General features: G+C 44.3%; 1 protein-coding gene across 4 annotated transcripts; it reads right to left on the reverse strand.

Moving 5' to 3' along the window:
* Window positions 1–3122: 3122 nt before the first annotated feature.
* Window positions 3123–52512, reverse strand: CNNM1 (cyclin and CBS domain divalent metal cation transport mediator 1). Of its 4 annotated transcripts, XM_037050774.1 has the most exons (12): window positions 50890–52510; window positions 31634–31777; window positions 27684–27824; window positions 25860–26029; window positions 24092–24191; window positions 23422–23469; window positions 20022–20084; window positions 11908–12071; window positions 8209–8392; window positions 7911–8060; window positions 6184–6285; window positions 3123–5188 (listed from the first exon to the last, which is right to left on the reverse strand). In XM_037050774.1, exons 1-12 carry the CDS (start codon window positions 52451–52453, stop codon window positions 5109–5111), a joined length of 2910 nt encoding a protein of 969 aa, XP_036906669.1. In that variant the 5' UTR covers window positions 52454–52510; the 3' UTR covers window positions 3123–5108. The 4 variants fall into 4 exon arrangements, with proteins under 4 accessions (XP_036906669.1, XP_036906671.1, XP_036906670.1 ...); XM_037050776.1 differs by lacking the exon at window positions 7911–8060 and having other exon boundaries at window positions 50890–52512; XM_037050775.1 differs by lacking the exon at window positions 20022–20084 and having other exon boundaries at window positions 50890–52509.
* Window positions 52513–72089: the final 19577 nt, after the last annotated feature.

Below are 72089 nucleotides of genomic sequence, written 5' to 3' on the forward strand. Positions count from 1 at the left end.
CCCGTACCTCCTGGTCTGTTAGAACCCCTTCAGCACAGGTCACATTTTCCAGAGTCCAAGGGACTCACCCCTGATGGTTCTGTAGAATTGGAGTCTTGAGTGTGAAAATAGTGAACGATAATCCTTGTTATTTTAACAGGATCTGCCCCTTTCTAGGATGCTTTGGGTGGTTAGAAAATCATACAGTTTTTAGGGATAATTGGGGTCTTCAAAGTCAACTACAGCTTCTCTCCCCAAGTGCTATAGTCTCTTCCAGGCTGTCCCTGACATTTTCAAGCTGGGACGGGGCTGGTGATGGTGGAGAATTCTTTTAACACTTGGTGAAGCATCCCGTTTCTATGGATGGAGCACCTTAATTAAAGAAGTTTACCTTGGTCCAGAATTTGATCTGTTTGTTCTACTTCCCTGGTCTCCTTCCTCCATTCCTTTGAACCACAGACATTAAGTCCACTGGCACTTCTAGTCAATGACCTTTTAAATATTTGAAGTAGCAGTTGGTATTCCTAGTTTCTGCCTATGTGAAGCTCCTCCCTCCCCCCATTTTTCAGTGTTCCTACACAGGATATGGTTTCCAAATCCCCCACCATCCCGCTGGGTACTTCCGAGAACACTGCAAGTGTGTGACTGGGCTGGTGATGAGAACGGATTTAAAGTGATGAAATGTAAATGGTGATGGAAGGAGACTTTGGTGAACATACAATACAACATACAGATAATATAGAATTGTACATCTGAAACCTATATAGTTTTATTAACCAATGTCATCCCAATAAAAAATTTTAAAAGTTTTTAAAAAAGCGATGACTTGACCTCACACTTNCTCCTCCCTCCCCCCATTTTTCAGTGTTCCTACACAGGATATGGTTTCCAAATCCCCCACCATCCCGCTGGGTACTTCCGAGAACACTGCAAGTGTGTGACTGGGCTGGTGATGAGAACGGATTTAAAGTGATGAAATGTAAATGGTGATGGAAGGAGACTTTGGTGAACATACAATACAACATACAGATAATATAGAATTGTACATCTGAAACCTATATAGTTTTATTAACCAATGTCATCCCAATAACAATTTTTAAAAGTTAAAAAAGTGATGACTTGAAAGTGCATCACTTAAAAAAAAAAAGTGCAAAAAAAGTGCAAAAAAGTGACTTAAAAAAGTGCATCACTTAAAAAAGTGATGACTTGACCTCACACTTAACTCCTTGTTATCTTCCATTTCCTTTCTGTCGGTTTTTGTTCTCCTTCCTATGAATGATGCTTGTCATTAATAAGGGAGGACAGGCAGAATGGGAGTAAAATGATTTCACCTGTCAATCTTCATCTCCCAAAGCAGTTTTAAACCAGGGTTTAAAGCTGTCAGCAAGGATGATACTACCTGGCAGGGGGTAAAAAAGTCTAAGCTATCAAAATGCTATCAAAATGCTTTGTGGCCCTCCGTCCTATTGGACAAAATCTTATTTATTGGTATTTAGTTTCTCTTTGTGGAGGGGGAGTAGCTAAATAAAAAAATGGTTAAGAAATATATCTTTAAACCAAAGTGCCTCTACCAACATGCCAAAATGTTTTTAGTGCTTAAGAAAAAGCCTTAATCTCAGTGGGAGTTCGGCCTTCATTCTATTCTTACACACATTTTGGTCAGTGTGTTCCCATGAAAAAAGTGCTCTTGGTAAGTTTGGGAACCACTGGGCATGTTAAGTTATGGTAGGTCTCTCTGCTGCAGGATTTTTCAGGGCCTTCCACGTGCAGCTGTGTACTGTGCACTTCAGAGAGAGGATGGTTTCACAAATGTTGCCTGCACTTGAGGAGGGCACACCTCCAGGCCCTCCCGCTTCCTGGCTGTGTGACCTTGAGCAAGTCACCTAAATGCTCAGAGCCCACTTTGCAACGAAAACAAAACAGACTAAGGCCTTCACAGGGTAGTTTTTGAGAGAGATGAGTGAATGCATACTCAGCACAAGACTTGGCACCTAAAGCCCTCAGCAAAATAGTTGTTACTGATGCTTGTTTTTTACTGTTAATGAAGTTAAGAGCTTCTATGGAAGCTCCTGGGAAGAATCTTAAATTGACCTGGCACAGGCTGCTAATTGTCCTGGGTGCTGGTTTGAGACTGGCTGCAGGTGTCGAATTCCAGCCTTTCTTCCACAACAAAGGTGTTAAATGTTACCTAACGCACCTTCCCACACCTTCTCACGGGCCTGGCTGTTCCCTACCTGCCGCATTGGTTTAAAACTGACCAATTGGCCTGGCTCACTCCCCTGTTCCTTTCTCCAGCCTTTGGTGGAAAACTGCTGGAGTCACACCACTGTGGCTTTTCTCCAAATAGTCTGCAGAAGCAAGCCATTGTGACTAGCATGTGGTCTCAAGGGTTTGGCTGGGTCTGGCCCCCAAGACCTTGAACTTGAAAGGTGCCTACCAGTGTGTCATGCATCACATGGGTTCAACAAATAATTGTCTCAGTGCTTCTTTCTTGCCCTCCTTCACACTCTGCTTTCTTCTCATTTGGGTTTTACTTTCCATTTCTGGCATTTGCTCCTGCAAAATCTTACCCGTCTGGCTTCCCAAAGCAGAGCACCAGCGCTTTGCTGTAACCTTAACCACAGTCTCACACCTGGTCTTCAAAACAAGCCTCTTCAGGCAGGTGGACCCCAGGTGAGATCCTCACCTGTGAGCTCCATCCAGCCTGCATCTCAAATGAAACCACTCCAGAACTCTGAGATTGTGGGGCAAGGCACACAGTCACATTTCAGGAAAAGCATTTTCATTTTATTTAAAAATTATTTACAATTCATGAAGCCTTCATAGATGCTTTATTTTAAAATTACAATCCTCTCTTTTTTCAAACATTTTTAACCTGAAGAAGATGTGGGGTGGTGCAGTTGGGGAACAGGGAAGGGAGTGGTGGCAGCTCCTTAGGGGTTTGCAAAGGGCTGGAGGTAATGCAACAGCAGTGGCCTGAGTGGTAATGTAGGGAAGACTAGCCAGACAGGCCCCCTGGGGCCAGTGACCATCTGGGCAACAAGAATGCATGATGACATTTCTTGCTTGAAATTTACAGTTTGCTGGTTTGGGCCTGAGGCGGTCAGCACGGGGGTGGGGGGAGGGGCGGTCACCACGGGGGTGGGGCTTGACACAGTCTGTTCCTACCAGGCGAGATTAGGTGTTGGAGGTGGCTGGTAGCTGTGGAACTGTCTACGAGAAGTCATGCACTGCTGAGCCTCAGGTAGGGCCAGGCAAGGGATGTGAAGTCAATAATGCACCGCTGGAGAAGGTATCCCCAGCTGGACAGTCTACTTCCACAGGCTCCTGGCTGCAAGAGCTGCTCGGGTTCGGCGGGGAAGGGGGGGGCGAGGCTGTGTGGGGTGTAGGTTGTGCACAGCCTAGGGTGTGCCAAGGATTTCCGAGGACCACTTCTTGGTGGGTGCCAGCTTTCCCCGCTGATTTCAAGGACACTTGCGAAGACCACTTATGACTAAAAATCTGTTTCAAACTGCCAGTGTTCACGTCACTCTGCATTGCAGAAACCCTGGGCTGAAAGTTCCACTTTCAGTTAAAATAGTGGTTTTTAACCTTTTGTGGGCTTTGAGAAACTTATGAAAGCTTTAGCCCTCCTGAAAACACGCATAAGAACACATACATCAAACTCCTAGTGTTAAAAATTCCATGGACCCTCTGAAGTCCAACGATGGACCCCTTGGGGTGATGGACCCCAAGTTAAGAACCCCTGAGTTAAAGGTTCCTGTGGGTAAGCATTTTCTTTTGAGCTGCAAATAACCCAGAGGAATTATTATATGATTACTCAACCCATGTGATTATTGATGGAATGGGTGAGGACATGGGAATGTCCTGATCATGGAGGAAGGGGAGGTGAGCCTGGTGGTCTACCCCAAGGAAAAGTTAGGGAATGTTCTGGAGATTCAACAGGCAGCCCTGGATCAGGGAGTTAGATCAGAAAGGGACACAGATGTCTCAAAGACAAGCTTCATGTCCACATTTTCCCTAAGGTTGGCTTTGAGTCCTGAGTAGGACTTTTTCACTCAAGTAGGTACGTGTGGTCATCCTGCCATCTGATGGTTATGCTTTGAACTGCATCTGCCCCACATCCAGGAGGAAAACCAGAGAACGAATCTGTTCTTGGATTAAAGCACACATGGCTGACCCGCTGGGGGGTATTAAGGGGTAGGGGTGGGGGGAATGGATGGAAAGAGGAGAGACCCTTCACTGTTCCTGTGTAATGCACACTCAAGCCCCATGAGAGCTTGCATCCTTCTTGGCTGACCTGGGCACTCTTTGGTTTGTCATGGCTGAACTTGCTTCAATAGCTTAGAATTTTTCCATATATATTCTACTTCTATTTTTAAAACCTGAAGTTCCATCTCTGGCTCCCAACTGGGTGTCTCTGCTCCCTGTTCCTCCTCTCCCAAAGCAGATTTATTGATGGATTGATAACTAGTGAGGGGAAGCCAAAGCAGATGTGTCCCTGGGAAGATTAGTGACTTGAGGTTCCACCTTACATTCTTTCCATTCCAGCCGAGACATACTCCCCAGGGCTGCTGGAACCCTTATCTAACAGGAAACCGGCCACCAACAGTTTTCTGTACTGTTACCTTACACGCCAACATGGCTGATCCCACTGCCTTCAAGTTCTGGAGGAATTCTTGGTGCATTAGTTTTCCTGAACTAACTCGCATACCTGCTACTCCAGTCTCCTCTGTGCCTGTCTGTCAGTGGCACCTGTGAGCTAAGCTAGGAATGAAATATGACATCAGGGGATCTCAAAGAACAAAAAGGGCATCAAAGGTCCCCGAGGGGCAATGTCAGCTTGGGGTCATGTCTTCTCCAGTCCCAAAGTGTGCTGTGAACAAGACCATTTCTAACATGTTCCACGGGAGCCACCTCCTTCCATTCTGGCCACAGCAGGCCTCTGAGTCAAACTGGAGGCAACGAGGGAAAGTCTGCCAAACTGACGTGTAGGGGTGAAGAGGTGGTAAGGGAAGCAGTGTGCTCTGTCACCTGTGGGAGGCCTTGGGAGAAGCAGATGATGGGAGGGGGGGTTCTCCCCCAAAGCTCCGGAATCTCACGCACTCAGCAAACGAGGTCTGCCCCTGTCATGTGATCAGAGGTGTTAAATTGGAGTTCTCCTCAGAGGCTCTCTCTCCATCAGGTGACCTCTTCCCTTTTCGACCACCTGAAAAACACAGTTTGTGAGGATCGATCTGTAAGACTGGGAAGACATTTGTACTCTCTTCAAAACAGGAGCAGGAATGGAGACAGTCTGGCAGGAAGGAATCTGCACTGTGTGCTGCCTGGTGCCCATATCAGCATATTTACATCCTGAAGGATGAGGATGCACCTTCCACCAGAGATGACGGCTCTAAAAGGCCACAACCCCAGGCTAGTGCCAATGGCATGGAGCTTTCCTGGAGAGAACTGAGGAAGGCCCATGTAATGCCTGGGAGCATGCCTTTCCCATCCTCAGCCCGACTGACTGCCTAGCATCCGACAAAGGATTGGCCTCCCCCCTTTGCTGTCTCATGCATGAGCCGTGGTGGGGGGGGGGAGCTGGGCACCACCCCGGGGACCTACCTTCTCTAGCTCTGAAGCTCTGCCTGCATTGTGCGGGTAGGGTGAAAGGGCATTCTGTTCCCAGCTCTGTTGTTTTTAGAAAGAGCATTTTTTTTTACCTTTCTTCTGCCATCGACTTCCTTCCTGGGTAGATACTGCTGTCCTTTCTAATTAGTCTCCTGGACACACATGTCTTTAAAGGACCAGATAGTAAATACTGGTTTTTTACTATCTGCAAAAACCAGACAGGTTTCAAAGGCCTTATGTTCCATTTTGCAATAACTGAACTCTGCCACTGTGGCCATAAATGACGAATGGGTCTGTCTATGACCCAATTAAGTCTTTATTTACAAGAACAGGTGGGGGTGGTGGTGATCGGGGTGGGCCTGGGGACACGGTTTGCAGATCTGTCTTAGATAACCATCATTTGAATAGGACAGATCCCCAAATTATCAAGGGTGAGGTACCAGTGGAAGCCCTACGATGGATTTCCGTGACTGAACCTTGTTAGGGTTCCCAAAAGGAGCCGATGGTTCCCCCTCCATGAGTAAGATCCTAACATGCTTCCTCTACTAACCAGCTGGTGGGTGGCTTTCGTCTTGGTGAAGAACTACTCACTCAAGGTTCTCAGCAGCTTCTTGCCCACGGTTTCCTCAAAGTCGCTACTGCAGGGGCTGGTCTCTGTATCCAGGATGATATTGCAACATTCACTATCTGATGCTGAGAGGTTAGAAGAAAGGACACAGGTTTTTCCAACCTACACATCCAGGGATCTAAGTGGAATGATTCTGGTTGATGTTTCTTAGCAGGTGAAAGGAAAGTTCAAAACCAGAGTTAAGTCAGCAGGGGCCCTAACAAGGAAGGGATGCCCAGGACGAAGGGGCACTTTAGTGCCACAAAAGGAACGGAGAGACAGAACAGGAATCAGAATTAAGTATTCAAACACTGGCAGAGCAAAGAAGAGAACAAGATGTTCTCTACTCAGCATCTTTGCCAGACAAAAAGCACATATGAGGACAAGTGGGGATGTTTCCTTCCTGTTTGAACAGACCCTGGAAAATCACAGGGCTCAACAATAATAAAGTGCATGTCAGGATTTCTCCCACTGAACCCACTGAGAAGCAGAAATCTCAGCCAGGAAGGGGCCCAGGCTCCTACTGCCAATGTGGGAAGAGCCTAAACCGGGAGACAAGGTGGTGTGGTGGACACTGCACTGCAACCTGAGCCAGGGGGCTGAGCCTCCTCTAATGCAGTATACGGTCGGACCATTTCCCTTCTCCAGGTCTCAGTGTCCTTCTGTGTCACAGAGGAGGATGGATTAGATAATCTCCGAAGACTATCCCATCTCTTCCATTCTCATTCCTTTGATACAATTTCTTGCTACATATTTTAGCTACTAAACTCAGTGTGTGTGGGAGAAAAAGAACATCAGTTGTTCTAAATTTGGGTCCTAGGCCAGTGATTACATATGTCCCAGATTTGCTGCATTAGCTACAATCTGACACACGTTGTCTCCCTGACTTTGAAAATCTATGAGCACTCCTCAGGTCATCGCTCTGAACTTGAGGGGTCTCAGACTATGGCCCAAGGCAGATCTCAAACAAAGGTCAGATGGGGTAACTGCAAACCTGGGGAGTGAGTACCAAAGGCTGCTGAAAGCTTGGGGGAGCATATTTTGGGCAAGAACAGAGGGATCTCAGGACTGTTGGGAGACTGGGAGCCTGGAGCAACACCATGTCAAGTCAGAGGCATCCAGTGTCTTGGATGGAGGTGACATGATTTCAGACTTCAGGACAAGTCCAAAGGTTACTTCTGGTCTCTGGGCCTCAGAGGAAGGGAAGGGCCCTGGCAATGAGTGGTGGCTGACTCCCATGTCTTGATCTGTAAAGCAGTTCTGACAATAGCTGTGTAATGTTTAGAGAGCATGGTGCCAAGCGCTGGGATGTGCCCTCTCTATGTTATCTCGACTATGCTCAAAGCTACTTTATGAGCTAGTTACCATGGTTTGTATTTTTTTTAAGTAAAGAAACTTACGTATTTAGACAAAGAAACTGAACTTTCAGTTATAGTAACTTGCTTAAAATTGCATAGCTCCGAAGTGAAGGAGCCAGGCTCTGAACCCAGGTGGAAGCCTCACTCTTAACTGTCCTACACACTGACTTTCCAGGAGAATGAATTAGGATGGGCCTGATGCATAGTAGTTGCTTAGCAGACAACAGTGTCTTTCCCTGGTGGTGTAAAGAGCCAGGACCTAAGACACAGGGGCCAGGGTCCCAGGCTCCCCTCACCCAGTGCCCGATGGCAATGACCTCCATGCTCCTCCGAGTCCTGTTTCCCTCCCTGACCTGCTCTTGCGGGAACCACCGTGGGAGACAGAGAGAGCTGCTGTGTGCTGTGCTCCTCGAAGTCTGTCACATCCTCCTGGGTGAAGGTCATCTCCTCCATCCTCAGGTACACGACCTCGCCGGGGCTTCTCAGCCCATCTGAGTGGCTGCCTGAGGAGCACAGCGAGCGTCAGCCCTCTGCTTTGGAGAAGGCCTGGGGCTCCGTGAGAACAAGATGGTAGCTCTGGACAGCTTCGAGGAGGAAGGCAGGGTTGCCTTCACCCCAAGGCAGCCCAGCCCATCTGCTCGACTGACTTACACGGCAGGCTGTTCCTGTTGTTCAGGAGGGTGACAGCACGATCATCCTTGGGGCTTTGGGGCGTGCCCCGGATCGTGGGCGCCTTGGTGGAGTCTCCATCAGCGAAGGCCTCCATGTCCGGGGACTGGGGTGAGCTGTCCATGTGGCAGGCGGTGAGTGCATTCTGGTACTGCTGCCGTGTGATCTGGACGGAAGAGGCAGAGCGGGCAGAAGCTCAGGAGGAGCTAGGCCGAGCCCTCCCCAGGAGTGGCCTGCCCGCCCAAGCTCAGACGCAGCCCCACCAGGGTGCTTTGGAACCCAGGACTCTGGCCTGGGCCCATGAACTGGGGGTCTCACCCAAGCTCTACCAGGCCAGGGAGCGAAGGCAATGAAGGGACCCTTTGCTTGTTTGCTACCAGTGTCATTTTTATCGGCTCTGGACTCTTAAACTGCACCTGGAGGAGCTAAGAGACCCTGAGACCCTGAGACCCTGGTCTCTTCCCCTGAGACCCTGCAGAGGATAGAGGGCAGCTTCAGTTAGCAGAGCGGTTGCCCGGGGAGACATTTAAAAGGCTTAGTTGCCAAGGGCCCTCTTCCCAAGGATCAGTCAGTGGGGACTCAGCAAGAATGGGACTCTCAGTTTGCGTAAAAGGCTGAAATAGGAAACTGCCATAAACTCTGGCAAAACCACAGATGAAGTCAGTATGTATTTTTTGATGCCTTCCATAGTTAATATAGGGGTGCGTTTGATACATTCTTAAAGAAATTACTGTCAGAAAGAAACTCCTTTCTCTAGGTGATTATTCACTCCCTTATATTGGATGAGAACCCAAAGATCCACTGTTTCCCCCTCCCCCCGTCTTTTGGTTCGTAGGCCTGTGCTCAACCCACTGAGCTACACCAGCCAGGGCTCCCGTTTTTTGACCAGGAAGCTCAAAGATAAATTTACTATTTCCTTTTAGTAGCAAACTCATTCCTGATAGCTTTTTCACCAACTTGGTTTACAACCTCTTTTCAATTTTTAACTTAAAACACAATTGGACTGTTTATTTATTTTTGGAATTCATGTACTATCTTACTGGAAGTACTATAAATACCCTAAAGAGATGGAACTAGAAATTAGGTTTTCAGACGCCGGTGAAAGCTCTCATGCTCGTGTGACCCAGAAGGGCTTGTTTTTGCAGGTAGAGGTTGGTAGATGAGGATGGGACCTTCCATTCACACAGTGCATTATGGCTTACAGAGCACACAGGCGCATGTAATCGCCTCTGCTGGTCATGACTGTATGGGGTGGGCAGTCAAGGTCTTGTATTCCCCATATTACGAGTAAGGAAATGGGGTCCAGGAGTTTGAGGAACTTGCCTAAGGTTTGGGAGAGGCAGGCCTTCAGCTCGTAGCCAGCGCACCAGCTCCTGTGGTATGGATTTTGCCCGGGGGACGCTATTCACTCTTTGGAGCCAGGGTGAACAGAGAATGTGCAACTCCAAGCTCTCAAAGGGGAAACTCCAGAGTCTAATGATGGCCCCCTGTAATCTGGATACTTTAGTTTAAAGGGTCTTCATTCTTTCTTGCTCTGTATGCTGCAAATGCACCTGCGTACATTAGCCTGTCTTTCTCCCGTCCACTTAGGTGGCCTTTCACAGTCCTCCAGGAGAAAATGCCCCAATAGCTACTTTGTCGTTTTGGGCTACATAAGAATCTGGAGGACTGACAAAAAGCCGAACCAAGGTCATTATCAAAACCTAGTGTTTTAAATGTGCTCACAGGTTTTCTGAAGGTGAAGCTTTCTTCGGAGTCTTGCGGGTTCTCCTGGCTTAAAGGACAGGAAAATCTCCTAAGTGACGCTTGATAAGCCCAGCAAAGCACCTGGTATTACTTAGGCATATGCTGACTTAGTAGCCAACATACCCAGAAATTCACCTTTAACATCGTGATGTCTGCTATCATTTCATGACGTGCGTCCCTGAAAACACGATCCTGCAATTTAGGGATTCTGCCACCAGATGGTGATGAGGCATCTCGGTCACAGTGACACAGCCAGATTATGCCAAATATTCTTAGTATAATAATGATATTTACAGAACATATTTTTTAAAAAGGCATAAGGACTCTTTGGTGCCTTTGCAACTTATTAACTGGTGCTAATCACAGCTGACATATCTTTCCCACATAATCACAAGGTACACCTTTCTACCTCATTTTGTAACTTATTGTGAAGTCAGTTTACTCCTGGACTTAATAAACAGTTCTGGAACTTCACTCAGCCAGTCACAGGGGCTTCAGCCAGTGAAAACACCCTTTTTGTATAGACTTCCCTAAAGCTTCCTCAAAAACTCTCTTCTTGTTATAAAAAAAGAAGGGGGGTGGGTGGGAGAGGTCAGTAAGAGAGCAGCCTACATAATGGTCCTCAGATGTCCATTCAGTCAGGAGGAGGGCATTTTTAACTTTAGTTTAAGGCAGGGGTGCCCAGCCTGCGGCCCCTGGGCCACACAATTCCCAGGATGGCTGTGAATGTGGCCCAACACAAAATTAAGCGAATTTATTTAAAATATTTTGAGATTTTTGTGTGATTATGTGTCTCAATGTATCTAATGTGTGGCCCAAGATAACTCTTCTTCTTCCAGTGTGGCCCAGAGACACCAAAAGGTTGGACACCCCTGGTGGCACCACCTTAACTTACATTAAAAAAACAAAACAAGAGAAAAATAACACCAACATAAAGCCCTGTGTTAAAACAAGGGCTTGAACAGTCAAATTCCCTTCTATCGAACCACTCATTCCAGAGTTCTCCATTTGCAAAACAGGAAGAGGCTCTCACCAGACACCAGCTCTGCTGGTACCTAGAACTTGGACTTCAAGCCCGTCAGAACTGTGAGAAGTGTTTGCTGTTCAAGCCACCCAGTCTACGGTAATTTGTAGCGGCCCAAATAGACTAAGACAAATAGAAAGACCTGAGAAACAAACCTAACAAAAACTTCCACTTCAAACAGAATCCAAATGCCTTACTCTGGCCAAAAAGATGCCAGGGGACTTTGCTGCTGACGCTCCGGTCTCGTCTCACACCAGCCACTGCCTTTGCGCCCAGACCCCAGGGCCACCAAGCTCTTCCTGTCTGTCGTTTCTGTCTTGAACATTCTCCCAACCTCCCACTTCAGGTCTCAGCAAAAATGTCCCTTTCTCACCAGCTCTGATGACCATTTCTAAAGCAGCCTCACTGTTCATCCCACCACCCTGTTTACTTCCTTCATAGCTGTTATCACTACCTGCAATTACCTAGGCTTTATCTGTGATGACTTATTGGCATGGAAGGTGCAGAAAGGCGGGAGCCTGCTGCCTTGTTCGCCCCAGTAACTCACCAGTGCCTGGGCAGGGTGGCGCACACAGCAGGTATTCAGTAAATATTCGAACCACTAACTCCTCCTGTGACTTTGCATTTCTCTCCCTACAAATCATGTGGCCAGTACTACAAACCAGTAAGAGTTAGCACAGCAGAATTTCCATCTCCCATTTCATCCTGCCTCGGCTTCTGGGGAAGGTCTGCAACGAGAGGGCTGCAGGGGTGGAAGTGAAGCCAGGAGAAGAATCGTGGGCCTGGCTTTCTGAGGTTTAACCTCATCATCACATTATCCTGGATCGTGGAGGAATGGGATGCACATCCTGTCCCTCTTCCCCAGCCAACTCTGCCAGCAGGATCGAGGGACGGTCCACGTGGGGAGTTACCTTCACAAACTGCACGTCGCTAAGGATGTGAACTGAGTAGTCAGGAGTGTAGAGGTTGTTGTTGCTACTGCACAGCTGGGTGTTGCTCCCTCCGAAGTCGCTGCGCTCTCGGTTGGGAGACTCTGAGCGGTTCAACCCGCTGCAGCGAGAAGGGGAGCGGTTCACTGCAGACAATGAGGGAGGGGGGCGGGGAGAAAAGGCGAGGAGAGGTGGGTGTAGAGAAAGGAGAGGGGACCAGAAACAGAGTGGGGCGGGGAGAGAGGGGAGTGTTGTTTACTGAGGTTCTGCAGGACTTTAAGGCATGGTTACCCTGGGTGGTAGAACCAGGCCATCACCCCTCCTATCAGAGCCCAGGGAAATGCCCAGCTGCCCCACTGATGTTTATTCCTTCGGGGGGGCAAACACCTAGGACAGGAACTCATGACTCCCCTCTGCTCAGGTTCTTCCTGCTCCCAAGACAGCCAGGGAGGACCCGGGCTGAGGGTATCACTGCCTTATTTGGTTCTGGTTTTGGGGTTAAGTGCTGTGGATGAAAAGGGGCTCTCTAATACATGTGACAGAAAGTAACCCCACAGGGTGATCTGACCCCAAATTTCTCACTGGGCAGTCATACTCCAGGCTTACAACAAGGTTCAAGCAAGCCCTGTCCATGGCTCTCGCGCATCTAGGTTAATACACCTTTGAAATGTCAGCATGGTCCTCTTTGTCAGACCCCTCTGGAGTGTGACTGCTCTCAAGGAAGCTCATAATCTTAACTATCCTGTACCTTGCTTTCCCCCATCTTCATTTCTCCCTTCTTCATGCAATCACCCTTACAGCCTTCCTTAATTTCCAATGTATATAACAAAGGCAAAATTGTCATTCTCTGGGGCGTTGTGAGATCTTGCTGTCGTCAGTTTGGTTCAAATAAACTCATAAAACTTCTCTACAGTGTGGGTGTCTCACACTGACAGTGCAGATGAGGCCCAGGCTGTAGGTGTGGTTAGTGACTCCGACCATGAGACCTTCTAGCAGGGCGCGTTATTTTGTATGGACTCCACTCACAAACCTTATTTTAGAAAGGCCGGGATCTGCCCTCAAATCCATCACAGCCCAGGTAACCAATCCTCCCTGCACTGACGTGCTGTAGTACGGTAACCCGGGTCTGCCCCACATGGGCTGGGCCCGGGGCACGTGGAGGCCCACAGACTCTGTGGGTACACGTTCAAGCCACACCTGTGAACGGTTAAAAGAGGTTCTAGCCTTGTCCTTGACAACCTGGAAGGCCAAGTCCAACTCCTTAGAGTTTTGTGCCAGAAAACAGGGCTGTATGAGGAGAACCGAGCCCCAGCCCCCCCTTATTGAATGGGGAGTTCTGAGATTTTGGTATCTTGAAATGTAGTCTGGAAGGAAAAACACAGGTTGTGTGGGTATATCCTTGTGGCCCAGAAAACTCCTCACCCCACAGAGAGGGCCAGGATTTAGGAGTGCGGCCCTCTGAAGTGTGGGACTAGGGCAGGGCACCCTCTATGCCTAGTGGGGAGGAGAGAATAAGGCCTCTTAAATATTCAGTCACTTTGTCTTCCATTTTCCAAGAAGCACTTCTTGGGAAAGTTTGGTTAGGACCCTGTTACTAGGTTTCAAAGTAAACTATGTGAATTACCCTCCCCAGGATCAACAGAAGCAAAGTTTTGAAGATGACCCTAACTTTATCTCAATTTGGGAATAAGCCCCTCCCAGCCCTCTGCTTCCCAAGTGACACTACTCTGCATTTCTCTTTAAACAGGAGAAACAGCAGGCTGTCAGCTTCTCATAACACAGGTTTAGTGCAGGGTTTCCAATGAGGACTCCAATAATTCAGAGATTCTGCTTCTTGTTCTTTCAGGGTAGAACCTCAGGAATTTAATTCTCTCTCTCTTGAGATAATGTTGCCGTCAATCAAAATACCCGATTAGCATCTATTTGGGGTGAGTCCTTGGGGGCTGATTATCTGTTCAACTGCCAAGCAATTATTGTCATCCAGCAAACTGTGTTTCAGAAAGATTAAAGTAACAACAGGGTAAATCATTTTTTCTTTAGAACCGTAAGAATCACTGCTTTGATAAGATTACCGAATTAAGGATTCCACTTCATCCTCCCCTTCTCAGTACACGTCATTCTCGTAGACTGTCATTCACGCGGGAGACCTGGAGCCACCCTGACCCCTGCCCCTCCGCAGCCCCAAGTCAAGTCCTCTCATCTCCACCACTGACAGGATAAGCCCATCTGCCTCTGCCTCTGTCTCAGGTCAGGGTTTTCATCCCTCCCATCTGGCCCACAGTCTCGTCTCCCCACTTGCAATCGTATTTATAATCAGTTCTCACCTCAGTTGCCGGAAGCACATTTTAAAAACACAAATCAGTTTCTTATTGAATCTGAATGAAACCCACACTCTTTGCTGTGACCCCAACGCCCTGCCACGACCTGATCTCTGCTGTCCCCTCTGATCGCATGGTGGGGACTCCCTTCCCCGCTCCTGCTGGCTCTGCTCTACTGGGGGCCTGGGGGGTCCTCAATCATGCCAGCATCTCCCACCGTAGATACCATTTCCCCTGCTCTCTCTTCTCCTCTTCCCCACCCCTACCCATGCCTCTGATCCCCCTTCCCACTCTCCCACACTCACCCCCTCCCCCAACCACTCTCACTTCTCAGCCGTTAGGTCTCAGCTGAAACACCACGTCCTCCGAAGACCTGGTCTGGCCACCCCAACATGCGTTCCCTGTTTTCCTCTATCACTGCCCTCTGTGCATTTCTTCAAAGCAGTTTCACAAGTTTTAATTGCACAGTTGTACTTCTTTGTTATAGCTACTCAATTTAATTCTAAATTCCATGAAGGCATTGACCTTGTCTCTCTGGTCACCATTGTACACCCAGTACCTAGCATGGTGCCCGGCCTAGAGTAGGTGCCCAATAAAAATGTGTAGAATAAATGAATCACCACGTAACAGCCTCCTAAGGAGTTTTTTTAAATTGAAAATCTAAATTTTGTTTTTTAAAGATGTTTCAGAGCTCTCAAATCATCCAGGAATCAGAAAACCTTTCCTCTGCATCCTAAAGTCCTTCTGAGAAAGCTGACACATCTCCGAGAAGCTTGCAGTGGGTAGGAGGACACCTCAGAAACACAGCTGGGGAGTGAGGTCACGTGCAGCGAGAGTCAAGGGTACCAGGAAGCTGCAGGCGCTGGCCTGGTAGCTTGAGGAAGAGGGCACAGGGAGCATTAAGATTTTCTGTTTGTCTGTCTAGTAAGAGCTTTTGTAACGGGGGGTCATGGAGTCAGGTCTACTTATCTACTGGGCTTTAGATGGCTGGACCCTCCCCTAGAGTGACCAAGGACTGAAAGGGACAGTGACTGTGCAGAGAACAGAGTGAAGCACCAAGGTGATTGTAAATGGCAGTAGTATTGGGCAGAAAAAAATCGTATTTAATTTCTGGTCCTGGTCCCTTGAAAACAAGCTGATGGTTTTTGGTTCTGCTAGATCCATTTGTGCCGTTCTAAGGTGGTGGCTGGCTAAGTCCATCAATGGTGCCTCACTGGGGTGAGTTCTTGGGCAAAGGCAGGGAGCTCTGCAGGAGAGAGGCTTCTTTGGCCTGTGAGTGGAATCTGGAAAACCATACCTTGACCTGCTGGGTCTGGTCCTCAGTTCAGTTTGAAAGAAGAGGAGGGAGCATAAGCAGGCCCCATGGCTTCAGTTACCCTGAGAAATAACTATCACTCCTTGATAACCCTCTGTCTGGCCAGACATGTGCTTCACATGCCCCACATCTGCTGTCCTTATCCTCGTCCCTTCTGTCACAATTCAAGGTGCATTCAAGGAAAATGACAGGGAAATACAGCCCTGTCCTATCTACTAAACAACTTCCATCCATAGAAGGTTCTGCCTGAATCACTTCTATTCCCTACTGGACACAGGCAACATACAGCGTCCCGGTTCCCCCCGAGCGCTCCTCCTCACTGACACCCAGCGCAAACATGTCACCCTGTTGTCACTCACGGGGACCTGCATGTCAAACACAAACAACACCGCTGTTGTGCTGGGAGGAGACACAACAATGCTATTGAAGGTTTATCTGTAAAACCCCAGAGGATTCCCTACACCAAAAGATAGAGCTGTCTCACAAAGGTCAGGTCTATAAAGATAATTTTTAAAAGGAAAAGAAATCCTCGTTTCATGACAAACAAAGTCCCCAGCTCATCCAAGTGTTGTGCAAGCATGATCAGTGTTTTCATGTCCCAGAGCCTGACATTCCTCAGTAGGTGGGATGCTGATGACTTGGCTTTTTGGTAATTGTGCCCATGCACGCAGAGGTTTCTGAGCGAGGGACATGGAAATGCTTTTAATAAAAAAGGAGAAGAAATCAGTAACAGACGAGTGTCCCAGCAGCATGGCAAACTAGTTCAAGTTGTATAATTCCCCTTGGCATTTCCTAAGCACACAGAGGCACAGCTTGGGGAGTGAAGAGAAGAGGGAAATCCTGGCTGCAGTGCAAAGAGGTCTAAGGAAGGACAGACCAAACAGCGATGCATGACCGTGACCATAGGACCCCTCTACAGGAGGGAGGCTGAGCAGCCAACACGGCCCTTGTCAACTCCTGCTTATCAAGCCCTCAAACTGGCCCTAGAGAGACAGGATGGTGGTGGGGGCAGGGATTTCTACTCTACACCTCCGAGTGCTGTGGAGAAGTGGGTAGACCTCATTCCCTCAGCCTCTGCCTGGTCAGTCTGCAAGACACGTGTGTCCTAGATGACAAATCAGAGTGACTGAGGTTGGGGGAGGGAGACACAGGGGTGTAATTGGGGGTGGCATGGAAGAAGATGTTCCACTGCAATGGGGCTATATGGAATACCCTTTGCACTAATAGGCAGAGGCCCCGAAGACCTATGTACAGCTCTGGTACTCTTGCTTCACTCTTGACACCTGTACCAGGAGAGTGGTCGCAACTGTATCCCAGGAGAAGGACCCACAATTCAGAAGAATCCCTACTCTCCAGTTCAGTCTGGGGATTTGAGGGGAAAGAGGGGTTCTGTGGCTGCCTGCGCCACTGAATACAGCGCCACTGAATACATCTTTTGGAGCATTCAGTGAGGGACGGGGGGAGAGGCTCTCTTTGGTCCTGGTCACTGTGCCACAGGCCGTCGGTGTTCTCTGAACTTCATGGGGGGAGTTTAATTACATAGGCTTAGAAGAGTACAAACTAGGGTTATAAAAATGCATCATTCTGGGTTAATAGTCAACATCAGACAGCCAAATGTCAAAAGCTCTCCATCAAAGCTACAACGTGAACTCTGCAAATCAGCCCAAGTTAGAAGCCCAGATGAACTTGCTCATGTTACATGGAGTTCTAATGGTTCCCAAATGTTTACAACGCAAGAGCCAACCCAAAGGAATATTTCCACTGACCACATTTCACAAAGTAATAAGATTATTTTTAGGGGCTCCTCATACATTCTGGGAGAAAACTCTATCCTCCTTGATCTCAAAGCACATCACAGACAGACAACTGAGCACTAACACAGAACCCTTGCTCCCGAACTCTCCCGCCTCTGCTTTTGTGCATTCAGAGGGATTGTGAAATCATCTCCGCTGCTGGGAGAAGAAAGAAGGAATGAATCTGAGGAGAAGGAGTAACAACTGCAGCGGGCTGGATTCTCTCAGTGGGTTGATCAGAAGTTTCACTTTTAACGGAAGGCACCTGCAAAGCTGGCTGATTACACCGCACGCTGGAGGTCACCCGCACACCACTCTACTCTCCTTATTTCAAATTGAGGCTCAGAGAGCAGGAAACTCCCTGTGGATAATGGTGGCAACATTTGGCACAGGAACCGTGGGCCTCAATCCAACATGAGCACCATATTCATCAGCAGAACTGCTTTCAAAATGCAAATAAATCTCAGCCCTCTAGAGGGCACAAAATGCCTAGTTTCAGGCGTGCAGCAAGGTCCCTCCACCTTCTTACTCTACCGGTGACACTGACCCACGGGCTCAGTTTCTCAGAGCCTGCTTCCTTACCTACTGTCTCCCAACAGTAATTCCTGCCCATCTCCTAAGGTGGTTGTGTAGACCAAATAAAATGACAGGGGTCCTTTTACACTTTAAGGCCCTATTAATTTCCAGGATTTATATTCTTCCCAGTGTAAGATGGGGGTGAGACATAATTTACATACTATGTACCTGGATTACAAGTATGGGCCAGAAGGTGCCCAGGACTGCTCTCCACAATACTCTTATGAGTGAGGCTTCTTCTGCTGCTGATATGGAACAGAAGCAAGAGCGACAGTGGAAATAACATATATAGGTCCTGGGGATGTCACCCAACCACTGGGGAGGCTTGGCGGTCAGCTATAGATAGACCCCAGACAAAAGAAGGTAGGGAGGAAAGAGCCGAAGGAGAAGCAAGGCATCCCTGCCTCTCATTTTCTCCCCTTGTGTTCGTCAGGCTCTACTCTGCAGTCTTAAACCAAGAGCTGGAGTATGCTGGCCTTGCTCTCGCCTCTTTGTCACTCACCTGTTTCCTGTTAGGTTGACCACCCACAGAGAAGAAAATGGCAAGATAGTTAAAAGAGCTTTCAGGAGCACATGGCACCAGCCAGCTGGATGGGAAGCCTGCCTGGCAGGAATACGTCACCTTAGTCTCTCACACTGGGTTACTGCGAAGGTGTTTGTAATCAACACCAATGAACTGGAATTAATCTTTAGTTTTACTGGAAAGTTACAATTAACTAGGCTGTCTGGTTAACTGAGGGTTAATCAGAAAGGAAAATAACCCCATGCTATCATTGTTTTTTTTTTTAATGCTTTGATCTTTTTGGTTGAAAATCTTTAAGAAATGGGCATCATCCCTTTTGCTGAAACTCTGCCTTCATCAGGATTCCCCACGTGTAAGGGATTTTGCAGGACCATGATGTGGTCATTTCTAATTTTGCCAGCATGCAGGAGTAGCTGGTGAGGGCACCAGCTCGGTATCTCACACTGACCCTACTGTCCTGTGGTCATCATGAAAGCAAAGTGAGAAAGATGTTACTTCTTGGGGGAAAATCACCATCCAGTGACAGAGAAAATTTGGTGAAATTGGAGAATGTGGTTGACTTGTACAGACAAACATGGGAACCAGATGGTTTCTGATGGGAAAATGTGACTTGGGAGAAGTAGAAGTCAACATAAATACTTCTGAAGTTGCAGACGTGGGGGTCCGAGGTCTCACATGGCCTTTTTGAATGTTGAGGGTTTGTTTACAGATAACAAAATGTAACTGGATTTCTGATGACTGAGAATATGGTGGGGCCTCAGAATCATTACCGCAGCCCTGGGATAAGGGAGACAGACATAAGGGTGTGGGAAATTGTGTTCCAACTCCAAAGCCATTCAACAAATAAATTCTTGGTTTGGTCACTACTTATCCCCTGAGCCTAAGAGATCAACCTCTAGAGATGAAAACAAGACAAACACTTGGTTGATTGTTAAGATTTATTGCATTCTACTCAATCCTTGAGTTACTGTGTAACTCTATGGGGAGCTGCTTTACCCAATTAAAAAGAAACTGGTAACTTCTATTTAATTAACGAGAGGTTAAATCTAATGAAAAGTTGTTCTGAAATTCTACATGGAGCATCCTTTGTGTGAACAGAGCCAGAGGGAATATGGTCACCATATGGTGATATTACTGGGAGATAATGAGGATGGGTTAGTGGTTAGCTAAAGGCAGAGACCACACAGAAAGAAAGGTGGAGAAAAATAGGAATAAAGCATTAATACTCCATTGTTTCTTCCTATTTTTCTCCTGCCGAATACCCCTTCCCTCCATTCTAGAGTCAGACAAGTGATGAGGAAGAGCTCACACCACCTCGCACCCCTTTATTCTCTATTTCCATACACTGACCCGGGGCTGAGAGCTAAATTCACAAACGACAACACTGAACCAGCAATGCCTGGGCCCTACGTGCAAATGAGTGTCACCTGTGCTTTGTGCTATGCCTTAGGCCCTTAGGCGAGGGCATGCCTTCTGGGACAGACTGTTCTTATGCAGGAGAGTGAGAGACTAAAGGCCTCTGGCAAACCCCACTGGATCTATGGGGACCCAAGACACCCATGCATGTTTACCTGGGGAGCCTGCCAGAGAGTCCCCTCTGCTGAAGGCGAAGGTATGAGACACAGAGACGGGCACTAAAGAGTCAGGGGCCAAGGATTTGTGAGTTGCGAAGGGGAAGATAAACACAAAAGGAGAGAGACAAAGAGTGTGGTGAGACAGTCTGTTCCGGGATCTTCATAGCATCACATTTATCTGCAAAAGGGAATCGTGCCTCTGAAAACCTGGAAAATGCTCTCTCTTACAAAGTCACTCTCCAGGAAGAGGCACAGAAAATAGACTTTTCTGAAGGTCTTCCAAAAAGATGCATAGTAATTTTAGAGGCGGTCAGACCTGCCAAGGACAAGAACAGGCATCCGAAGCAGCCTTCTTTCTGAGCCGGCAAATCTGCTGGGGGCCTGGCACTGCATTCCCACCAGGCTCTCCCGGCTGCCACATGTATCTGCTTCCCAACCAGAGCGCTGAGAGCAAAGTGCATGCCCCTGCTAGGGGCATCCTTGAGGAAGCTGTATCCTGCCTGGGACTCCTAGGGGGTCCCTCTGTGGTCACAGTGCTGTGGAGGCATTACGTGTTGCTAGAGGCTTGGGAAACAGGAGCAGGCAGCATTTCCAGCAATCTTTAATGTGAATCAACTTGGTGAATTAGCTCGTAGTCACTTCTTAGCAAGAACGAGTGCTCCAGGACACCTCTTCTCCTGCCCCCTTTTCCTTCTCTCTTTTCCTTCTCTCTTTCCTCACAGGGTCCAAAATGACACTGGACATCTCTTGGGACCTGGGTAGAGGACATAGTAATACTCCAGTCCTCCCCTAATCTTGACCCTGATCAAGCAGTGTTTCTGCATGGGAATCTGTCTTCCTCTCTCTTATACGATCACTCCCAGTCCCTTCCAAGGAGCTAAGTGAAACCTGTCTGCAGGTGATGGCACACTGAAGTAGGCAGCTTCTGCGGGCTTATTTGCCATACCAGACGACTTTATTGAAAGGACCCATGTCATGCAGGGAAGTGTGTATGTCGGGAGCTTTATACCTGATAATCATTTGCTCTGACAGAAATATCAAATACTTGAACAGGCCAGGCCCTTCATGTTGTGAGATACACTGGAATAAGAAACCCCATAGTCTTAAGAAGAATCTTGGCACTTCTGGGCTGCAAATTAAATGTATACCCTGCCAAGCAATAGGAGCTTGTTCTCTCCACCTGCTCAGCCCTGTGGGCTGCTTTTCTGGTTACTGTGAGGTCAGGCCCAGTTCCTCCAGTGCCAGGCTCACTACGGTCCTCCCAATTCCCTGGCAATCAGAACCCAGATAAAGGAGACAGTGCTGGCTGTGTTCTCTTTGCTCCACACAGGAAAGTCAGAGTGACTTACCTGTAACCTCAAGTTCAACTCTGAAGCATTGGTCACAGGGCTAGTATTCTGGCAAACTCATCAGACCATTTATCACCCTCAAAGGCTGATAGAACAGCAGGCTGGCTTCGAGGACAAGGGCAGTTTGCTAGAGTGAGACTCTAAGAGTTTACTGCCTGTGGCTAAGGCCAAGGTTCTTGGCCAGTGAAAGATGCTGGCTGGCTGGACCCTGGTCTTAATGTTCACCAGGGACAACAGGAGTGTGTGGCATTCTTTGTAGTTGTTTCACACTTCACTCCACTAAGTGGGAAGGGCTTGGGGGGAGGATGGTAAATGTCTCTATACCCCTACAGACTAATTTGATTTTTTTCCTCCTGAAGATTTCTAAATATGCCCAGAAGTGGCGGGGGTTGGGGGTGGAGAGAGTGTAATGCTTCCTTTTGGTTAACCAGTTTTGAAGATAAGTGTTACAAGTTTACTCTTGTTTCACTGATACAATGGAAGGATTTTGATAGAAAACACTAGAGACAGGAAGGAAAGGAGGAAACCAGATCACATCTTCCTACTACTTTTAAAATATTTTCTTTTAAAAGAAGGTCATCTGAATTAGGTGAGCTGGGAGCCTTATGAAACCCTTTTCCCCCAGAGTTCCCACCTCTTTCGGTCTTCTGGAAAAGCCAGAACAGGGCCAACATACCGAGGTAAGATTCAGAATCTCGGAAGTTACTCTACCTTGACCCCTGTGACGAACGGAAATCTCCTCTGGAGAACCAAGGTTTGCCTGGTCCTGCAGCACACCCCTCACCCATCCGGAGTTCTCGTTCTGCGTACTGATGCTTCCTCCATCAGCCTTTCTGGAGATTTGTTGGTTTATGTATGTATAGTAATGTATCAATACCAGGGTTTTTATTTTTCAGATCTCCTTCAACTCATGCTAGGCCACCCCTTGGGTGTGGGCAGCTACTCCAATTTCATTTCAGCCCTATGCTGGGATAGGACGTAAAATTACACTATAAATTGTTCCAATAGTCCCACACAGAGATGGCATTCTGGAGCATGAGGGATCTCAAGTCTGTACTTCACTGTGCTGGGTGTGCGAGTCAGAACAGCAGAATGCATCTATGGAAATGCACCCAACTCGCTGGGTGCTTTGGAGCAAGTCACTTCTTAGCTTCTCCATGTTAAACAGTACCTATCTCTCATGTGCCAGGGATTGATCAAGGTGGGACCTTCTGAGAAGTCCAATACAAAATGCTATGTAAATCTTTTTCTGATAAGAGAAAACACCCCATCTGGCATTAAAATAGCCACTGCAAACAATAATAGCTGAAAGCAATGCAAATGTCAGACCAGTGAGTCAAAAAAAATTCTACAGAAATAATTCTTCCTGGATCACACTTACATCACAATGAATGCCATGCCTTCTAAACCCAAGTGCAATAATTGGATGCAGGAAACAGCAAGTAGGTAAAGTGCAGAAGGGGCAGAGCAAACCCGCCAGCAGCCCCGCGCCAGCCCCACCAGCAGCATGCACGGCCAGCTGGCAGACACCGCTCCGCCAGCTGAGATGTGGCAGAGGAGGGGAGAGGAGCAGATAAGCAACATATTGCACCAGCCTGGGGCTTCCACTTGGAGATCCCAAGATCTCGAAGTCACTTCCTACTAGCCTCACTGAAACAGTAACAGCATATTAGGTTTTCAAGTAAAGGCCAGAGGGTGAATTATCACAGCAGAGAAAGAAAGGCTCAGCCTTCACCAGAGCACACAAATCGCCTGCGTTCCCTGGCAGGTGACAATAAATGGCGCCTCCCCTCACAACCTCCCTCCCTGCCACTCTCACTTGTACGCGAGCAGAGAAGTGGCAGAAAACATTCCAGACACAGAAACTAAGCCCCTGTGGCCTGTGGGTACCTGGCAGGAAGCAGTGTTCTTGGCAGGGCATTACAGAGAGGCTGCCAGCACTAGTGTTAGCCCCAGCCCAGGCTCAGAGTGCTGGGTCCAGGTCCCCAGCGAGGGCTGAGGCGGGGCTAGGATGGGGAGGACGAGAGAGGGGTGTGAAAGATACATACGAAAGACAGACGATCCAGCCAGACTCCCCACCTTCCGCACATCGTTATCTAAGGACAGAAGGATGCAGTGTGTTTCAGAGGCAATTCAGAAAATACACCTCATTATAGGAATTCTTCCTCTTCCACCCCACCCCCAGCACCAATGAACTCCAGGAAAAGAAAAAACCAAACCAGACAATTTAGGCCCTGGCCAGGTAGCTCAGTTGGTTGCAGTGTTGTCCTGATATGCCCATGACCCAGGTTTGATTCCCAGTCAGGGCACATACAAAAATCAACCAGTGAATGCATAAATAAGTGGAACAACAAACTGATATTTTCCTCTCTCCCCCTTCCTCTCTATCTCTAAAATTGATTAAAAAAACAAAAACCCAAAACCCAGAGAGTGTAACAGAAGTGTAAGAAGAAAAATAAAATTGTTTTTTCATACTAAAAAATACAACTATTCATCCCCAACACTTGGTAACATTATCAGCTACCATGTATTTTCACAAACTCTCTGAATAAAAATTGAGTCTAATTTCCATTTTACGCCGGAGGACACTGAAAGCCCAGGAAGTTAAGGGCTTGTCCATGGTCCCTAACAGGAGTCAAGACTTGACTGAACCCAACGGCTTTTTTCTATAGTAGCCCATTGCTTCCCCAGCGAGCTGTGGCTTGGGAACGGGAATACCTGAGCTAGAAGTGGTCATGATGGCTGGGACACCATAGTAGGTGAAGGCTCCATTCTCGAAGCGCAGGCCTTCCTTACCGACTTCCACCTCCACTTTACCCTGGAGAAAGAAGGAAGCGCACTAACGGTGTGTGCACACACTTCCAGTTCTATTATTAACAACAACTCTAAACTTCTGTCTGGGTGACAACTGGACTTAAGAGCTTATCAGAGGAAAATGTGAGTTCTGTCCAGATTTACATTTTGGAAACAGTATCTGTAACTTCAGTAGCCCTTTGCAGTAAATTAATTGCTCAGTTCATAAAGCTGCATCCAGTCATGAATAACCCCAAGCAAGCTCTCCCTGCATAATGGAATGGCCCTTCCACGATGCAGGCCCAGGCACCAGCCGGCCCCGGGCCCTGTGAACTATCTCACTGGTCTGGCTGACATTTAGACCATCCCTAAATCTGGTTGAGATAAAATCTGACTCTTTGTGAAGCTTGTTTAAATTCGTCACCACCAAGGACGGCTTACGTGCAGCATATAGTGTGTCTATGGGCCTGACACTGCATTCCGTGCACGGCACATAAAAACCTATGAGGCCCATGCTGCTTTCGCTCTCAGTTTACGGATGAATCAGTTTGGAGTCTCAGAGAGGTTACCCAGCTTGGTCAAGATTAGTTAGGAAGTGGCAATATTGGAATTTTAAAGCCAGATCTTTCTAATTTCTGGATTTACATTCTTGCCGCTACATTTTGCTTCTTCCAACTTTGATTTGAAAGTGGTTAAGTTTTATATTAAGCATAAGGCAGTAGCATGTAGAGGTTCATTATGTTATTCAAAAACTGCGACAGAACACTTCTTGATTTCCAACAGTGAAGAATGTGACTCCATTTTTGGACAAGGGAGGTCACTTTGAAGCTATTTGGAAGGATGGGCGTGAGGCACACTACCGTGTCAGAGCAGACTGTCCGCAGGTGGACAGTGATAAAACAGAGGCCACTTGTAAGTTACTGTGAGTTTAAGATTTTAAGACAATCACTGTATTTAGGGTTCACAAGGTTCTACTGGGAAGAGGCAGAACGGTGATGGAGATGACGGTGGAGCCAGCAGTGCCCAGTGCGGGAACCAGGCCTGCTATCTACTTCCAGGCCTACCCGGGCATGCAGGGCAGAAAGTGGCTGCACTTGTGGGAGTGCTGGGAAGCTGCTGCACCTCTTTCTCTCAGTTATTAACTTCCTTCCTGGTTCTCTTGAGGAGGGGAGTCAAGGAGCTGCAAGGGCTGAGGTATTTCAGAGAGAATGGATGTGTTCTGTGCACCTCCAGGGAGGAGAGCAAGGACCAGTGGGTGGAAGTCAGAGACGAGATTTCAGAGAGACAGAGGGAACAACTTGAAATAAGTGCCTAAAGTCTGGGAGAAGGCGCAGGACAATTCCACTTCTGGGCACGTCCAAGCAGAGACAAGAAGGTGTTGAGAGTTCTGTAGGACGGCGGCTTTGGCAGTTCAGTCACAAAATCCCTCTGCTGGAGAGGTACCCGCTGCACCCCACCACAGACCTCCCTGAGAGGTCAGACTGTCATCAGGAACCCCCTCCCCCGCCAGGACACTGACCAGTCATACTGGGCTCCTTCTGCGGGTCACTGACAATCACCCACCCCACCTGGCCTTGCTCCCAAGGCAGCCAGCCGAACCTTGGAATCTGGAACTGGGGGGGCAAGGCCACTCCTCTCTAGCCTAGTGATGCCCTCGTCTTGCCCTCAGAGGGCCTCTACCTTTCCTACTCACCTGGAGAAGCAGCACAAAATAGTCCACGGGGCGGTTGCGCTGGTAGAGGTAGTGTTCCGGGGCTTTCTTGTTCTTCTCATCAAACTTCAGCTCCTGGATCACGTTGGGATGTTTCAGGAGCCGGAGCAGGATTTTCTCCGAAAGGTACAGAGACTTAAAGGGCTCCACTTCTAGAGGAGAGTAGGAGTCAGGAGGAATTGGCAGCTGGGAAAGGTCAGAGTGCGCACAACCAGGGCACGTGTCTGGAGCCGACCTCCATATATGCTCCAGGGGCCCAGCTGGAAGGGCTCCTCCTGTGACTCCCCGGGGTGGGGGGTTCGTAAACCCAAGTGTGTACCCCCCATTCCCCCTGGGGATGAGTGTCCCTGCACTGGCACCTCAGGAAAAACAGGTCACCATTCTGGACATGATCTCTTTGTAATTAATCTTCTACTTGATTTTATTTAAAGTTGCATATTTTAGTTTTAAAGTTGCAAGATTTAAGAAGGCAATCTTGCCAAGTGTGATGACATGGATGAACCTGGAGGACACTGTGCTAAGTGAAATAGGCCAGACACAGAAGGACAGATATTGTGTGATACCGCTTACATGATGAATCTAAAATAATCGCGCTCAAAGAAGCAGAGGGTAGAAGGGTGGCTGCTGGGTACTGGGGTGGGGGGGACCAGCGGAGCAGTGAGTCAAAGGATACAACACTTCAGCGTTGCCAGATGCATGGCCCTAGAGCTCTCCTGCACAGCAGGGTGCCTGCGGTGAACGATACTGTGCTGTATACTTAAAAATTTGCTCAGAGGGGAGATCCTCTGTTAACACACAAAAATAATAATAAATAAAGAGGGCAGGAGGAAGCTTTTGGAGGTGATGGATATATTTATAGCACAGATTGTGGTGATGGTTTCACAGGTGTACACCTGAATGAAATGAAATTTCAAGTTAGCAGAAATATTAATTATTTAAGTGATGTATGCTCAATAGTGTGGAGCATCCTTGCATCAAATTTATATATTAACAGATATTATATTACATCAATTATAATATTATTGTATTAAAAGATATAGCTGCTTTGCTCTAGCAAATCAGTAAGTAGCTAAAAAAATCTGTATTCAGAACCAGACATGTTGAAAACTCTAAAGAACTGCAACATAAACTTCTCTACTTTTTCACACCTGGAACAGTACTAGTACCCATTACATACTCAATAAGCATACACTGGATTAATTAAGTACTGAACTTCGTAATGGGTGTGATCCTTGTAGGTCAGCATATTAATTTAGGCATGGGTGAGAAGGTCAGAGGGCTCAAGGACAAACTTTACCTTGTTCACAAGTTTGGTTTTTGGTTCTCTCACTTTGTTTTTTTCTACAGAGCCCAAGATTCACAGTCCACCTCTCTATTTTAGAAGTCGTATCTCACAGGCCTATACAGCCTCTGGAGGGTACTGGACTCCAGGGCCTTGATGTGTAGGCCACTGCCTTTTCCTCCCCCGCAAATCCTCTGGGCACCCCAACTCTGAGGGGATGGGGGCCGGCCTCTGTCTCCCACTAGCAAGTGAGTGGAGGAAGGAAAAAGGGCAGCAGCGGTTTCTTGAGCTTTTTCCTCGAGAGACAGGCAGAGTCGAATTATACTCCCTCCCTCCCTAGAAGACCAGGCCAGGCTGGAACTGACAGTATGTGGCACCCTGTCACCCTGCCTAAGGCAATCGCCTCTCCTGGAACAGTGGTTCTCAGTCTCACACTGGAATTCGGTCACAAAGTATTACAAATGACTGGTGCCTTCAGAGTCGGCTTACCTGCCCGGGGCAGAGACATGGGTGGGCAGTCATACCTGTGGCCATGAAGCGGTGCGTGGCCAGCAGAAGCTGTGGGGAGATCTTCACCCTCATCTCCGAGTCGGAAAGCTTAAACAAAGAGAAGTCATGCCGTTTCCTCTCCCGGTGTGGCACCCTCTGCTTTTTCCGATTGTCGGCTGCGGATCACAGGGGACAGATTGCAACTATCTCAGAATCACTGTTGGTTTCTGGAGGCTTTCCCAGAGTTATATAAGGCAGCCAGATCCTCTGAGACCACCTGAATTTCTGCAAAGTGTCAACTGTAGCTGACATTACAATACCTCACAGGGAGCGGAAGGAGGTTGATAAGGGACAGAAGGTAGAAGGTGCTGTAATCTGCTCAGTGTTATTTACACTTAGGTGGTGTGTGGTGGAAAGGGGGAGAGGCTGGCCGGTGACTCCCAAGGTCAGGGTTCTGGAGCGGGCTCCCCTATTTACAAGCTGTGCTACTCTCTAAGCATCAGAATGTTCGTGTCTTTTAACCTATATAAAAAGGTTAATAATTTATAACTCTTCTGTCCATCTCATGCAGTTATTGATATTGTGAGCCTCCAACCAGAAATGATCTGTGAAGTACTCACAAAAAGGCATTCAAACCTCAGGGACTTGCGTTCTCAGCACCAAAGGGTTTGGCACTGCCAAGGGGGTCCTGCCTCCGCCTGTTTCTGTCCCGAGAGCTGGACTCACCTGGTCACTTCCTGCTGATTCTGACCACGCTCTGAGCAGAACTCAAGCATGCCACCCAAGGGAGGTGGGTGGTCACCTCCTCTTCCCATTCACAATTCTCCTGGTTTAACCTTGGCCCCTCACCTCCAAGGGGACAGAATTGAGGGAAATAAAGGGAAGAAGAAAGGAGAGGAAATGGGAACAGCCCTATAACCTACAGAGGCATGTTCTCTGGGCAGGACCTGGAGGAACTTCGGAGAGCCTGTGGTCATTGTTTAAGAAATTTGCTGTATCCAATTCTTTTCTCTCTTCTGTTTTTTTTTGAAGTTTTATTTAAAACATACTTTCGAGGGAGAAACAAAATGCTTTATTTAGTCATTTGTCTTTTGCTTTCTCTTAGTTTTGAGTAAAATTTGGAAACTTCCAGTTAGTCTCATCTGTGCTAAGGGGAAGAGGAAAAGAAGTTCAGGTTTTCTCCAAGCTTGTCCTAGAGGAAAGCAGGACTGCGGGGAACCTTCAGTGCAGCTGAGCGGACCCCATGGAGAGTAAAGGGAATGAAGCCCAGAAACAGGGAACCAGGGCTCAGAATCTGGCTGTCCTGGACTCTCCCCTTCCTTGTGGTGTTCATCTCAGCCACATCGGCTGGGTCTCCTTTTAGAAGGAGACATGCCCTTCCACTGTGCTGCTCTCTGTCTTGGACTCTGGGTCCTGCTTTAACACTCCTTTTTCCCAGGTTGCAACAGTGGCGAGATCCAGACCTAGCTTTCCTGTGGGTCAGGGTCAAGTGAGAAGCAACACTGTACTCTTGGCTCCTTGGACTTCTCAGAGCTCTTAGGAAGCGTGCCAGAAGCTTATTTACAAAGGCAGGAAAATCCTAACCTTCTCTTTTAGAAAGAGAATCAATTGCTCAGCAAGAGAGTAGCAAGTATTTGTGTAGGGCAGTCTTTTAAAAAAATCTCCTGAGGATATGTTTATTGATTGTAGAGAGGAAGTTGGGGGGAGGGGGAGAGATAGGAAAAGACAGAGAGAGAGAGAGAGAGCAAGAAACATTGATGTGAGACAGAAACATTGATTGGCTGCCTCCCATACACGCCCTGACTGGGGATTGAACCCACAACCTTTTGTTGTATGGGATGATGCCTCAAACAACTGAGCTACCTGGCCAAGGGCTAGGCCAGTTCTTTTCCTCTCATTAGTGAGCAACCTTCTGATTTGCACGATATTTTTGCCTAATCAGTCCTCTCCCTCCTCCATCAGGATGCCACTAAACATTTCATCACAGAGAATCATTTCTCTGACCTCCTTCTTCATTCCTTTTATTTGAATAGTATTTAGAAAACTAAGGTTGCTAAAACAAATGCCTTACAAGGAGGTTACTCATTTATACTCCTATCCCTACTATCAGCCACTAACACTTTAGTGTGAATGTCTTCACTAATATAACTATGGAGACACTTGCGATTCTCAATCGAGTGAGGGGCAGAGGTGGAGAAGGGAGAAGGGAATGGGGGAGGACAAGGTCAATCTCTTTTTGAGGAAGACAGGCCTGGCATCATAGCAACAGCAGACACTGTGACACACCTGGTATGTTCTGTCAAGACTGGGCCATCTTTTAGGTTACAGTTCTTCTTAGTCCAAAGGGGAAGCATTCTTTCTGCTCACTGCCTTAAAGTATCAAAGCTTTTCCTACTGGGAGCTAGTTTTTGAATGGCTGCTTCTACAAACTAAGGATAGGGGTCTGGGATGGGTTACCTGTGGGGAGAAGGATTGCTGGACCATGAGGTAAAATTCAGAGGAAGTTTCCTGGTCCTAAGGACTCCCTGTATTTATTTATTTATTTAGGATTCTATTTATTTATTTTTAGAGAGAGAAGAAGAGAGGGAGAAAGAGAGATAGAAAACATCAATGTGTGGTTGACTCACATGGCTCCCACCCGGGGACCTGGCCTGCAACCCAGGCATAGGTCCTGACTAGGAATCATACAGGTTACCCTGTGGTTTGCAGCCCGCATTCAATCCATTGAGCTACACCAGCCAGGGCAGGACTCCCAGGGATTTAGATAACACTCCCGTCCTACAGACAAAGCACTGTCTATTGTCTGTAACATTTGCAACCAAAGCTTTGATAAGGCTCAGTAACTAAAAGCACCCATTATCTTCATGGAGGAGTCCGTACTGTTCCTGAGGAGTAGTGGGTAAGAGAGAGAGGAGACCAGAAAGAAGGGAGAAGGGACAGAAGCAGGGACAGGAACCAGGGGTGGGAAGGGAGGAGAGGGGAAACCAGGTGTTGGGGCTGAAGAAGCATAAGGGAGAAGAGCAGTGTATAAGAAGGGATGTTCAAGGTTTGGCTTAGGTGGCGGTGCACAATCTCAGGACAGTCTGCACTGCATGGGGTGTTTTGGTGTGAGCAGGTTGTCCCGTGGAACCCTAGGGCATGCTGGGGTCTGCAGAGGTGGACAGAGACAAAACAGGAACAACACGGGGACAGAAACAAGGGCAGAGCAGCCATCCAAGGTGTACTGTGTTTCCTTTAGTTCTTTTTTCAGTCAAAGGCCAGGAGGTCTCCTTGTCATAGTCTTGGTTCCTGGAGGTTCCCTCCTGATAAACATTTACCATATTTTGCCTGGTATAATGCACTCCCGTCTATAATGTGCACCTGTGGTTTTGTGCACATTATACACAGGATAATATCCACTATTCTATCCATGGTATGTAATAATTATACCCACATACAATGCATATCCTTATTTTTCCCTCAAAAATTTGGGCAAAAGAGTGAGCATTACATATGGCAAAATATCATAGCTAGCATAGTGATTTTCAAGCGGTGTGCCCCAAGAATTTTTAAAACATGCAATACTTCACTATTTAGTCAGAGGCACTGACTTCTTTCCCCTTAGACTGCTAAATAGAAAAGTGACAAGAGCCAACACAACAATAGTTGTCAGATATAAATGAATCAAAATTATAGCTATTTTTTTGTCAGATCAGCAACAAAATATATTTTTGGTGTGCTACAGAATTTTAGTAATTACTTTAGTAATGAGTGTGCCATGAGATGAAGAAGGTTGAAAATCACTGACCTAGCATTTTCTCAGGGACTCACTTAATTCAAGCCAGGGCACCTGGCCATGCCACCACCTGGCATGAGGGGGTTGACACATGGCAATGCATGGGCTTGGCATGACCCTCTTTCTCACTGTGTATCAAGCTAAGCCAGCTCTGAGCATCGCAGAGGAAAACAAGATGACCTTGGACAATAGCCAAGGCCATGCACTTACTATAGAGGTCCGTTTCATCCAGGATCTCTGACTTGATGATCTCCTCTATGATGTCCTCCAGTGTAACAATGCCCATCACCTCATAGAAGGGGTCCCCTTCTCCCTCATTATTCACCCGCTGCACAATGGCCAAGTGAGATTTTCCTAGAGAACAAATGAAGTCATAGTTAAGCATCTGGGATGTTTTCAAAGACCCTTCCCTAGGAGAAAATTATACGAAGTTGCTTTCTCACTAATCTCAGGACTGAACCCATGCCTGGACCTCCTTAAAACACGAAGGCTGTGTGCAAGCTTATATAAATGCAAACCTTATATTTTTACATCTCTGTTTCTTTCCTGGAAAGTTACCTAATACACAAGGTTGGCAAAAGTCATGTTACAGTTGTCTGTATGGAAAGAGAGATGGAATTGTGATTATTACAATTGCTTTATTAATTCTGTGTTTCACACACTCACAACTGTAAACCTCCTTTTGATTACTCTGTATACAAAGTCAGTTACATTTTTTTCTTTTAACTTTCACATATTAGTAAGTACAGTTGAACCCTGGACAATGTAGGGGTTAGGGGCACTGACCCCTGCGCAGCTGAAAATCTGTGTATAACTTCTGTGTATAATCTGTGTATAAAATCTGTGTATAACTAACTTCTCTACAGTCAGCCCTTTGAAACTATGGATTCAAACCAACTGTGGATTGAAATAGTACTGGGATTGCAAAAATACTGGTTCTGAGCTGTAGGTGGTTGAATCTGCAGATACAAAAACCATGGATACGAAGGGCAAACTGTACTTATTGAAAAAAATCCGCATGTAAGTGGACCCATGAAGTTCAAACCAGTGCTGTTCAGTGGTCAAGCTGAAGGAGGATGAATAGTCTAATTAAAGATCAAAAACTTGCAGTCAGAAGGGTTAGGTTAGAAGCCCTTTTCTCCTTCAAACTTTCACCACCCCTCCCGCCTTAAACCATCTCAATTATCCGTTCAACCAGCCCTTGTTAAATCATTGGACCTCTATTAGTCTCAATCTTCTCATCTAGAATCAGGGAAAAATACCAGTATGGTGACTTTAAAACATTCCCCACAATTCTTTGATAGGCTTCCCCACAGACAGGTGTGGCTCCTATCTCCTTCCCTTGAGTCAGGGTGAATTGTGACAACTCTAACAACAGAAAACAGGGAAGTGTCTGCTGTGAGACTTCGAAGGCTAGGCCACCATGATGGAGAAGCCACATGCAGGTGCTACATAACAGTCCCAGCTGAGCCCAGCCTTCCAGCCATCCTATCCAAGTGCCAGCCAGGTTAGCAAAGAAGCCACCTTGGCAGTGAATCTGTAATCTCAGTTGATACAGATCGATCCTCCAAACCCATTCACGTCATCTCCTGCTGCTGGCATAGACATTGCAAGGCAGAGATAAGCAATTCCTACTGTACCTTGTCCAAATTCCGGATTCACAGAATCTGTGAGCATAATAAAATCGTACTTAAAAGGTGATGCTGGAGCTCAAATGGCCTCGGGGATGTGTGAACGCACTTTGTTATGTGTCATAGGCAGTTCATTATTATTGCCCCACAACTGAATAATAATAATTAACACTTATTGAGCTCTAACTATGTGCCAGGCACTATTCAAAGCACTTCACATGTATTGATTCATTTAATCCTCATGAACAACCCCAAGTTGAGTACAATTGTAACCCCCATTTTACAGATGAAAGAACTGAGGCACAGAATGGTTAAGTAAAATGCCTGGAGTTACACAGCCACTTGGAAATGGCAGAGCTGAACTGTAAACCCAGGTAACTGGGTTCAGTCCTAACCAAGGCCCCCAGTCTTATGTAACAGTCCTGCTTCATCTTGGTTTGTTTTCATCTTCTGATAAACACATTTCTTGGTCCTGTTTCTAAAATGAAAATCTGGGTGTTTTTTTCCCTTGGCTGAGAAACACTAAAGGAAAAAATCTAGGATGTTATTTTTGCAAGGAAAAAAAAAGTTTGTGCTTTATCAGTGTTATTTTTTTATAAGCTTTTGCTTGGTCATTGCAATTTAAATACATTAACTTCAAAAGCTTCTAATCACAAGAAAGCTACCTATTGGGGTTTCTATTGAAAATAAGGTATTTTTATCATTCAATAATGGTCTGTAATTTCCTCTTCACCTTCAACCTATTTTCTGACTTACTCCCAAACTGATCTGATCACGCCACTGCCCTACTCAGCAACCCTCTATGGCTCCCTAGTGTGCACAGAATCAAAGCCAAACTCATGAGTTATGTATTATAAAGACTGCAAAATGTGGCTCTTTACTATCCTTCTAATTGCATGCCCGGCTACATTCTGTAATTATTCCATATTCCAGGTTACCTCCACTTCCTCGACTTCCTGCATGTCCACTTTCTAAGTCTTCACTCACACAGTTTCATTCTCTCATTGATCGCATCTCCACTGGCCCTTCAAGTTCCAGCTCACGTGCCAGTTCCTCGAGAAAGCTCTCCTAGATCTTCCCTGTTCTGAATCCGAACCAACCTCTCCTGACCGGGGTTGCTAAGCCCTTGCTAACTCCATTAGAGTCGTTACCACATAGTTTGCTGTTTCTCGTAACTGGCAATGTGTGTGTCCTCTACTGGACCAGGATTTTCCCTCAGATCCTAAGGTCCTTCCAGACACAGACTTGGACAGGGCACCTTCCATATACCAGGCAGCCATCAAGTGCCTGATGAACTGAACTAAAACAGAATAAAATCCATACTAGATGTGATATATGACATTAAAACCAGGCACTAAAATCTTTACTTTTTAATAAAGTACAATGTGTTTCAATTAGTTAAAGTTTAAGCTCTGTCTCAGTGATTCTGAAATTCCTTCTCTGAAACAACTGCATCCTATCTAACTGAATTGGAGGGGTTTGTAAATTAATATAGATTATGTTGATTATTAGAATGTGCTCAATTTAAAGTTTTCCCCCCAACACAGCATTCTAACACTGACGGTACCTGTGCACACTTTTGTGCTAACATGTGCTAGCAGATGGCAAAACAAATGCTACTATGATGAAAAAAAAACTTGAAAAAGTGATTCCTTAAAATCATTTCCTATAATTGGATAATTTTTGTAATGTGGAGCCCAGAATATAAGTAATACAGCGTACTTCCTGCCATTAAGAGATTAGTTCATACGAATTAACATTTTATGATGTTTCACACAAAATACCATATCATCCATGTGAAAGTCTACCATTGGTCTGTACTTTACAAGGTCAATTTGAGGACATACTAAGCGATCACCAAGAAATAGAGATTTTAAGTCCTAATTATATAACATTAAGACAGTATACCCATATAATCTATTTACAAACATTCTATAATCCATGGTCAGCCTTCATGATTCCTTCAAGTGCCTGTAGAGATCTACAAACCAATGAAGAAGTCATTCTCTCTGAGGCACAGACTGGAACAGGAATCAGCAAACGCATAGCCCTGTTGGGAGCTGACACTCACAGGGACAAGAAAACCGGATTTTCCCATGACACACATACCTGAGGTCCTTCCTCTCTCAGAAAGGTTGGCCTTTGAGAGACCTATTTCCCTGTATCCCACCTCTTCCTGGGCCCCAGAAGGGATTGGGGTGGCCCCAGGTGAAGACCCATCTTTTTCTTTTAGATTTTTAAAAACTTATTTATCTTTAGAGGGGAAGGGAAGGAGAGAAGGAGAGAAGTATCAATGTATGGTTGCCTCTTGTGCGTCCCTGGCCAGGAACCGGCCTGCAACCCAGGCATGTGCCCTGACTGAGAATCGAACCGCGATCCTCTGGTTCGCAGGCCTGCGTTCAATCCACTGAGCCACACCAGCCAGGGGTGACCATCTTGAGACACAGAGAAGTTAGTCACTCCCTGATGCCACAGCACTTTGAACACACCTCTCCACTGGCATTTCTAATACGCACACTGGTAGACGGTGTGGTTATTGTGGCAGCCACCATTTGCTATACACACTCCAAGGGCCAGGCACAGTGCTAAGCACCATACACACATTATTTCACCACGTTGTTGTTCTCTGTTTGTATGTGATCCCCCACAAGGACGGTAAGTTCCCTGAGAGGCACCAGCTATATTCTACTTACCTCTGTTTCTCCAGAATCTAGAATAGCACCTGGCATAGAGTGAGAACTTCATGAATAATGGGTGAAAACTGGCTATCTACATGAAAAGGGTAAGGCTGGTGTCTACTTCACACTGTATACAAACATTAATTTGGAATAGACCACATGCCTAAATGTAAGAGTGGAAACTATAAAACTGTGAGAGAAAAATACGAGAATAAGTGTTTGTGATCTTGGAGTAGCAAATGATTTTTTAGATAAGACATTAAAAGCACAAGCAACCAAAAGGGAAAAAAACCCATATACATATAAAATAAGGTTTCATCAAAATTGAGAAGGGACACCATCAAAAGAAAGCGAAAGACAGCTGAATATTTGCAATCATATATCTGATAAAGAGCTTGTGTCCAGAATAAAGAAAATTTACAACTCATAAAAACACAACTCAATCACCAAGTGGGTAAAGAAATAAATGGACATTTATCCAAGATACACCACTGGCTGATAAGCAGTAAATGTTGATGGGGATATGGCTTAAATTCTGGCCATTCCCCTCTTTGGCCCTTCCGGGAGGTCCTGGGAATGGGGGCTGTGGTCTTTCTTGCTGAATGTGCCCTCTACAGACTAGCAGGGTTTTTCAAGTGCCTTCTCACAGTTACTAGTCCGTTAATTTCAATTTCCTTCCAACTTACTAGAAAAGCAGGATGCCTATGAATTAATGTAGGCTAATGAATGGTGACAATTGTTAACATTTATACAGAACTTCACAATTTGTCAAGCATCTCCAGGACTAAGTTAGAAATGCAAATTCTCAGGCCCTATTCATGTCTAGTAAATGAGAATCTCAGGGAGTTCTGCCCAGTGAGCTGCAGTTTAATAAGCTTTACAACTGGCTGCAATGCAGGCTAAAGTTTGAAAATCACTGGTTTACAAGTAGGCTCTGTAGCACTCTGGTTATTTGTCCAATGACCTACCTATTAACAAGGAAGAGAAATAAGCACTGAGATGTCTAGTTAAATCCTGCTCCCTCTGGTAAACTTGGTTTAAGTCACAAGATGCTAAGTACTCAAGAAAAGACAAGAAGACCCTCCAGTAATGAAAACTAGTTGCAGTGTCAAGCCGATGAACGCTCTCCCTCATACGATGTGGTGGTGAAGGTATTTTGTTGACATGGGGAAGAGAGTGGATGTTCATGTTTAACACTGAGTTTCTTGTACCTCTGAGATAAGTCTGAGGTTCTACAGGCACTCTGTGTGTCTGAGGTCAATAAAATTCCCCACAACTGAAAGCCAGACTACTAGTCTTTTCTGTTGCCCCATGAACCCACAGGGTGTTCGATCCCACCACCACCTGGCATCGACATACACACCCAAACTATGAGTCAGATGTCTTAGAAGGACAATTAGGTTTTCAGATGCTGCTTTTAAAGCAGTGGTTCCTAGCTGGGGCTGACTTTGCCCCCCAGGGATATCTGGCTTTGTCTGGAGACAGTCTGGGTTGTCAAAACGTGGGGTGGGGGGATGCTACTGATATCTAGTGAGCAGAGGCCAGGGATGCAGCTAAACATCCTTCAGTGCCCAGGGCGCCCTCACCACAAGAAACGTCAATTGTGCTGTGGTTGGAAATCTTGCTTTAAGGAGAGAGAGAATCACAATTGCATTTTGGTATTTAAAGGAACTGAAATATCTTCTGAGGAGTCTTTAATAAATATAGCCTGTAAATGGTTTAGGCACGTCCGCAGAGAAGAGCTCCTGAGGACCCAGTTAGCACTGTGCCTTGGGGAAAAAAGCAAGTAATTGATTTGCTTCCTTTCTCTTTCAAAAATAGCTACATCACTTTGGTAAGGTAAGGTGTTCCCAAGATAAAACACAGAAGCTCGGAGGAAAGCATACTGCTTAGAAATAGAGAATTAAGGAAAGCAGAAATCGTTTTATGGTTTCTGCTTCACTTATGACCTTCACCTTGTAAAATACAGTGCCTTTTTATTCCTCCCTGCCCCTGCAGCATCTCTTATTCATTTGCTTGACAGTGCTGAGTGCCTCTTCTTTCTTCCCTTGGTCTTGGCGACCCTCTACCACTCACAGTGTGTTCCTTGGGAAGAGCAGCATTGAGCATCACCTGGGCACCTGTTCAAAATGCAGATTCTTGGGTCCACCCCTGATCTACAGAATCAGGATCTTGGGTGGTAAGATTGGGCCCAGACAGCTGTTTTAATGACATCCCAGGTGATTCTTATGCATGATAAAATTTGAGAAGCACTGCTCTTGATACTTGCTACCAGAACTGGTATTGCCTGGGAGCTTGTGACAGATGCAGAAGTTTGGCCTCCACCCCAGCAGTCCAGGTCAGACTGCATGTCCTCAAGGTAGCCAAGTAACTCTCATGCACATTTGAGTATGACGACTGGTCAAGATAACTTAGTTTTCTTCCTACTTTTCTGTTTCTATTGCGGCTGCTTTTACCTTATCTGCACCTAAAGATAAATATATCTCAAAGATTCTCAGTGATTCTCAACTCTGGCTGCATGTGGGACTCACTGGGGAGCTTTAAAACCGACTGCTATCTGTGTCCCACCCACGGCAGCTCTGATCTAACTGATCTGGGCTGTGGTCCAGGCCCTGGGATGTTTAACACTTCTTCAGGAGACTCTAATGGGCAGTGGCTCCAGTCCTTGATCCTCTGCTCTTCTCGCTCCTCAGTTAAAGATCCCAGCAGAGCCCATCACTTTAAATATCACCATTACCTCTTTCCTGAGAACTAAATTTGTATCTTAACATCAGTGTCTATTTTAACTCTCATCCTGTTTCAGACATTTTGCCTGAGCTGTCCCCTTGTCTTGTCCAAATCACTTATCCAGGAACACCTGATCTTCCACACCCACCATCCCTGCTCTTCCTCCCTCTCTGCTACAGCACATGGCGCCACCAACTTTCTAGGCACCCGGAGTCATAACCCAGGAGTTATTTTTAACCGCCTTTTCCTTTGCTCCTATGTATTAGAAATCCCAACATTCTTATAATTTGTCTTTTCTTCATTCTTTCAACAGTATTTATTGAATGCCTGCTATGTGTCAGGCAGTTTTAGGCACTAGAATTGCAGCCATGAATACAATGGACAGGGTTACTTTCCTCCTGAAGATCACATTCTAATCAATGAGGGTGAGAGATAACACGCCAGACAAATAAGTAGAGTCGATAGCACAGTGCTAAGCGGAAAAGCAAAGCAGGGAAGGGCAAGGAGGGAGTGTGTGGGAGTGAGTCAGTTGGTCTTACAATCAGGGTAGGGGAGGCCAGGGATGAATTCCCCGAGAAGGGGACAGTTGAATAAAGATCTGAGGGCGGTGAGGTAGGAAGCCTCATGGATAGCTGGGGGATATCTTTGCAGTAGGAGAAGATGAAAAGGCCCTGAGTTGGAATTGTAACTCATGTGCTTAAGGAATGGCAAGGAGGCCAGTGGGGCGACTGCAGAGTGTGGGAGAGGATGGTAGTAAAAGCCAAGGTCAGGAAGGTAGAGGGTGGGGTAGGTGCAGCTATGAGCAAGCCTGTCTGGGCTTTGTAAGAACTTCAGCTACTACTCTGAGTGAGATAAAGCCTTTACAGAATTTTGTGGGTTTTCTATGTGTATTGGCTCTTTGGCAAAAAGGTGACATGATCTGACATATAGTTTAAAAGGATCCCTCTAGCTAGTATGTTAAGAATGGACACAAAGTTGGGCAAAGGTGGAAGCAGGGCGATCTCACAGGAAGCTCTGGCACACATCCAGGTGACAGACAGGTAGTGGCTTGGACCGGGGTGGTGGTAGTGAGGTGGTGAGATGTAGTCACATTCTCTAGATATGCTGAAAGCAGAGCCTACGTGAGGGGCTGAATGTGGGGCAAGAGAAAAAATGAACCTTAGGCCTGATGTTTATTTTTTTATTTGCTTGGGATGCCTGAGGAAGGGCAGAGTGATGAGTCAAGAAACCTAACGTAAGGAAATTGCCAGAAGTCAGTATTGGTTCCCTGGGGCCTATCCAAAATAAGCAGCTCTCAGTTTTGTTTACTATATACAGTGACTTTTAAGTGGGGTGGATCAGCACTTGTTATACAAAATGTCTAACTAGATACTATTCCTTTAACTACATCAGTGAGGTAAGAAGCCAATGGTAGAGTGTCCTGAGTGCTATCCAGGCAATACACTTACAATGCAGTATCATTATTCCCATTTAAAGAAGGAAGAGAAGCCTCACTCTAAGTGGTAGAGGGACTTGTCCCACCCAGTCATACAACCAGCAAACAGAGGAGCTGAGATCTGGGCCCAGGTGGTCTAAGGCAGCAAGGGACAGATGTGGCTTCGGGTTCTGCCTCAGTCACTAACATTGAGCATGCCACTCATGTCTCCAGACCCCAGGCACCACAGCTACAAAATGGGGGTAAATTCTAGTGACCCCACATACACAGTGAGCACATGAGTTAGTTGTTGGGAAGAGTTTTGCTAGTGTAAAGGCTTTACAACTATAAGAGCTTATCATTGCTATTTTCACTATTTATCTTTTCTGGGCCTCAGTTTTCTCCACCTTAAAATGAATGGATAGGACCAAGTGATCTCCAAGGTGCCCTGTCTGGCTCTAAAATTCCATACTTTCATGAGCTGAAACAGTCCTGGATGACAAAAACAGTCCGGCTCTACAGAAGGCTTCTTTGTGATGGCGTATGATATGCCCGAGTTTTACCAGTGCCAAAAGTTACAGCCTCTTGTGTTTACAAAGGGCTGTGAACTCCTAATGCCTATATTTTAATACTGAAGAATTCCACTGGAATAAGATGAGAAAAAGCTGCCTTACCACATGCTAAGTCTTTTTAAAATCTATACAATCAAATCAAATCACTTCTGTCCAATCAGAAAGAAAAAGGAAAAAATGTTATCCTAGCAGTAACAAAAGCCCCTTTCTCTAGTTACTAGAGAGAGGCTGTCCTTTGTAGTAATTATCCTGCTCCAATTCATCAGAAATAGAGTAATCAACACATTTATCACAAAATTTCCTGAGCCACTGAAAGGCAATTATAAAAAAGCCAACTGTGTCACCCAGAGCGCCATGGCAACCAGCATCACCAGGGCATGAAAAAGTAGTTGTTTAGTCACTAGAATCTAAGCCGATTGGCAGTTTGGCTTGCTAAGCAACACTATAAAAATAGCAGCGTGGCGACCCATTATCTGGAGGTCTGACTTTGCACGGCTTTGACTCTGGTCCCAGAAGGAACTCTCTCAGATTTGTATACCAACCCCACACCCCAAACTCCTAGTCAAGGCCTAATTAATCACTTGTTCAACAAATATTTATTGAAGCTTATTGTCTATCAGGCACACGATTCCCAACATGTGTATTTATTTGGTTTCTCGGTGAAATAAAACCTCTCAAAGAGGTTCAGAAAGAGTGGTTTTGTGATGAGTGGGGCAGGGATTTGCTTGCAGCCAGCTCAAATAGAACCAGCAGCCAGTAGCCTGTGGATAGAGAAAAATAAAAAACTAAATACTGCATAACATAATCTCCATTCTCATGGCCATGCTCCTGTGTCCTCAAGAAAAGATTAAGTTATATTTGGGATCCTTTGTTCAGGAAGGCAGAGATGGGTATAAAACATTTTAGAAATATCACCACCCAAAACGCTTAAAAGATACACTTTCAGCATTGTGAGGAAACAAATTACATTCAACCAATACCTCACTCTGCCTAGTTCTCTGTTTTGCTGGAAGAAAAGCAGCATTGTGATCATGGCTTTGCCAGCACTCGAGTGTAGCACTGGCTCCCTCTCGCCTTTTTCTATCACAAGCTCCTGCATCAGCTGGCATGCCCTTCCCCAGCATAACTGCTTATTGGAGTCCCTCTCTTTTCACTTCCTCAGAGAAGTTTTCCCAGATCCTTCCAGGGAATTATCCCTCCCTTCGCCCTTCCCCGACAGATGTTGTCTGGATGCCTTTGCAGCATTTCCATCAGCGCCCTTCCTCTTTTCATGCTCTTGGAGGGCAGGGTCCTTCCCATATTTATATCCACATCCATCTGCCAGAGCCCTGGTAGCCTGGCACCTTGTGAATGTTACTGCATTCAGTTGCCCAGATGACCTTGGCAGTCAATAGAGGTTGAGGGAGGGCTGATTGGCGGAGGTGGCATTTTCCCTCAGGGATGTTAAAAGGCCCAGGAACCCCGCATGACACCCACACTGGCCCTCTTCCCTGAAGCCTCTGCGGGTCTGCTCCCTTCCCCTGGAGAGCTCTTCCTCTGGTCCCCTCATCACCACCCTGCAGGACTCAGCTTAGATATCACTTGAGGAGGGGGAGCCTGTCCTTACCTACAGGGCCAGGTCAGGGCCCCAATTATGTGCTCTCATAGATCCCTACACTTTTTCTTCAAATCACTTGTCACCCTGTGTAATTAATTATTTATTGGCCAGTGTGTTTCTCCCTACTTGACTGCAAGGACCAAGAAAGCAGCGGGCTTGACATACAATAATGTCATATGGGGAAGGAAGGAAGGGAGGGAGGGAGGGGGAAAGGGAGAGGGAAGGGAGGGGAGGAGGGAGGAAGGGAAGGAAGAAAGGAGAGAGGGGGGAAAGAAGCAGGGAGGGAGGGAAAAATGAATTGAGAAAAATCTTAATTTGGAAAGTAACGGACAGTAGGAAATAAAAAGAGAACTGAGTTGTTATTGGAGGTCCAGAGGCCCCAAATGTGGGCCCAGAGGTAAACCAGTTTAAGAGAGCATTAGGCAAATCCAGAGACGCCCCCCTCCTCTGAGACACCCAAATGCTTTAAGTAAGCCAGAAATATAACCAAACATGTATGGCTGTTAAAAAATGGAATTGAGGTGAGGTACTCTATTTTTCAAATAAAAGAGGACTCACAAAAGATGATAAAAAGAGAAAATGGAATTTAACTACAGCCTGTGGGATTTAGATTAGATAAAAAGCTAGTCTGATAATAAAGGCTGTTATACCCTGGAAAAGATAAAGAAATATAAAAAAAAAGTGTTAATTAGATTTTCTGTCAAGTTTCTCAATGTTCCTTTCTGTTTAGATTCTATTGTTACCAGATATTTCTTTTGCCAGGATGAGAAAAGAAACGATTGCAGATCAATATTACAACAATCATAATGAGCCCTGGCTGGTGGCCTGTGAACCAAAGGGTCGCTAGTTCGATTCCCAGTCAGAGCACATGCATGGGTTGCGGCCAGGTCTCTGGTAGGGAGCATGTGAGAGGCAACCACACATTGATGTTTCTCTCCCTCTCTTCCTCCCTTCCCATCTCTCTAAAAATAAATGAACAAAATCTTTTTAAAAATTGTAATGAAAGATTTAAAGAAATATAAACTAACAATTTTTATATCCCAAAGAATATATGCACCCCAATGTTCATAACAGCACAATTTACAATAGCCAAGAGTTGGAAGCAACCTAGGTGCCTGTCAGTAAATGAATGGATCAAAAAACTATGGTACATTTACACAATGGAATTCTATGCTGCAGAAAGAAAGGAGCTCCTACCTTTTGCAACAACATGGATGGAACTGGAAAGCATTATGCTGAGTGAAATAAGCCAGGTGTTGAAGGACAAATACCATATGATCTCACCTTTAACAGGAAGCTAAACAACAAAACAAACAAGCAAGCAAAATATAACCAAAGACACTGAAACAGAGAACAGGCTGACAGTGACCAGAGGGGAGAGATGAGGAAATTTCAGGGGAAATAGGGGAGGGATTTAGAGGAACATATATAAAGGATACATGGTCAACAACTGAGAAGGGTGGAAATGGGAGGGAGGGGGGAGCACGGGGGTGTGATGGGATGGGAGTAATAGACAGACAACTGTACTTGAAAAATAATTAAATAAAAAAAAGAGATACATACAAAAAAAAACAATTTTAGCACCTTGGGTAATTAATTATTTTTACTTTTTCTTGTTTCCTTTCTTCTTCCTCCCTGTACATGATGGACTAGGCTTTGTTTATTGTTTGCTCTAATTACTTACCTTCAGAAGGTAAGCATTTAATTCTAAATATTATTAATTATTACTTAGCAACATTTAACACATTTTAAAGCACATTACCTGTAGTTATACCAGTAAACTATAACTTTGTGTGAAAATAACATTTTACTTTCTTTCATGAAAGACAACAAATGCGGCACTCAAGTTTTGGCAGCTTTTCAAAGAATTAAGCAAGAGACAATTACTCTTCCTGGTAAGATAGCCCATACAAGAATTTGGAGTGATAAAACAAAACACCGACTTTCCACCGGATTATTCCTTGGTGAAAATGTTACTGAGCACTTACTGGCTGTCTGGATGGACTTTTGGCAACAGAGCACGTGCAGCAGGACCAAAGACTGAAGTGGCTACCTTTCAGCTCCACGATGGCTGCTCGATGTCTCGCTGGTTCACAGATGCATCCCCAGGGCCTACCCCGGTGTCTGGCCCAAGGCAGGAATTCGATACATATTTACTAAACAAGTGAATGAGCAAAGACTGAGTGTGAAATGGCAACAGGCCACCTTACATAGTTTTACATGGCTATGCTACTCTACAGACAGAGTGACCCAAGAGTATGTGGCTTATGCTGCTTTTTGTTTAGGAAGATGGTGCTACTAACCCAGCAGACCTGAGTTGTTTCGCTGGGTTAAACACCAGCGCTGGTGTGCCTGGAGGTCTTAAGACTTCAAAACAAAGCTTTATGTCTTCTCCCTGTTGTCTATACCACAATGGCTTTTTCTAAAAACATTCCAACGAAAGAGTAGTACACTTTAGAAATTAAGTTCAATAAATCTCTAGGGCTCTACTTTGTAAATTAGTCTCCCTAAATTATAGAACTCAACCCCAAGGAGACTGCCATAAAAGTAATAACGTCACATAAAAAATCATTCTTGGAATTAGAATGAGATATTTGATTTGTGGAAGGAGGTAAGACCGTTTTCTCTTTATCTTTTTTTAAAGAACTTGATCAAGGCTGCTATTATGTACAATACATTTTTTTAAAGACTTAATTTTTTATTTTTTAGAGAGAGGATAAAGAAGGGGAAAAACGAAAAATATTGATGTGAGAGAGAAACATCGATTGGTTGCCTCCAGCACACACCCCAATGGGGGATGAACCCACAGCCCAGGCATGTGCACTGACTAGGAATTGAACCAGCAACCTTTCAATTTGGCGCGATGACGCCAACCAATCACCTGAGCCACACCAATCAGGATGCAATATATTTTTAGCATGACAAAAATATTGAGTTATTATTCCAGGATAGTGGGATGATTATCTTCAGGTTGTTTTCATACTTTTTCCACTATCCTATATTTTTCATTTTTATAATAAATATGCAGTGTAGAAACATAAACTTCAGTAAAAATTTTTATAAAAGAAAACAACCTAACCATGGTTACTCTCTTCATGTTCTTAGTGCATTTTAATATTTCTATTATAGCATTTTTGTTTTAGTAATATATATACAGGCCTGTCTTAACCATACACTTATATGCTAAGATGTGGCTTGTGAATTGCACTGGGGTTCAAGGTCGGGGGTGGAAGGTGAGTCCAGCCTGCCTTCTAGCTTTACAAAGTGGATTACTATTCTCTCATTAGGCTGTAGACTCTTTGGGAGCAGGGATTGTATCCCATACACCCAACTCTTAGTACACTGCTTTAAACGTGAAAAGAGCTAGATAATTGTCATAATAAATAGATGTGGCAAAAGAGGCAAGGAAACAATATATATGACACTTGTCTTCTACCATTTAAAATGTGACTTTGTCCTGCTGCATGGTCCCATATGATGGGGCTGGAGATCATTAATGATTCATTTACTAGAGCTCTGGAGCTCTGTTGTATTAAAGTTTAAGTCCTTCATCATTCATTCAACAAAAATGTATGGAAAATACGCTATGTGCCATATTCATTGTTAGTATGCTACAGAGGCAGATAAGATGGCCATCGCCATCCAGCTGTCTTCTGCCATTATATGTATTGGCAACACAAATAAACAAATACGGATAATAGAGCCAGTTAGTTTAATAATGGAGATAAAAAACAATTAAGTTGGCCCAAACTGGGGTTCACATGAGGAGCTTCACAGAGGAGGCAGCCCACATCCCAAGTCTTAAAGGAGTAACTGGAGTAGGGGTCAGTCAAGCAATACACACGCATGATACAGAGTACGGCACGAGTAAAGGGACGAAGGCAAGAAACAGCACAGTGTGGTCATAGGCTGAATGTTGCTGGAGCACACTCTGCGCCAAGACAGGAAGTGGTGAGCGATTAGGCCAGAGGGTGGGCCGGGAGCAGACCAGGGGAGCACAGCTTAGACTTCATTGTAGGCGGTGGAGTGTGCAGAAGCGTTTAAAGCAGGGGATGACATCACCAGAGATTATTTTAGTGGTGGTGGAGGGCAAATTTGAGGGAGACAAAATTTGGAAGAAGCAAAATTTCTTGGGAGGCATCTGCACAATTGAATAATAGATTTGTTAATATTCAATAATCATAGCTAACACTTATTTAGCATTAATTAAATAAAAGTTACTAAGTAAGCATTATAATGCAATATTATCTATTTCAAATAACCCTAAAAGTAAATACTATTGTTATCCTCATTAACACAACAGAGAAACATTTAAATAACTGTCCAAGACTAGGATGCAATGTGGACAATCTGGTACCAAAGCTTATACTCTTAAATCACTATCCCACTTGTTTAATTTCTGTCTCTTGCATAAGAATTAAAGCTCCACGCAGATAGGCACCATACTGGTGGTGTTTTCCACTGTGCCTAACCTAAGTGAAAGAAATAGTGAACTGAATTGAGTACAGATACAACAAATATTTTGGATGCAGTATTAGCAAATTTTTTGCAAACTTTGGTGATTGTTATGGACTAACTGTCTATAAGTCATATGTTGCCCCTCTTCAAATTTGTATGTTCAAGTCCTAAACCCCACTGCAACCTCTAAGGAAGTAACTAAGGTTAAATGAGATCCTAAGTGTGGGGCCCTAATCAAGAGTTAGACGTCCTTATAAGAGGAGAAATCAGAGTGTCTGTCTGTCTGTCTCTTTCTCTCTCCCTCCTTCCCTCCTCGCCCCCCCCCTGTCTTTTTCTCTCTCTAGGCACACACCCAGGAAAAGTCACGTGAGGACGTGAGGACTAGTGAGAAGGTGGCCTTCTGCAAGCCAGGAGGAGCCTTACGCCAGAAAGCAAATCAGCTGGAACCTTGATCTTGGACTTCTAGCCTACAGAATTGTGAAAAAATAAATTTCTGTTGTTAAGCCCCCCAGTGTATGGCAATTCATTATGGCCGATTGAGCAGATTAAGATGAAGGTGGTGGTGAAGGAAAGGTTTTTAGCCTGGAAGACTAGAGGGCCAGTGGGTCCAGTAATTGGGTCAAAGCACCCAGCAAGAAGAGGAAGATTGGTTATGGTCAATGGAACAAACAACATCAATTTTTCTGAACTGAGGGTTCAGAAAAATTACCTCACTCAACACAGAAATATGGAAGTTAGCTATTTAAAATCATTTATTCAATAAATGTTTATTCATCCTCCAGCCAAGGTGGCCACTGTGCTTATCCTGAGAATACAAAATAAATAAGATTCATTCTCTGCTGTCAAGAAGTTCATAGTCCATTGGGGAGAAATATTGTTTCCTTTTGCAAAGCTACATGCCAGCTAGAAAGACGGGTTTCCTTTGACAGGTTTCCTTTTCTCCTAAAGGCCTGGGAATGATTACAAGTACAGAGGTAAAATCCCACATGGGCAAGAGCTTTGGAGTTACACAAACTGTACTTGAATATGGGCCTTGGAACATACCAGCTGAGTGATGATCATTGGCAGTTTCAGGGTTCTCACTTGTAACCTCAGAATTAAGATCAGAGGACAAAGGTAGGTAGAAATGTTTTGTAAAGTGCAATACGCATGTTAGCCATTATTATCATTATAAAACTGACATTTCTAACCTGCAGAAACTAGAGGTGAAACAGCCACGGGCAGCAAGTCAGAGGTGAAAGGCCAACGTGTAGGTGGCAGGGGTTCTGAGATGGGAGGGGGAGTAAGACTAGGGTAATGTGACAGAAGAGACCTTGGGGTCTTATGGACCTACTTCAAATTACGATGAAGTCAGTTATTAGCTATGCAAAAATGAGGAAGTCATGTAATTGATCTGTACTTTAGTTTCTTCATCTGTAAAATGGAGTTAATAGTCTCTACCCTGGAGGGTTGTTCTAAGTATCTAAAGGGCTTGGCCGAGTGGTCCCTCAATTAATGGTAACTGTTGCTCCTACTAAAATATTATCACTTGCCTCTCCTACCTCCTAAGGGGTTTGTGTAGGTAGTGAACTAACTAGAGATGCCAAGAAGTGAGGGAAATGGAAGGGCCTTTATGACTTACTTAAAAGGTTATTTTTAAAGGTGAAGAAAAAGTAGTCCAACTCAGCTTTTCTCTCCTAACTATGGTGCAAACATAACTGTCTGAAATGACCACTCTGTTATATAGCTTAGAGCCACAGAACACCCACCGTGATAATTATTCCTTGTATTTATTCTGTCCTAAGTAAGTCTACCAGCCACTGTGAATAAGGGTTCTCCGAAGGCAATGCTTTTCAGACGTTAATGTACAGGTGAGTCACCTGGAGGCTTAGTAACATGCAGACTTTTATTCTGTGGATTTCGAGTGGGGCATGAAATGCTGCCCTTCTAAAACCTCCCAGGTGCGGCCCATGCTGCTGGTTGACAAACCACACTCTGAGGAACGAGCAAGACTCTGAAGGGACGTGGACATAATCTTCTTTGGCATGGTGTTCACCGTAACAGCCTGCTTCTCCTTCATGATCTACTTAATTGCAAACTAATTACTAGAACCCTAACAAGCCCCTTTCAGACCAGATTTAGAAATTCTGCAACGGGACTCATTTCAGATCACTACTGACATTTTTTAGTAGCCTGCTCTGTGCAAGGCACTATTCTAGGCACTGGGGATACCCAGGTTTGTAAGACAGAATTCCTGCTTCCAAAGACTGCCTCATTCTAACGCTGTATGCCTTTGTAGACTGGTAACTTGCTGAGGGCAGTCTTACTGTCTCCCCTGTTGCCTCACACTTTGTAGATGCTCAGTAAATACTAAATGAATGAGTCAATGACTTCACAGGAGTTTCATTAAAAATGTCTTCTCACAGCACTATCTTAAACATCTTAAATATCACATATAAGAGGTGGTCAAATTAAAATGAGGCTGATAAGATGGGTCCTATACAATCTGCCTTACGCCCTTATGAAAAGATGAGATTAGAACATACAGAGAGACTCCAGGGATAAGAACACAGTGAGAAGGCCACCTGCAAGCCAAGCAAAGAGGCCTCAGAGGAAACCAATCCTGCTGACACCTTGATCATAAGACTACCAGCTTCCAGAACTGTGAGAAAATAAATTTCTGTTGTTTAAGCTACCCAGTGTGTGTTATTTTGTTATAGCACTCTTAACAAGCTATACAGATTTTCACAGCTTTCATGCCCAGATCCAAGACTCTCTTCTGTGAGGTACACAAAATGGAAGAATAATTTGAAGAGTGGATAGATGAACCTCAGAATGCTGTGGGAACGAGTTATATAAAAACCAGGGGAGACAGACAGAAGGTGAGACAGCAGCCAAACGGAGCTAAAACAGCTGCAATATGTAGACACATTTCCTCCCCTTCTCATAATACCAACACGGTCTAGGGCTATTCTCTCTCCAAATCTGAGACTGAAAGAAGCTTTTTGACTTTTTCCCCTTGGTAGCCGAAGGAAAACCCCAGATATTTCTCTGCATGCAAAAAACTAAAGGTTACCTAAGATGATAAGGCAATGGGATTTAATTTTTGATAAATAAAAAACATGCAGTCAAATGAGATTTCTGCCAGTAACAGGAAGCTACATTAGAAGCCTGACTGTAAAGTCAGGGAATTATTATTTTTTGTTTAGTTTGTAATAAACAAGCCAGCTCATATGTATAGATGAGTGCCCCCTTCAAAACAGTCATTCTGGAAGGCCCTTCCCGTTTTCTAACCATGTCACCATTCACGAATCATTTCTGGAACTGCTTTCAGAGTCTGTGAGATAGTCTTCTGAACGCTCTCCATGGTGACCCTGGAAGGTGGATTTATTGTTCAAAGACAACCAAGTTTCCTTCTGGGTCAACTCTGGTTAATAGGGGGGCCAAACTGTGGAATGCCAAGAGGACTAACCAAAGTGCCCAGGCTGATGTTTCTTGAGTGAATTGTACTTAACCCCAGAAGTCAGTTTCCGAAGAGAAACCCCAGACATGTAATGAGCATTATAGCACGTAATGTTATAAGCATGACATCAAGGGGGCATGACGACTGCTCTTGAGGGAATCACACAAGTTTTCTTTTCCAGTGGATAAGCAAGTTGTCTAGTGGTCCTCTTTACCAGACCATTTTCTTAGGCACAGATCTAGCCTACCTCATAGGACTACAGTTCCCAGAAATACCAGGACCTCACTGCCTTAGGTCAACTTTTACTCTCCAACCTAGGTATTTGATGTGTGGAGTGAATAGCTGATGAAAAATTAAACAGGCGGAGGAAGAATGTCTAAGGTGTTTGGGGCTTACTCTGTGTCATTCAAAAGGCATAACTAGGACCCAGAGAGAAGCCTGGGAGAAATAAATTCCTACTCCATGTAAGAAAGCCATTGTCAGCAGCTGGAGCTGTCCAGCAGTGGAGTGAGTTTGCACTGGAAATAGTGAGCTTCCAGCCCTGCGAGGAGTTTAAAACAAAGGCTGCTTGTTATGGAAATCTGTAGAGGTTCCTCCTATAATGGTTGAGGAGCTATATGCCATGACCTCCAAGGACTATCTCCAAAGTCCATCCCGCACAATACTGGCAATTGGTAGGCCCAGAAAAGATAATGGAATGAAATGAATAAGAAGTACAGGGAATCTTGTGAGCCAAGTCAAGGGGAAGAAGCTTGAAGCTCAGTCAACTGAAAGGAACGTAGGGAAAAGTGAAATAAAAAGAGCCAGGGAGTCATGAGATAGGGTCTATCTTGAGTTTTTGGTACCAAAGGAGAATTGCTTTGGGTACCTGAAGCCTCACAAGTTTATGAAAGGGTAATACTTTTGCAGGGGGTAGGAGTTGAGGAAGGAGATAGACCACTGCTCACCCTTCTTAAACTCCTCCAGCACGGTGTCCAGCCGAGTATCATTGAAGACGCAGTGCAAGGGCCGGTTGTAGAAGCGGGTGACAGTGAGGAGTGGAGTGCAGTCATCAGGGTCCACGAAGGCCAAGTCCTTGACAAACAGAATGTCCACAATGTTGTGCCGCTGGTCGCCCTCGTACACGGGGATGCGAGTGTAGCCACTGCGCAGGATCTCAGAGACAGTGGCAAAGTCCAACACGGCATCGGAGCGTAGCATGAAGCAATCCCCGAGGGGGGTTAGCACCTCCTCCACCACTTTGGTGCGAAGCTCCAGGGCGCCCTGGATGATATTGAGCTCCTCCTTCACCAGGTCATTGTAGGGGTCCGCGGCCCGCAGAGTTTCCAGCAGCTTTTCCCTTGTGTAGAAAGTGCTGATCTCCTGGCGCAGCGCCCAGTCTAGCAGGCGGCCCAGCGGGTAACACACGGGGAAAGCGGCCGCCATCAGGAGTCGGGTCAGGCACACGCTGTGTGAGGCGATGGCCAGCCCGTGCCGCGAACACACCGAATAGGGGCAGATCTCCGCGCCCAGGAACACGGCACCGGTGCACACGAGCGCCGGCAGCCACGGAAAGTGAATCCCCGCCTCGCCGTAGTCTTCCCCCTGATCCCCGACGCCCGGCGGCAGCGAGGTATACAGCCAGCCGGCCAGGGCCGCGTTGGCTCCGGCTTGGCCCAGGAGCAGCGTGCAGAGCAGATGGGTTCCCCTGCCGCGCACCGCCTGCACGCGGCGCGCCTGCTCCTGCTCGGCGGCCGAGCCGCTGTTCCGCAGCACCCGTAACTCCACCGGGTCCAGCGAGAGCAGGCTCAGGCGCAAGCCGCTGAACAGAGCAGACAGGGCGAGCAGCAGGAGCGCCCCGAGCGCCCGCAGCCACGCGGGGGGCAGCAGGCCGGCGCCCAGGCCGTACATCCGCGGGCGGACGCGCAGCAGGAAGCCGCCGGCGGCGCCGTGGTGGTGCCAGGCGCGCCCGTCCCAGGCGCACAGCGAGAAGAGCTTCCCGCCACCGCCCGCACCTCCCCGCTCAGCCTCGCCCTTGCGCAGCTCCCGCACCCGCACCTGGACTAGAGCCGAGCCGGCCACACCTCCGGGGCGCAGGGGCCCCAGGACCTCTACGTCCGACGCCCAGTCGCTCTGCTCGCGGCAACGCTGAGGTCCCGGCGGACGCGTGGGCACAGCGGTGGGCGCCAAGCCGCTCCCGCCCGGGGGCTCCTCGATAAACACGAGTCGCGGAGCCCAGTCTCTGGTGTCATTTTCCCCCGGGGAAAGGGTGGGTGCGGGCACCCGCGCTGCAGGCGCGGAGGGCCCGGGTTGGAAATAGACGCGCAGGAGGAAACTGGTGCCTTCTGCCGCGCGTAGGGTGCCCCCCTCCAGGGACACGCGGCCTCCAGCGGTGTCCTCGGGCCTTAGGCCCAATAGCCAGGCGGCGGCAGCGGGGGGCCGAGGGGAAAGGGAGAAGAAGAGCAGGAGCACAGCGCCCCGGCTGCAGCAGTCCCGTAGTCTAACACCCACCACAGCTGCCGCTGCCGCCATCCTGCACCCGGCGCGGCTGCACGTGATACTGCAGAAAGCGGAGCGAGAACTGGAGGGAGGAGGAGCCAGAGCTGGGAACTGGCCCCAGGCAGGTCACCACGTGTATACCCCCTGCGCGCGTGGGCCGGAGGCGGTGGGGGTTTATAGCCTGCCTGGGCAGAGGGTTCCCCGCAGGAGGCTGGAGATGGCCACCCAACAATACACTGTGAATAACCCTTTCGCACTTCGGTACATCTGAGTTACAGCCTGGAGAAAGCTTGGCTTGGAGCATAGTCCCCTACTTAAGCCGTAGGGCGCCCCGCAGCGAACTCCTACCCGGCAGTAATTCTCTGCCAGTCCCTCTTCTTCCCGATTGGCTGGGGAAATTTCCAATCGTTTTGCTTCTCTAGCTGCTAGCGGTTCCCCCTTCTGGTCAAAAGATATTCTGGAGGCAAGTCTTGAATCTGAAAACTTTGTGTTTGGTCTCAACACCAACTGATCTTTCATGTTTAAATTTTTCTAAATTACTTAAATTCAATTCCTTGTTAAGAATTGAATGACCATATAAGAAACTGTTGAAGTAATGCATGGTACCACTGTATGGTGGAATACTATGCAGCAGGAAAAAAGAAAGACATTGATCTTTGTGTTGGTGGCAGGGGAAAAAATCTCTAAAGTAAATTAGTTGAGAAATGGCAAGGTGCAGAATAATGAGTTTGATGTTCTACTGTTTGTGTTAGAAGTATGTATAAATTTATAGGTACATATCTACATATATAAGCTATTAGGATTAATAGGCAGAGCATATGAAAGAATTTTGTAATAGTATTTACCTTTGGGGACTGGGGAGGACTAGAGTTTGGGAGCTTGAGAGACATTTAAAGTACACGTGTGCGAGTGCACAGGATGAAGTTGTAAAGATGGTACGAAGATCCGTTACCCGTTACCCAATTTCTCCCAATGGTTATATCTTAACTATAGCATAATAACAAAAGCAGGAAATTGATATTGACATAATGTGTGTATAGTGCCATTTCACTTTATCACACGTGTGGATTTATATAACCATCACTGCAATCAAAATACGGAAGTTTCAATATTCTATCACCACAAAGATCTGGAAGGGAGACTTTATACTAAATTCCTGTATTTGAATTTATCATGGGCCTTTTACTTTATCTTTAATTTATGCATTTATTTTTACATTTTATGTAGTAAAATTCACTTTTCGGCTTAAAATTCTGTAAGTTTTGACAGGTGCATATTCATGTAACCATCATAATAAAAAAAATAGTGCCATCATCCCCCAATGTTGCCTTTCGTTGTCTCCTCGCAGTCAGCCCTCTCAGCATTCCGTCCTCTGGCAACTACCGAGTGGCTCTTTCCTGTAGTTTTCCTTTCCCAGAACGTCATAGCTTGGATTAATACAATATGTAGCTTTTTGGACCTGGCTTCCTCAGCATAATGCATTTGAGAGTTATCCGTGTTGTTGTGTTTATCAAGAGTTCATGCCTTTTATGGTTGGGTAGTATTCCCATTGTATGGATGTAACACAGTTTATCTATTTGCCAGTTAAAGAACATTTGAGTTATTTCCAGTTTGGGGCAATCATGAGTAAAGCAGTTATAAATGTTCGTGTGCATGTTTTTGTGAGGACATACATTTTCATTTCTCTTGGGTAAATTCACTATAGGTCTGTATTACTTTTTAAAAAATATAAAAGTAACATTAGTTTGGCACATTACCTTTGGTCCCTTTTACTAATTAAAAAATTCTTGTGTTGTGTAAAATCTCATTTTCCATAGAATATTTGAGACCTCAAAGCTGTTGATTTAAAAAGCCTTGTAGAGGATAAAGCTCAGTACAAATGGTCTCAATTAAAAGTTATCTTTTCCCCCCCATAACAAACTCTAATCACCCAGAGTGGAAATAGCCCCTTTCTGGTTTGGGACTAGATAGGCCTTAGTAGGCTGCTGGGCACATTCCTACACAGGCTTCCTTTTCACTCTACAGGGAATGCGAAACAAACTTGCCATTGCCTCAAAATACACTACAAGCTGCCTCTGGCATGGGCTGCTTAAGAGGTAGATGGATTATTTAATTTGAAGAAGGAACATTGAAGCATTTATTGGCTGTATAGGGGAAAGGGAGAAGTGGGGTCAGGCGGGTGACTGTTTCCCATAAGTGTTGGGGGAAAAAAGCTCTCACTTTTTTCTTGACACTTAGATCTCTCTCCTTTCTCACCTAAAGCTTCTCAGCAGAAGGCTACATCATCCTAAGGGTTCTCCCTCCTCTTTTAGGCCACAGGACTTTATCATCATTATAATACCATCTGACAGCTGCATCAAGCTTGAGAGTTACAAAGGAATTTCATATTTATCATTTCATTCACACAATAGCCCATGTGAAATAGATACAATTATCCCCATTTTACAGATTAGATACAATGACCAGTAAAACATCTTTGGATATGAGGTTGATGGTACCTCACCACACAATGCTAACCATTATCAAAATAAAACCATTCAAAAATATTAGATCAGGAATTTAAAGCCCAAATTTCTAAATGTAAAGAGTTATATGCTTATTGAAGATAAACTTCTGATGTAGATTAGCATAAGGAAAAAGAGACTATAACCCCACCAACCTGAAATAAACACTGATAATATTATGGCACAGTTTTTAATTTTCTACATAGATAACTGAGAAATATCAACATACCTATATTTGGATATTTTATATTTATTATTTATTTATTTTTCATACATATTATACCTATAATTCTAGTCTGCTTTTGTCACTTAACATATCAAGAGTGTTTTCCTTAAGGTAATAAAGATTCTTTCATGTAGATAGTTTTTAATGAATGATACTATTTTATATATACATATATATATGCATAATATTGAGAGAGAGAAGGAGAGAACTACAAGAATCATTCTGTTGCTAGTTGCGCCAGCTCTTTTATCAGCACGCGTTGGGTTTTGGAAAGTCAATCCACTTATCTGAGCTCATTTGCTCATCTATGACATGAAGCACCGTTTTAAGGCCTCTGCCCTTTCATGAGTCAGTGGGTATGGGCTGTGTGCGCTGGGTGAAGATAACCTAAAGAGACTGAGTACTTTTCCTTTACTGAACAGGAAGTTCTGGAAAAGTACTGGGTTTCCCACATTCTACTACAGCAGAAAGGATTCCCCCAACAGGTTCGGGTGGTAAGGAAGGGCTGCCAAAATAGCTCCCAGAATCTGAATGGTGACTGTCTTCCTATCTTACAAAATGGGCAACTCCTCGTTTCTCAGACAAATGGAGGAAATGAGATACTTGCCTCTAATCTCGTGACTATGCTCTTTTAGAATGTATATGTTGAAGTGTTTTCCTCATTACTTGTTCATTGATTAAACAAATATTTGTTAGTCAACAAAGTACCAGGCCTTATGCTAGATATTGGGCATAGACAGATACCATCCTTGCCTTCATGGAGCCCAGATTCTACTGAGGATGACAGAGATGAACTAGAAATTGCTACCTACCTGAGTAATTAATTACACTTAGGGAGGAGATGTTCAAAGTGCAATGTATCTAAAGAAGAAGGTCTGAGAGGCTTATAGCACAAAATGAAGTTTAATGAATATAGAAGAATATATACACTAGGAAGAACATGATAAATGTCATACTTTGTACTTTCTACACTTTTTGCACTAATTTTAAAACAATGACAATGTATTAATAATATTCCTAATACTATACTACATTAAGTATAGTGCTTATTATGTGCCAAATACATTATCTCTTTTAATCCTCACAATAGATGAGAAAACTGAGTCTCTAACTGGGTAGTTTTGTGAAAGTCACACCATTAATGGACAGTGGACCCTGATTGGATAGACAGTCTGAGTCCAGAGCCTATAATTTAAAGAGTTAGAAAAATACCGATACTGGGTAACCCTTATATAAGGTTTGCTATAATCAGGCATAAATTAACTCATTTTAATTCTCGTAAGCACCTTTGGAAGTAGGTGCTATTATTATCATTTCCATTTTAATTGAGGAAGCTGAGCTACAGGGAGATGAAGTGCCGTGGTGGTCAAGATAACACAACCAGTGGCAGAAACACTGCCACTACATTGCACTACACAGCACTGCAGCATCTGTTACGCTTTTTCCCATTTATGTACGTGGTTCTACATAGTTGCGCTTCTAACATTTTTAAAGTTGTAGCATTCCGTTTCCTTTCATTCCTCATTATAGTGTAATTATTTCCCCTTATTAAAACTATAAACATCTCGTTCCTCTCCTTCCCTTGTATTGTTGTTGTTTTTACCACAGGCACAGAGGATTGAGTTAACCATCTTCCTCAGCTCCTGGGCTGTGAAAAGCCTTCATCCCCATCCTAATCCCTAATCCCTAATCCCATCCTCTCTCCATTCAGTCAGCCACTCTAATATTTTTATATGTTCTTTTATATCTAAGTATCCTTGTAAAATAAACAGTATCGGTATGTGTGTGTTGTTCTTTTGTTGAGATACGATTCACACACCTTAAAAGTCACCCTTTGAGCTATATAATTTAGTGGTCTTTATTGTATAAAAAATTTGTGCAGCCATCATTACTATCTACTTCCACAATATGTTTATCAGCCCCCAAAGAAAGCTCGTTTTGTTGCCTGCCCCAGCCTTTAGCAACCACTGATGTAATTTCTGCCTATGCATGTGCTTTTAACTTTCATGAAATGTGCTATAGAACTCGTTCTGTTTCACATTAGAACTTGTTCTAATGAACTTGTACATTTTCACTCAACATTATGTTTATTAAAAATCTGTCCATGTTGCTGAATGTATGCCTAGGTTGATGTTTCTATTATAAGTGCTGGATGGTTTTCCGCAGTGAAAATTTATTTTCACTTAATTCCCTTAGAGCTGGACACTTAGATTGCCATCAACTTCCCAGTATCCCCAAACCACAGTGAAATTCACCACTCCCCCCTGGACCTATGGAGGAGTCCTCTGGGATGTGCCCACTGGTCACAGTGTATACATATACTTAGTTTCACTTGGTACAGCCAGAATACTCTCCACCAGTAGTGCCTGAAGGTTTCTGTTTTCCCATATTCTAGCCTGCAATTAGTATTTTTCCCTTTCCAAATTTGGCCAAGCTGATGAGCATGATATGCTCTCTCATTTTAAAAATTTGAATGTCTCTATTTCCTAACAATTTTGAACATCTCTTCATTCATTATTTGTTAGCCTTTCAGGTATGAAATTCAGTGGAATGGGGCTAAAGTTTTGGGTTGGCATCTAAAACACATCTGCTCTTTTATGTGACATGTATTCAAACATGCTTCATATCTGAAAACACTAACCCACACTTTACTGTGCTTGAAGCCTTGGACCCTACTCAGACAGAAGCATGGAAGTGAAGCTTCCCAGTAATGCAGGAGTAAGGCAGTCTGGACTTGTTAGTGTCTGCAACAAACCATTGATTGTGTGCACAACATTTCTGAGATACAGGCATTTCTATCAGCTAATAAGTGAAGCTCCTGCCTACAGCAGGGTGGTTTTCCTCTCCACTGCCCCCAAAAAAGGTCAAGAATTTTCTTTGGTAATGATTAATCCCCAGCGCCTAGGCAGTCAGAAGTTCAATCCCACTTTGATCACCAGCTAATCGGTTTATTAAACATCTGAATCCAGTGTGAAGTACCAGACTGGGCCACAAAGTGCTGGAAGCATAGGTGGTAACTTCCAGCCAAGTGATTAAAATTATTGAAGATGTTTTCTTTACCAAGAGGAGATGGAAAACTTTTAAATTTATTCATATACGATTGACTTGAGTGTTGTTTGTCAGGATAATTGGTTCTCAGAAGGGCAAGGGAAAGTCAGTTTGGTTAAGATAGTCATTAATGCAGGCAAATACTCATTTTTTCTTTATAAAGCAATGACTTTCAAATTTTATTATGCATAAAATCACCTGAGAGATTTGATTTTTGTTTAACAGATTCCAAAAGAATACACAGAAAACTAGTAACAGTGATTGCTTCTCTGAGGAGAAACTGGTAGCTGGGAAACAAGGATAGGATAAAAACTTTCCCCTTTTGATCTTTTTAATTTTATACAGTTGGCCTACCTGGGTAGCTCAGTTGGTTAGAGCATAGTCTTGTTACCCTAAAGTTGCGGGGTCGATTCCTGATCAGGGCACATACAAGAATCAACCAATAAATGTGTAAATAAGTGGAACAACAAATCAATGTTTTTTTCCTCTCTCCCTCCCTCTCTCTAAAATCAATCTATAAAAAATTTAAATGGTATGCAATTAACATACATTTCCTATTCAAAAATAATTTACACTTAATTAAAAAATGCACATTTCTAGCTCTATTTTGATTCTGTGTGTCTGGAATAGGATCCAAGAATCTGCATTTAAAAAAGCAGCTCCTGTGATTCCAATACAATTGACTATTGACTCACTTTTTAAGAAACAATGATGTCAAAGAGTGCTTCTTTTCTCCTTTTTTTATTGTATTTTTTTCCATTACCATTTAGTCCCCTTATATCCCCCTCTCTTACTGCAGTCAACACACTTGTCCATGTCCAATGAGTTCTTTTGGATTTACCCACTCCTGAAAATTTCTAATAAAAGCTATGGGCTTTTTCCCTAGAAAAATGCACATGTACTCAAGGACATGATGTTGTGAATACAATTAAAGGGGTTCGTGGGAACCCCAGTGACATCGCATTTGTGACCCTAATGGTAGAGACCTCTGATACAGATTTTTTCCTATGTTGGAGCAAGGAGTTTTTTTTAAAGAGAAGTTCAGAGAATTGAGAACATTTAAAAGTATGTATATATGCATATGTGTACATGTGTGTGCATGTGTGTGTATAAGAGCAGAGGTGATTTCTAATTTTTTAAAAAGATTTTATTTATTTATTTTTAGAGAGAGGAGAGGGGAGGGAGAAAGAGAGGGAGTGAAATATCAATGTGTGAGAGATACATTGATCAGTTGCCTGTTGCATGCCCTCAACTGGGGACCTGGCCTGCAACCCAGGTATGTGCTCTGACTGGGAATCGAACTGGTAATCTTTCAGTTCACAGGTAGGCACTCAGTCCACTGAACCACACCAGCCAGGGCTGATTTCTACTTTTATTTTTTCATTTTTCCTTCTGAGATATTCTTTTTTTAAAAAGATTTTGTTTATTTATCTTTAGGAAGGAGAGAGGGAGAGAAATATCAATGTATGGTTGCCTTTTGTGTGTCCCCTGCTGGGACCTGGCCTGCAACACAGGCATGTGCCCTGACTGGGAATCAAACCGCGATCCTTTGGTTCCCAGGCCCGTGCTCAATCCACTGAGCTACACCAGCCAGGGCCTGATTTTTACTTTTAATGAAGGAGTTCCTTCTCCACTTCTAGAACCAGCTCCTAACTAATAAAGGAACAGAAGATGGATCGCTCAACAATTTCCTTCCAGTTACATCCTGTCCACAAACATGTTAATGAAATTTGCAGATGACCTCAAAAGTAGATATTCAGCAAACATCAGGAAAGCCAAAGAAATTATATAAGCAATATGGCAAAGAGAATGACACTCAACTTGGAAAAAATTCAAGTAGAGGCATCTGGAGAAAAGTAATTGAAAAGAAATTTTTTCATGGGGTGGACAACATCCAGAAAATAGTAATGGCTATAAGAGGCTCGAGGTGATGCTAAATGGCAAATTAGATATATGTCTGTTGCATAATATATATTAGAAAAGTATGACACTGGCCTCTTGTCACAAATCAAGAAGATAATGGCTCTTTCTGTTTGGCTCTAGTGAGATAGCACCTGGGATGTTGTTTTTAGTTTTGGACACTTCATTAGTGGAAAATTATTGATTAGCAGTTGGGAATTTGGAGGCAAGAAGCAAGAACAATTAAAAGCATTTATTTGACACAGCTCAACTATTCAACACCAAAGGCACAGATGGAACGAGGAATTATGAAACTACGTGCTTTGATTGTGTTACTGAGAAATCAAACAAATACAATTTCAGCATAGAACCACTGATTTTGGGAGATGGAGGGGACTGTGTACATGAATTTTGATGACCTTTAAGTTCCTGGGCAGTGTTAAAATTTTGTTAGCTGGGCAGGTTGCCCTTGGGCTATACATTTCACAGATATCTAGCAAGGGTCCTCTTAAAACATAGATCTGATATTATTCTCCTGATTAAAATCCTCCAATGAATTCCCATGGTGTTTAGAATAAATTTAGTCTTTTAACAGGGCCCATGTTGTTAGGCCTTTGCCTAAATCTTGGCTTCCAGCACTATCCCTTGAGTTTACCAATCTTCAGCCACACCGGCCTTCTCCCTATTTCTAGAACTCTTCCAAACTCTTCCAGTCTCATAGTCTGAGCATTTGCTGTTTATTTCTCTAGCTCCTTGCATTATTGATTCCTTCTTATCTTTCTTCCTCACACAAATGTGTTATCTAGAGTTTCCATCCCCACTCCATCAGCTTGTTTATAGTATTATCACAATCTGTAATTAACTTTGTTATTTGTGTATTATCTTTCCCCCCTTTTAGAATGTAAAATCCAGGAGAACAAGGATGTTTTCTATCTCACTCACTTCCATTGTTGCCTTTCACGAAGTAATAGCTAACACAAATTGAGTTCTTACCATATTCTTGATTCTGTTCAGTGGTTTATTTTATTTTTAATTTAAATTTTTAACTTTATTTAATTCTTGTTCAAGTACAGTTTTCTGTCTTATATTCCCAGCCCTGCCCCCCACCAGTGCTCCCCACCTCCCTCCCATTTCTGCCCCCACCTTAGTTATTATCCATGTGTCCTTTATACTTATTCATGTGAGTCCATCCCCTTTTCTCCTATGATTCTCTCCCCTCTCCCCTCTGGACCCTGTCACCCAGTTCCGTATTTGAGTGTCATTGGTCATATTTTGCTTGCTTGTTTGTTTTGTTGTTTAGATTTCTGTTAACGGTGATATCATATGGTATTTGTCTTTCACCGCCTGGCTTATTTTGCTCAGCATAATGCTTTCCAGTTCCATCTATGATGTTGCAAAGGGTAGGAGTTCCTTCTTCCTTTCTGCAGCATAGGATTCCATTGTGTAAATGTACCATAGCTTTTTGATCCAGTCATTTACCGATCTGCATCTAGGTTGCTTCCAACTCTTGGCTATCGTAAATTGTGCTGCTATGAACATCGGGGTGCATAGGTTCTTTTGGATTGGTGTTTCAGGGTTCTTAGGATATACTCCTAGACAAGAAAAGGAAATAAAAGGCATCCAAATTGGAAAGAAGGAAACAAAACTGGCATTGTTTGCAGATGACATGATAGTGCACATGGAAAATCCTATAGCCTCTACCAAAAAACTGCTTGAACTAATAAATGAATTTGGCAAAACAGTGGGATGCAAAGTCAATATCCGGAAATCAAAGGCATTTTTGTATACCAACAATGAAACAGCAGAAGCAGAAATCAAGAAAAAAATCCCATTCAATATAGCAAAAACAAAAATAAAATATCTGGGAATAAACCTAACCAAGGAGGTTAAAGACCTGTATGCAGAAAACTACACAACACTGAAGAAAGAAATCAAGGAAGACACAAACAAATGGAAACATATACCGTGTTCATGGATTGGAAGAATTAACATCATCTGTTCAGTGTTTTACAAGTACTGATTCATTTAATCATCACAGCAACCTTATTAGATAGGACTCTGAATATATACACCTTACAAATGGGGAAAGTAAAATACAAATAGGCTAAGTTAACTTGCTCAACATTAAACAGCAAGTAGGTGGTGGTGCCAGGATTTAAATCTCACCAGTGTGACTTGCCCAGGATCTGAGAAGTTAAAAAAAGAGCTAAAGTTAGCATCCAGGGCTTTCTAGCTGCCTGGTGTTCATCTGCCTGAAGAATGGGCAGTGGATGAATTACTTGGATGGTAATGTGCTGTTATGAGAAAGTCTAGTTGGAGACTTGCCTCTGTATTTGAAAATGTGTGATCTTGAGTCATTCTTTCAGTAATAATGATGAAAATACACAATTTGAGCCCTGGCTAGTGTAGCTCAGTGGATTGAGCGCAGACCTGTGAACCAGACGATCATGGTTCGATTCCCAGTCAGGGCACATTCCTGGGTTGTAGGCCAGTTCCCGGCAGGGGTCATTTCCCAGCAGGGGATGCACGAGAAGCAACCATACATTGATGTTTCTCTTCCTCTCTCCTTCCCTTCCCCTCTAAAGATAAATAAATAAATATTAAAAAAAAAAGAAAATACACAATTTGGAAAGGGGAACAGGAACAAAAACAGGAGGTAACACATAGTGGAACAAGATTTGAGCTTTTCATAAAATAGTCTTGAGAAAGGCAAAGGAAGCTAAGGGGAAGTAAAGCAAGGACTTGTTTCTTGGAACACTAAGGAAGCAGAGTATTGGGTTGGTATAAGAGGAATCGGGGGCATATGCCTTGGCATCAACTTATTTATCATGGACAGAAACAGCATCTATATAACCCTATAATTTGCAGAGAAGATTGAGAAATGCCTGTTCGGCTAGGCCAACAGACTAAACAAAGTGTGTCTAATGCCTTTTTGTATTGGGCAGCCAAGTGACTCAGTCTCTGTGGACCTGTGGTAGGAGTCAGTGACAACCCAGTGATATAAAGTCAGAAAGATGTATTTGGATGGAGGAACAAACAGTGACAACATTTTCTTAGTTTGCAGATTATGTGGAAACCAAGCAAGACAAATTTCTGAGTATCTTGTCAAAACTAAAATGTTTTGAGCAAGCATGAGATGACATGTTGAAATTAACTATTTTATTAGTAGGAATGAAGACATATCCATAAGAGATTTCATGGATTCATTCATGATGGCCTTGGCTTCTTCAACTGTATTTCCCCTGACCCCAGTCTTATTTTGTTTCTCTGTGCTTTACAGCAGAGATTAATCTTGGTTAGAATTTCATTTTTTAAAATTGACTCTATTTTTTTAGAGCAGTTTTAGGTTCACAGCAAAACTGAGATAAAGGTATAGAGAGTTCTCATCTTACCCCTGAGTCACATGCATAGACTTCTCCATTATCTACGTCCCCACCAGATCATTACATTTGTTACCTGGATGAACCTATATTGACACAACATAATCACCCAAAGTCCATAGTTATATTTGGGTTCACTCTTGGTGCTGAATATTCTATAGGTTTTGGCTACTATTGTATTGTTGCCTGTTTCTGCTTTTAAATCTGTTAATAATTAATTGCATAATATATTTAGTTACTCTGATGTTGCTGATGTCATAATTTACATATTTTTATATTGGGTATCCATTAAAAGAATATTTAGCTATAGCTATTATTAACTATTTTGTCTTTTGGCCTTTATGCTGCTAGACCTCAAAGTGATTCATATATGATTATAACAGGATTATAGTTTGAATGCATATACCTTTACCAGTGAGTTTTAAATTTTCATATGTTTTCTGGTCACCAATTAGTGTCCTTTTGTTTCAACTTGAAGAACTCCCTTTAGCAATTCTTGTAAGAAAGGTCTAGTGGTGAATTCCTTCAGCTTTTGTTTGGGAAGAGATCAGTATTTATAAAACAAATCTGGTTACATCGATCACTTGCTTCCAGTGTGGTCTCTGTTGCTTTTAGAGGAAAGTATCGAACCCTTAACATGGCTCATCAAAGTCCTTAAGGAGCTGCCTTCTCTCGGTATTCTATCACTTTGTTTCTCAATGGTGATAAGTGGCAGAACTGGGATTTCAACCCAGATAGATAACCAACTTTCAGAGCCAATATTCTTAATTGCCTTCTCCCATTGTTCGGCAGTCAGCTATACTGAATTTCTTTCATTATCTCCCATGAACTATGCTTTGCCTTGTCTTTAGGTTTTGCTACATGCTATTGTGTCTGCCTGGAATTTTCTGTGACCACTCTCTTGGCTTGGAAAACCCCTCCCTACAGAGCTCAGCTGGGAAGTTTCTCTGAGTTTTAGAAATTTCCCAAGCCTAGCTCAGAGGCCCCTAGACTACACTCCCATAAATTCGTTTCCTTCCCCTGACATGTAACTTATTCATTATAACTGCCAGTTTATCTCCTTGAAAAAAATCTGGACTCTGATTTTATAGGCTGTGATTATCTTTCCCATCATTAATCCCCAGTGCCTACTAGTTAACTAGGCACCGGGAAAATATTTGCTGCATTGACGAATGGAAGGTTCAAAATTCCTTAATTAGGGTATTCTTCTATTCTGTAAGTTTGTAGAAACTTTATAGTGGGGGTTGGGAGGGGAATAATTGTAATTTTGATACAACTATTTTTAATAGTTTCAATATTTAATAGTTGCATAATTTTATTGTTTGGATCTGTTGTGGGGGAGACAAAAGCACAAGCTAGAGAGAACTCAAAGGCAGCGGATACGCTCAGGAGAGACAGAGGGAAAGAGCGGTCTGGGACAGGTGGAAGCTGGTGCCCCTTTGCTCTCTGGGATTTCCCCGACCCACACATCTTCGCTGGTGCATCGACGTTCTTTCGGCTGGTTTTGGCCACACCTCCGCTCCGGGGAAGGGCGTCTGCAGGCCTCGGTAAGGCCTCTCGGCCAGAAGCCTTCGCACGGCTGGTAACATCGCGATGCTTCCCAGCCACCCAAGTATCGCGGGGCCTCCGCGCAGCGCAGAACGTTCCCGCGGGAGAACTTCCAGGAGGTCCTCGAAAATTCAGGAACTTTGCTTTGGCTGTCGAAGGTTCGGGGACCTTTCGGCACGTGTTCCGACACCGCTGCACTTGTTTTCACGTGGGTCCCAGCGACGCAACCCGCGGAAGAACAAGGTTGTTCTCCCGACTAGTTCTGAGAGGACGAATCTCCGCGGGCCGAGAGGAGCGGGCCCGAGCCGGCTGGGTGGGCACTCCTGGGAGGGGTGACCCCGTCCGGACGGCGAGGGCGGGCCTCAGAGGGGGAAAAACCGGCGTCCGGAAGCACAGGAGGGCTCGACTTGTGGAGGAAAGGAGGCCTCAGGAGGGGTTTGCTTTTCTCCGGCCCGCAGTGGGGGAGAGCCCCGGGGTCGGTGGACAGAGGGGGCCCGACAGCCTGAGGCAATCGCGGGCCAGCGACCGAGAACAGCAGCCGCGGCTCGGACGGCAGGTGAGCGCCGCCCCCTTTTGACGACTTCTGGGGGGACTAATGGAGTGGGGGGGTGGGCGAGTCCCTGCCAGCTAAGGGGGTGAGAACCCGAGGTTTGCAGTATGGCCCGGCAGGGGTCGGATTTATACTGTCCTGGAAGAGCTCGGGAAATGCCGCTCGTATTTGGTCTTTTTAGTGGCTGCTAGTGGGCGACCCGTGAGGAACTGAGGAAGAGGTTAGTGCGTAGGGCTGCGCTGAAGAACCTCGTAATAAAATATTCATGTAAAGCCCCTTAGAAATAGCTGGCTGTGGACCTCCGAGCTTATTGCTTAGCCTTAGTCCAGAGGTCTAGATACATTTATTTCTTGCTTGCCTTCATTCCATTCCTCCTACCAACTTCCTTGCTTTCTTCACTCCTCACTTTTTCCCTCGTCCACTTAGTGGTCTCCATCAACGTCCCCTTTCCTGCCCTTGAACCAGGAGTTCTTAACCCTAGAATTCCTGTGGCCCGAGAGCTAGGATGGAAAGAATATCACATTTTTTATTTTGTTTAACATCTAAGTCAAGTTTTTGCATCTTCGTCAATTATGAAAGTAATCGTAAACCAGAGAAATATTAGCAGTAAACCATAGTCGTGTCACTATGTCATCAGTGGAATTCACCCTTGTGAACGTAGAAATCATGATGTCGACATTTACATTGTGGCATTTAGAAATATTTTTGCTCAGGACTATGAAATTATGTGTTAACTCACCACCTGATCTTTTATTCAATGCACTAACATTGAAACAGTTACTACTATATCACTAATTTAAAAATATTTGGATAATTATGGTTCAGTAGAATTGTTTCCTTTACTTGTTTCTTTTTTTTTTAAATTTTATTTATTTGGACTTTGGCCAAGATGGAGGCATAGGTGGAGACACTGTGCCTTCTCCCACAACCAAGTTTGAACACAACAAAGGTTTGGAGAACTAGGACACACCCAAAGACCAGAAAACGGAATTACATGGAAGTCTGACAACTACGAACCTTTCAGTGGGGACGGTAGGAGAGGCGGAGCCAGCAGCGGAGCTGGGTCAGGCAGAACAGGTCCCCCGACCTGGGTGCGCAGGCAGCCTGGAACCGGTCGGGGTGTGGGGCAGACTGACCTCGGTCCCACATTCGCGCACAGTGAGACGGACCACGCAGGCCCCAGGGGGCGAACCCAGTGGTGGAGGGCTGACGGCGGTGGCACATTCTCGTGCAGTGGAATGAAACGTGTGGGCCTGGTGACGGTGGTGGCTGCGGCCCGGGGCCGCGGCGGTGGGCCGGCAGATGGGAAGCCATTGTCCCTCTTTGACCCCACCCCCACATACAACGCCACAACCCAGTGACTGAGTTGCTCTGCTCTGGTGAAAACCTTAGGGCTCCGATCCTGCTACGGAACAGGCACGAACAGCCAGAAAGATGGCGCAAGAAGAACTCAAAGTCCCAGAGCCGATAACTCTCAGCGACCAAGAAATTGCCAGCCTCTCAGAAGCACAATTCAAAACACTGTTTATCAGGATGCTCACAGAACTGGTAGATTATAGTCACAAATTAGAGGAACAAAGTCACAAATTAGAGGAACATATGAAGGCTAAACTAATTGAAATGAAGGGAGATGCACAGGAAACCAATAGTGATGGAAAGGAAACTGGGACTCAAATCAATGGAATGGACCAGAAGGAAGAACAAAACATCCAACCAGAAAGGAATGAAGAAACGAGAATTCAAAAAAATGAAGAGAGGCTTAGGAACCTCCAGGACATCTTTAAACGTTCCAATGTCCGGATTATAGGGGTACCAGAAGGGGGAAAGAAACAGCCACGAGTGGAAAACGTATTTGAACAAATAATAAAGGAGAACTTCCCCAGTCTGGCAAAGGAAATAGACTTCCAGGAAATCCAGGAAGCTCAGAGAGTCCCAAAGAAGTTGGACCCAAGAAGGAACACACCAAGGCACATCATAATTACATTAGCCAAGACTAAAATGAAGGAGAGAATCCTAGAAGCAGCAAGGGATAAGGGGACAGTCACCTACAAAGGAGTACCCATCAGACTGTCAGCGGATTTCTCAAAAGAGACCTTACAGGCAAGAAGGGGCTGGAAAGAAGTATTCCAAGTCATGAAATCCAAAGACCTACAGCCAAGATTGCTTTATCCAGCAAAACTTTCATTTAGAATGGAAGGACAGATAAAGTGCTTCTCAGATAAGGTCAAGTTCAAGGAGTTCATCAGCACCAAGCCCTTATTATATGAAATGTTAAAGGGAGTTATCTAAGAAAAAGAAGATGAAAAATATGAACAGTGGAAGGACAGCAAACACACAGTTATTAACAACCACACCTAAAACAAAAGCAAACCAAGAGGACAGCTAGATCAGGAGTGGAACCATAGAAATGAAGAACACACAGAGGGTTAGAAACAGGGGGGTGGGAGGGGGAGAAGGGGGGAGAAGGCACAGAAAATAGCATAGATGGTAGGTAGAAAATAGGGGGGAGGGCGAGAATAGTGGGGGAAATACAGAATCTAAAGAACTTGAGACACGTGGTTATAAACTAAGGGGGGGAGAATGGTGGGGGAGGGAGGGTGCAGGTGGAGGGGAATGAAGGGGGGGAATAGAACAACTGTAATAGTATAATCAATAAAATATATTTAAAAAATTTTTTATTTATTTATCTCTAGAGAGGAGGGGAAGGAGAGAAACATCAATGCATGGTTGCCTCTCATGCGTCCCCTGCTGGGAACTGGCGTGCAACCTAGGCATGTGCCCTGACTGGGAATCGAACCGAGATCGTGTGGTTCGAAGGCCCGCGCTCAATCCACTGAGCTACACCAGCCAGGGCCCTTTACCTGTTTCTTATCCATTCCTAATTTTACTGTGTTACATGAGGGGAAAATTGGTCCTGATGTTTAGAAAGTGAATGACCCAAATCAGTGGGCTCCAAATAATATTTCAATGTAGGTGGTTTCCAGTTCTTCTTCCAACAGAATTGAAGGAGGGCCTAATGTAGTTGTTAATTGATAATTAAAAGTAATTTTTAATAATGAATCACTGTGGGATTTTTGGCATATAACACTGGAGGAGGAAAAAACATGATTTTGCCAAAACAAAATGTTTGCTATTCCTATCTACATATTTATGTAAGACAAACTTTCTCAGTTTATATTTAAAAATAAAAAAGGAAAAGAATTGATCATGTACATTGCCTAATAACTTTCAATAAATACATAGATTCTTAAAATAAAAGTTGCATTCATCTTACTATGATTCCAAGAAAAATTTTCTTATTACCTATATACATTTTATTATTTTTATGCTGTTTTGCTCAATTCAGTACTAATACTAATTGTAATGACAAATTAATTTGGAAGAATTTTTTAAAAATCCTCACCAAGGATATGTTTGAATTTTTTTAAGGATATAGTTGAATTTTTCTAAAGAGAGAGAGGCAGATAGACATCAAGAAAAATCAATTGGTTGCTTCCTGTGTGCCCCAACTGGGGGTGGAACCCACAACCTTTTTGGTGTATGGGAGGAGGCTCCAACCAACGGAGCCACCCAGCCAGGGTCCTTGATTCATCTTGAGTTAATTTTTGTAGATGGTGTTAGAGATTAGGGTTCAACTTCATTCTTGTGCATGTGGATATTCAGTTTTCTAAAGACCATTTGTTGAAAAGACTGTCTTCTCACCATTAAAAGGTCTTGAAACCTGTGTCAAAAATCATTTGATCATATATTTGAGGCTTTTTTTCTGGGCTTTGTATTCGTTTCCACTGGTCTATATGTTTGTCTTTATGCCAATGCAACACTGTTTTGATTCTGTAGTTCTGTAGTGGGATTTGAAATCATGAAATGGGAATCTTCTAAGTTTGTTTTTCTTTATCAAGGTTGTTTTGGCTATTCAGGTCCCTTGAAATTCCATATGAATTTAGAATGGGATTTTCTAAATCCATTTACTTTTTTTTTAAATTAAAAAAAGATTTTATTTATTTTAGAGATGGGGAAGGGAGGGAGAAAGGGAGAAACATCAATGTGTGTTTGCCTCTCATGTACCCCCTAGTGGGAACCTGGTCTGCAACCCAGGCATGTGCCCTGATTGGGAATCGAACCTGCAACCCTTTGGTTTGCAGGATGGTGCTCAATCCACTCAGCCACACCAGCCAGGGCAGGATGAGATTTTCTATTTCTACAAAAATGTTATTGGGATTAGATAGGGATTACTTTGAATCTGTATATTGCTTTGGATAATATTGACATTTTAATAACTTTCAATCCATGAATATGAGTTGTGTTTTCTATTTATTTACATCTTTAATTTCTTTCAGCATTGTTTTGTAGTTTTCATTTAACATGTCTTTATAACCTCCTTGGTTAAGTTAACTCCTAAGTATTTTATTCTTCCTGATGCTAGTGTAAATGGAATTGTTTTTGTAATTTCCTTTCCAGGTTGTTCATTGTTTGGGTAATGAGGGGCGGATGATTTTTGTGTGTTGACTTTGTAGTCTGCTGGTTTTCTGATTCATTTATTAGTTCTGACAGTTTATTTTGTGGAGTCTTTAGGATTTTCTACATGTAAAAGCATAGCATCTGAAAGCAGAGAAAATTTTACTTCTTCCTTTCTAAGTTGGATGGCTTTTATTTCCTTTTGTTGCCTAATTGCTTTGGTTTGAATTTTCAGTACTGTTTTGAATAGAAGTGGGGAAAGCAGGCATCCTTGCCTTGTTCCTGGTCTTGGATGAAAAACTTTTCCTTTTCAGTCTTTCACTATTGACTATTATGTATTATATTTGTTGTACATTTTTCATATATGGCTTTTGTAACGTGAATGAAGTTTTCTTCTATTCCTATTTTGTTGAGTATTTTTTTGAAAAGTGTGTTGAATCATGAGAGTGTGTTGAATATTGTCAGATGTCTTTTCTGTATTTGTTGAAATGATCATGTGGTTTTCTCCCTTCATTTTGTTGATGTAACATCTTATATTGATTGATTTTTGTATGTTGAACCATCTTTGATTCCAGGAATGAATCCCACTTGGTAATGGTGTATATATAGTCCTTTTAATATGCTGCTGAATTCTGTTTAGTAGTATTTTGTTGAAGATGTGTTATACAGTGATGTTCATAAGGGATATTGGTCTATAGTTTTCCTGCGGTGCATTCTTCTGACTTTGTTCTCATAGAATGAGTTAGGAAGTATTCCTTCTCTTTAATTTTTTTGGAAAAATTAGTTTGAGAATGATTGGTATTAGTTCTTCTTTAAATGTTTTGTAGAATTCACCAGTGAAGCCATCAGGTTCAGGCCATATATTTTTGGGGAAATTTTTGATTATTGATTTAATTCCCTTATTAGTTATAGGTCTATACAGATGGCCTATTTCTCTGTATGACTGGTAGGTTTTGTGTTTGTAGGAATTTGTCCATTTTATCTAGGTTATCTAGTTTTTTGGCATACAATTGTTCATAATACTCTCTTATAATCTTTTTTATTTCTATAGAGTTGGTAGTAATGTCCCCACTTTCATTTCTGATTTTAGTAATTAGAGTTTTTTCCCCTAGTCCATCTAGCTAAAGATTAGTCAATTTTGGTGATCTTTTCAAAGAATCAATTTTGTTTAATTGATTTTTCTCTATTGTTTTTCTCTTCTCTATTTCATTTATCTTTCCTTTAATTATTATAATTTTCTTCCTTTGATCAACTGTGGGTTAGTTTGTTCTTTTTCTAGTTCCTTAAGTTGTGAAGTTAGGGTGTTGATTTGAGATCTTTCTTACTTTTTAAAATGTAAGCATTTATAGCTATAAATTTCCCTCTTAGCACAGATTTTTCTGTTGTATGCTGTTTTCATTTTTATTTGTATCTTAAGTATTATCCATCTTCTGTTGTGATTTTTTATCTATTGATTGTTTAAAAGTGTGATGTTTAATTTCCAAAATTTTCAAAATTTTCCAGTTTCCTTTATGTTTTGATGTCTAACTTGACCCTGTTGTGGTCAGAGAAGAAACTTTGAATAACATTTATATTTTTAAATCTATTGCGACTTAATTTGAGGCACAACATATGATCTGTCCTGGAAAATGTCCCATGTGCACTCGAGAATAATGTATATGATGACAGTTGTATATGTCTTTTAGATTTAGTTGGATTATTGTGTTATTTCAGGCCTCTGTTTCTTTATCTTCTATTTGGTTATCTATACATTATTGTTAATAGGATATTAAAGTGTTGAACTGTAGTTGATCCTCGAACAAGATAGGGGATAGGGGTTCTGACTCTCTGAAGTTGAAAACCTGACTCCCACAAAACTGAATTCTTGGTATCCATGGGGGTTGGTTCCAGGATGCCCCACAGATAGCAAAACCATGGACTCGCAAATCTCCTACACAAAATAGCATAGATCAGTGCATACAGTTGGCCCTCTACATCTGCAGATTTCCAGCTGCTGATCAAAAACAGTATAGGAATTTATTGAAAAAAAGATCGAAGTATAAGGGGACCATGTAGTTGA

Source organism: Sturnira hondurensis, unplaced genomic scaffold (assembly GCF_014824575.4).
Source record: "Sturnira hondurensis isolate 20B ecotype Veracruz unplaced genomic scaffold, ASM1482457v3 Scaffold0006849, whole genome shotgun sequence".
Taxonomy (NCBI): Eukaryota; Metazoa; Chordata; class Mammalia; order Chiroptera; family Phyllostomidae; genus Sturnira; species Sturnira hondurensis.

Bases quoted from the DNA above. Each gene is read 5' to 3' on its own strand.
- CNNM1 (XM_037050774.1), bottom strand. From the start codon at position 52,453: ATGGCGGCAGCGGCAGCTGTGGTGGGTGTTAGACTACGGGACTGCTGC. The intron at 31,778-50,889 runs GTGAGCAGTGGT...TTTGTTCTCTAG, and splicing joins GCTGGAGGAGTTTAAGAAGG to GAAAATCTCACTTGGCCATT. The intron at 12,072-20,021 runs GTAAACATGCAT...CATTGTCTGCAG, and splicing joins CTCTCTGGCAGGCTCCCCAG to TGAACCGCTCCCCTTCTCGC.